This window comes from Nymphaea colorata, chromosome 11 (genome assembly GCF_008831285.2).
Source record: "Nymphaea colorata isolate Beijing-Zhang1983 chromosome 11, ASM883128v2, whole genome shotgun sequence".
Classification (NCBI taxonomy): Eukaryota; Viridiplantae; Streptophyta; class Magnoliopsida; order Nymphaeales; family Nymphaeaceae; genus Nymphaea; species Nymphaea colorata.
The window spans coordinates 5,620,680-5,692,768 of record NC_045148.1 but is presented as its reverse complement, the minus strand read 5'-3'; the positions used below and the strand labels follow the sequence as shown (position 1 = coordinate 5,692,768).

The 72,089-nt window shown below is 37.4% G+C and overlaps 2 protein-coding genes and 1 long non-coding RNA gene across 5 annotated transcripts; 2 read left to right on the top strand and 1 right to left on the bottom strand.

Annotated features, from left to right (window-relative positions):
• Positions 1-2,742: 2,742 nt before the first annotated feature.
• LOC116264527 (uncharacterized) lies at positions 2,743-6,567 on the top strand. Of its 2 annotated transcripts, none has more exons than XR_004174883.2 (3): positions 2,743-3,008; positions 3,122-3,233; positions 6,008-6,567. It is a non-coding gene; the product is annotated as an uncharacterized LOC116264527 (long non-coding RNA). The 2 variants fall into 2 exon arrangements; XR_004174882.2 differs by having other exon boundaries at positions 2,754-3,008; positions 6,045-6,555.
• Positions 6,568-23,201: 16,634 nt separating this feature from the next.
• On the top strand, positions 23,202-27,931 carry LOC116264413 (LRR receptor-like serine/threonine-protein kinase RGI3). Its single transcript, XM_031644610.2, has 2 exons — positions 23,202-26,365; positions 26,598-27,931. Exons 1-2 carry the CDS (start codon positions 23,542-23,544, stop codon positions 27,080-27,082), a joined length of 3,309 nt encoding a protein of 1,102 aa, XP_031500470.1. The 5' UTR covers positions 23,202-23,541; the 3' UTR covers positions 27,083-27,931.
• A 2,255-nt stretch (positions 27,932-30,186) lies between these two features.
• Positions 30,187-48,487, bottom strand: LOC116264089 (receptor-like protein 4). 2 transcript variants are annotated; one of them, XM_031644057.2, is made up of 10 exons: positions 48,022-48,487; positions 43,406-44,458; positions 42,198-42,345; positions 39,616-39,687; positions 35,582-35,653; positions 32,776-32,847; positions 32,614-32,691; positions 32,240-32,421; positions 31,879-32,011; positions 30,187-30,329 (listed from the first exon to the last, which is right to left on the bottom strand). In XM_031644057.2, exons 1-9 carry the CDS (start codon positions 48,122-48,124, stop codon positions 31,890-31,892), a joined length of 1,902 nt encoding a protein of 633 aa, XP_031499917.1. In that variant the 5' UTR covers positions 48,125-48,487; the 3' UTR covers positions 30,187-30,329; positions 31,879-31,889. The 2 variants fall into 2 exon arrangements, with proteins under 2 accessions (XP_031499917.1, XP_031499916.1); XM_031644056.2 differs by lacking the exon at positions 30,187-30,329 and having other exon boundaries at positions 31,711-32,011; positions 48,022-48,486.
• Positions 48,488-72,089: the final 23,602 nt, after the last annotated feature.

Genomic DNA, 72,089 nt, shown 5'->3' with positions numbered 1-72,089 from the left:
TATTTGAGCATGCTAGATTCAAGATTTGATGATTTAGAATGCATGTTAGCGACCTTGCTATTTAGGGAAAGTCTACGACTATTTTGAAAAGGACAAAGATCTATGCATATGATTATCGTTCTAGCATGATGGGTTGATTTTTGAAGCGGTTAGGAAGCATGATAGAGATTTTGATGATGTTGAGAAAATGTTTAAAACCGTTTTAGTGAACTCATGACATATGCTTTTGTCGATGTGCATATACGTCGTTCGTTGGGGAACTTAATCACGGGGTTGATGCCTTGACTTGGAAAGCAAGTGAGAAACATACAAGTGATAGGTCGAATCAAGGTTTTGAGTTTTAATAATTTGGTCACAAACCTCAAAGAGTTGAGAAGAAACCTATTGGAGATTTTTTGGGCCGATACTACCTATCGGCACCCTCTTGAGGCGATGACCTAGGCCTCAATGATTCTATTTCATACTTGTGTAGATTTTAAAGCAAGGCGAGTAGAGAACTTATCACTTGATTATGTTTGCAGGTACACTCGGCACATCGAGTAGACCTTGAGTGACACGATTCGAAGTTCGAGATCTTTTGAGTATTTTAGCGATGCGCGACAGGTATGGCAGCATTCCAGGCAAATCCCTGCTTGGGGCCAACTTTTGAATGTGTGCTTTTCAAGATCGTTGGATTCTATAATTGCGTTGTGATTGAATGAATGTATGCATGTGATCAAATGATTATGTGATAAATATTATCTTTAAAACAGCTGCGCAATTGCATGTACATGCTAGCAATGATAACTGTTTAGGACAGTTGAGGTGGGGTATCACATCAAGTATCTCCTCGACCCCGATTGTGCATTAGAAAGCATCATAGAATGATAATTGCATAGGACATCTACAAGCCAATCATAGATTGAGACTACTCTTTGTGGTTTGGCTAAGTTTTGAAAGATGTGATTGATATGTTTGAATGATGTGAATGTGGTGATATGTTTCATATGCATTACTGTGGGCATAATACAAACAAATGAATTGAAGGGTAGTTGTACCCGTAAAGTTATGATGGTTGGATAAGAATATTAACTATATGTGTAGTTCTCATGTGAAGGCATTTGGAGGTATATGTGCACTCATGAAGTGAACCAACCTCATGTGCTAGTTGGTCATTTTGTGAATGTGCTATCTTAATAATAAGTAAGAAAGAATAATAAATGTGAGGCAAGTGGGTTGTGGCAATGTGTTTGGGAGATGTCCCGCCTTTGCCACTGGTCATGCCTGCTCGGAGCGCAGGTGGTAAAAGGCCCCAGGATATCTTTGTATGATGTGCTTGCAGCATTGGGCTCTCGTCTTCCCAACCTGGGTGTCCTAGGAAAGGCTGAGCAACTCTCCTTGGAATTCACACATCCATGAACGAGTACTTTACTGTTGCAACATGAACGAATCCATATTGTTCCAGGACCACCACAGGAGTTGTCTCCTGACTGTAGGTTGCCTGTAGTGTGCATGTGTCTGTGTTGATACTCACATGAACTGTCAATTCACTAAAAGCTAATGTAAATGAAAAGAATATGAATGAAATAAATGTGAATGATATGCATCACGTGCATATGATTATTGAATGTGTTAAGTGTGGCCATTGAGAGGCCTTTACATGTCGTGGTATAGGTGACAGGCTTCCAAGACCAGTCATGTGACTGCATACTCCTATCATGACATGATAGTGTTTTGTTATCATATATGTTATGTCATAGGTTAGAGCCTTTACCTTAGAAGGTTAGAGATTTGTCTGGTTTGTTGCTATATTGTGAAGGTTAAGCCTTCTGTTGTTTTCCTTTTTCAGATTGTGGTGGACCTGGGGCAGCAGATTGATCAGATGGCTCAACTCACATCCTGTTAAGGAGGTTTTGGGTCTATTGTAGTGTTGGCGCGTCAAGTTTAAGTCTCTTTGATGTCTTGTTGTTGTTAGACATTAATGTTGTACTTTTAGAGCATTTTTATCATATGTATTGTTGAGAAATGTGAAGTGATTTTGTATGAACAGATTTATTATATAATAGAACTTTTGCTCATTGTCTTTGTGTTGCATAGCTCCTCTCATTTTGAATAGTTGTGTCATTGCATCTCAAAAAAAAAAAGTTATTTGGGAGCCAAAGTGTTGGGGTGTGACACTGCTAGATCCAATGCATAAAATAGTAGGTCATAGACAATTAGGTGAGCAATAAAACCAGACTACCTAAGTGCAATGATTAAAATATGTTTTTGCAATCTAACCTTATGGATATAATTTCAATAATAAGTAGATACAAAACATATATTAAATTAATCATTTTTAATATTTGGTCATATTTTGATAATAAATAAAATTGAACCGCTCATATAACATGAAAATTTTGATTGTGGAGACCTCCATTTTTCATAAAAACAACTTCAATTAAACCATGTTTTTTCTCAAATGAACTTTTGTAAAAATATTATGAGGTCATCTCGACAGCTGCAATTCTTACCTCGTTGGCGTCCATATCCGACGAGGCATCATCACTCACTCTACTCTTTTCAGGCAAAAAGAGGCTTTCTGTTACAAGGTGGATGAGAAACTACCGACTGCTTGAGATTGTGGTTATAGGCTTATAGCCACCAGTCTCTGAATCGGAAGTTGATCGATTTATGAAGACAGATGAAGGACATGGGGAGTTGGTCAATATTTGGATCGCATTAAATAACATTAAGCTGGTTTCTACTGATCCCGTTCCGGTCAACATTTTTCAGGTGGGAGAAGAAGCTGACTTTCTTGCTCGTTCTTCAGTACAAGAACTGGAGTTTTGTTGGTAAGGTCCGGTTTGCACTTCTAATGGATCCAACCCGCATTTTTCACGCGGTGAAGTCCGCATAGTGCAGGACCTTTCCAACCTGTCTCTCTCTCTCTCTCTCACTCTTCCCCCCTCTTTCTCTCTCTCCCCTGTTCTCTGCGTAGGTGAAGGGACGTCTCCTTCCTGCTAATTGAATTGGCGGCATCTCCCACGGTACCACCTGGAAATTCAGCTTCTTTCTTGTTCTTCCTATTTTTCGTCTGCCCAAGTATGAATTTCCATTGATCTCCTCCCTCTCTCTCTCTCATGATGATCGTTGAACGTAGAAGAGATTCAGTAACATGGTTCTACGTCCTGGTTGAACTCCAATGTTCCTCGGAGGTGGACCGATGTCAGCAATCAAAAAGGATAAATAGCAAATGAAATAGAAGAGTGACGGTAGGGGTCGGAATTTTCTTGAATCAAATTTTAGGAGCTCTTTCTCTTTCATCTCATTCTGCAATTCTTGCCACTTTCCACTAGCAGACTTCCTGTACTGCATGGCAAAAGCACTTTCAAGGTCGTACTTAGTTAATCCATAGGTTTTCTGCACAATTATTAGAAGACAAAGGGGCTGGAAATTCAGATAGACATCTGGGCCTCTTGATGGAGTTATTATTATTGAACTAATCTCAAGCACTCATTGCACAATTTATAGTGAAGTATCAGTGATGTATGTTTTAGATTTTTTAAAAAATCTTTCCACGTGTCCATTGCATTTAAATATAAAGATTGTTTAACCATTGAAAAAAAACAGAGAGCATTCAGATAATATTCTGGATTTTGTGAAGTTCTATAAGGTAAAATACTGAGCATAATAAATAATTCTTTCAAGCAGAGCCACAAATATCATGATTTCTTCAAACTTTCACTTTTTTTTGCAAAACAAAACAATCGAACACTTTTTTCGCATCATGTTTGTCATTTGCAGAATCTTGTACATTTTGAGGATCCTGACTATTTCAGATATTATTTAATGCTGTTGGGTTGGTTGTATATGTCAAGTCTTATTTAGGAGAAGGGGAACAGAATAGTAATATGTCGACTTTGAAAAAGCAGAGACACCCAATATGGATACTTTACACAAACCAACAATGTTTGACAAATATAAGAGCTCCAGGCACTTTAAATAGCAACCTTCATCCTTGTCATTCAAAATGATCTAACTTTGGTAAGCACTATTATTTCTGTAATTTCTTAACTATGCTGCTATACAAAGTTATGAGGAATTGTCTAGTAAGTTCTTAGTCAAGTTCCAGAGGAGAACACATAACAGACAATTTACAACTAAATCAATGCTTTTCAGTGATATATAGCATGCAGATCTTCATTTCTAAAATACCAAACTTTTAACATCTCTAGTTCTCGTTTGTAATAGGCTGCTAGTCAAACTTAAAGAATTAAATAAGCTATACAAAGTTATGAGGAATTGTCTAGTAAGTTCTTAGTCAAGTTCCAGAGGAGAACACATAACAGACAATTTACAACTAAATCAATGCTTTTCAGTGATATATAGCATGCAGATCTTCATTTCTAAAATACCAAACTTTTAACATCTCTAGTTCTCGTTTGTAATAGGCTGCTAGTCAAACTTAAAGAATTAAATAATTTTTAGAAAAAGGAGGGAAATAAGTCCTCAACATCATCAAAGCCATGTTAATATCTTTTTGTGATAAAATTGTCTTCTATTGTAGTTCTAGTAGACAAGAGCTGCTAGAACTAATGCACACAGATAAACATCTGTAAATACTTTTAAAGCAAAATCACATGCAGCATCCACAACGATGAGAAAAAGAAAATATGCATAAATGTATAAAAAGGAAGGAAAGAATCTACTTAAAATGACAAAAGAAGAAGAATATAAAGGGGAAAAGGTTGCCTCTGAATATTGAAGAAGGGGACAATGAAAAGGAGGAGAAAAAGAAGAAGAAAAAAACTAAAAGAGCTAAGCTACTGAAGGAAAAAATCTTCACTAAGACAAGTCTAGGCACCCTGACAATGGCCTAAGAATTTTCAAGTGGCAGGTCATGTAGGAAGAGCCAGCCTAGAGGACCAACCAAGCCTATGCACAAGGCTAGACGTGCCTTTGATATATAGGCATCTTCTTGCTCTGTGTGCTTGCATGCATGCACACATGTGGGTATGTTTTAATTCCATTAGAAAATCAATTGGTGAATACTAAAACTGGAAATCAAATTTAAGGATAAGAAATAGGTTGGTTTGACCAATCTTGTCCCTGATTTTGGATGGGCTGCAAATTGAGTAAAGCTGTTTTATCATATAGTAGTAGTCTAGACAAACCATATTCTGCAGATAGCTGCTTATTGACAGCCTTAACCTGTCAACATTGGCATTTTTTTGGACGAGTAATGAGTTGGGTGGTATAACCTAGTTTTTAGGCATATGGGTACCAAAATTGCTAGCACAGTCTTAACCTATGGGGTCAACGTGTGGACATCCCAGTCTAATGGCCAACCATAATTTTCACTGATCATGATTTTTATGGAATATGTGTGTGTGTGTGTGTGTTATTGTATTAGATAACTAACACAAAGGGATGAATAGGTTTATATAGGTATTCTTGACTGCCTCCATTCACTTGGCCCTTGGTTTTGTGTCTATGATGATTGACTATGAAGGCTACACCACTTCCCCTACACACACATGTGACAAACTGTTCCCTCTGTCCACATGCCCAAACATGGAGACATGTTTTTATATATCTCTATATATAGTGTGGATGGTATAAAGCAACTTGAACCCCATTAACTAGTGAAGGGAAACATAGAACTTAATGAGAACAACAGGGTCACACATCCAATAAGAGATTGCCAGTTCTGGTCATGTAAGCAAGAGGTGTGCTTCATTAGCTTCTTTTTGTGGTGGTTGAACTAACATAGCCTCTCTTATGTCCTGTGGACATGTTGAAGAATTAAAAAACGATGAAAGAGAAGTCTGTTTTTCTAGAGGACACAAACCTTACATCCCTTAAGCAATAAAAAAAGATGAAAGAGAAATCTTTACTTGTAGAGGACACAATTTAACTTGTGTATAAACTTGAAAGTTGGTGCTGTTCTTTTTACAACAGTGTAAATATCAGGTTCTTTTTTTTTTTTTTTGCATTCAAGAGAAGAATGAACATTTACCTCGGTTTGATGTAATTGTTATTGCAGAACCTTTTCCCTTTAATATCGACATGTCAAAATGCAGGACTCACAGACAAAAAGTTTTTAGCGAGCAACGGAGACATCCTATAGAAATAATTCCTATCATGCCTCTGTAGTCGTGTGGGGTTTCAGATCAAGGATGAAGCGATATGTCTACATCAATGACAACAAACTCTCTCCTGATACTTTTTGTGACAACTGTGTCTCAAACCGCAAGTATACTATATTTAATTTTCTCCCAAAGAATCTGTGGGAGCAATTCGGGTACTCTCAGTATTTTCATTGGCAACTCCAGATTCCTCATGCACATGCATACACATCCATGATTGATTCCAGTTTAGTTTGGAAATTTGACCAGTTGGATTTGATAGTCTCTGCTTATCTGCTTCTTCTCAGTTAGATAAAGGAGCAGCTTATTCCAAAGTCATGGAACAGATGCATAAACAGACATGCACATGTATGCATGGCACACTCATTTACATGCATGTGGACATGAATATGAGTGAACAAATACATACATCTCTCTCTCTCTCTTTGTATATACACACACACACACACACACATATATATATATATGTATAAATATATGTACATACACACACATTCTCTTTCTATCTTATATATATGTATAATCGTTCTCCGCAGACGGACATGAATATGGGTGTGCAAATATGTACATATCTCTCTCTCTCTCTCTCTCTCTCTCTCTCTACACACTCACACACACACACACACACACACACACACACTCTGAGGGTTCACCGAACATGTAGACCATGTAAAAATGATGACTATGTAGGTTGATTGGAAGCCATCTGATCAGCTTGATTGATTGTTTATAGAGGTAATTGATAATTTATAGTTTGACTTTGAAAAGGTAATTCTACACATGGCACCCTTTGAATAATCAAATTAGTTGATTAGATGGCTCATAAATCAGTATACACAGTATACACATACACGCAAACACACATACTCTATCACTTTCATAAAGTAATCTCTCCCTTAATGCATCATTCATATGTTCTCAAGAACAAAAGGCAAGATGGGATATAATCAAACACATAATCTATAATAAAGAACTTTCCCTAAAAATAGGTACAGAGATGCATTGCTAATATATGAAAGCGAGTCTTCTTTATAGACAAGTGAGAAAGCTGATCTAGCTGTTGGAAGTGCTCCATAGCTAGAAGCAGCCAAGTACAATACTGCCATTTTGGGCATTACACTTATTACAGGAAAAGGGAAATGTATTTCACATGGCAAAGAAAACAATATTTACATAATATATACATCAACAATAACAACCCCTTCAAACACACACCACCAAACAGCTCGCTAAGGTAGGATGTAAATTGGGGGACCTAGAAGAGCCTTGATGAAAAAAAAAAAATGGATATGAGATGCGGAAGTGATATATGATTCTTCAAAAACTCTAATATAGTGTTAATCTATCTTAATGTGCTTCGTTGCACTCATGGGCTGTATGATTACTAGTGATACATATTGCACTTTGTTGTCGCAGTGCTATCTACTTGGCCTTGAACCTCATATGGTTATGTCTTGAAGAAGTCTTCAGCCAAGTAATTTCAGATGTGGTGGTTGCCATGGCTTTGTCTTTAACATTTGTAGATGACTTTGCTACTTCTTACACTTCTTGAAAATTAATGAATCACCTAAGAACGTAAAAAGCAGTAGTTGAGTGACATCGTTCACATCTCACCCTAGTTGGCATCTACATATGGAATTAGGTCTAAGAATATGAGGATAAAAAACTAGAAATTTTTAGCTACTTTGGTTGCTGCATTCCTGTGTACAATATACCGTTCAAATTGGTTTGCTGAATGAACTGCATGTGAAATGTTTGGCATTGTAATAGTTAAACATCTATATCATTATGGAGCTTCAAGTGGTTTTCCATCATTTTCCTACATCTTAGCATTTACAACATCTGGAGTGTCAACTGGTAGTGGTTTGTCAGCAGTATGAGCAGATCTAGAAGTTGTGTCAGAAAGAAAGTTTGAGATAATACATATCCTCAAGAAAAATATTCCACTTCGATTCCCATAAAATATCTAAATAATCCAAGATCAGAGATTTCAATTTTATCTCTTTAATAGTTATGATGCTTATCACTTATAATAATCATATTATAGACATACAAGACAAAAAAGATACCTGAGTAAGTCTAGTAAGCGTCTAGGATTAGAGTAGGAAGATCTAAATTTTAGGAAAGCCATAAGAGAAAAATTTGTCAAACTAAGATTAGAGGTCTGCTTTAGCATGTAAAATTCTTTTTCAAGCTAAGGGTCTTACTATCGGAAAATTTTTATCCGAAGAGGGGATCCAGGTAAACTTCTTCATTTAGTACTCTGCTTATGAAAGCATTCCTTACATCTGATGTAGGTCCCAACCTTTGATAGAAATTATCACGATAAGGGTTCAAACAGATGTCACCCGAGCTACGAAGGCAGGTTTCATCATAATTTATACCATATTGTTTGAATTTATATACTCCTTCACAAACAATTGGGCATTGTAGCCTCAGATATTTGTCATTTTTGTTTTTGACCTTGTAAACTTATTTCCATCATTCTCATGTTCCGAAACATCTGTAACAGTGACTTGACTCTCTTCACGTTTGTAATCCAGAAAATCTGTGAATTGAATTTCTTGAGTTGAAGAATACTCTTCCCTTGGCATATACTTCTCCCCCTGAAGAGGATTCTCACCAAAATAAGAGACATGTTCAAGAAAAGTAACATCCTTGGTGATATATACATGACCAGTAGAGGGATCAAGGCACTTATACCCCTTTTGAGTGAAAGAATAACCTACAAAAACACCTTTAATCGATCGAGGATCAAGACTTTTTAACAGTAGGATTATGATTATGAATAAAGCAGACACAACCAAAAACCCGAGGAGGAAGTGGAAAGGGTTGACGGTTCCCTGGTAGCACAGAAAAAGGGATACACCCATTAAGCACATGACTAGGCATACGATTGATTAAATATGCACTAGTAAGAACAGCATCACCCCAATACTGTTTTGGAAGATTCCTCTGAAACAAGAGAGCCCTGGTGACATTAAGTAACTGACGGTTTTTTCTCTCAGCCACCCCATTTTGGGGGGGAGTATAACTACAAGATGTCTCATGAACAATTCTCCTTTTTTTAAAGAAATTATAAACAGACTGACACATATACTCTCGAGCATTATCAGACCAAAAAATCTTAACAGAACTTTCAAATTGGGTCTCCACAAGAGTAACGAAGGTCTCTATGATATTGGGCACTTCACTACGGTCTTTCTGTAAGTATACAAAAGTATTGCAAGAACAATCATCTATAAAGGTTATGAAGTACTGAAAGACCGGACGAGAAGGAATGCCCGAGGGCTTCCACACATCAGAATGAATCAAGGCAAAAACTTCATTACAATGAGTGGAAGATATAGGGTATGAAGTCCTTACATGTTTGGCAAACTGGCATACATCACAAGATATCATATTAATGTTTAAATTAGAACACAAATTAGGAATTAACTGTCTCAAAATTCCAAACGGAAGTTGCCCAAGGCATTCATGCCAAAACAAAAATAGCTGAAGGAAATCTTCTCTATTCTTCTTAGTTTTTCTAACCACCGTCATGAGAGCTGTGGCAACACGCACAGGTAAACGATATAGTCCTTCAAAAGCAAACCAATCCCAATCTTCTTCCATATCACCAAGTTCTGCAAAACACAACGATCAACAGAAAAAATAAGTTTGCAATTTAATTCTTTCGTAATCTTGCTGACAGACAATAGATTCAAGGGAAGATGCAGAACATGTAGAGCATTGTGAACAAGGAATTTGTTTAAAAGTGAGAGACTCCCTTTCCCAGCCATTAGAAGAACCATTGGCAAGAGAAACACGTTCCTTCCCTGAGGAAAGCTTATATTCGTGAAAAAACTTAGGATTGCCAGTCATGTGGTCGGTAGTACCGCTGTCAACAATCCATTCTCCCATATAAGAATTACCTTTTTCCTTTGAAATAGTAAGCGCACGGTTGATGTTCACATCATCTGATGTCTCGGGCTAACTGATATCAATCTGACTTAAGTATGCACGAAGCTCACGAATTTGTTCAACTGAGATAGGAGTTTTACCACCATTAGTGTTATTAGCATAAGAAACAAGCTTCTTCCTACTAGAAGACCTCCCTCTACTATTCTTCTTTTCAGGATGCAGGTCCCAACAGAACTCCATGGTATGACCGGTTTTCTTGCAATCCGTACATTTTCGAGGAGGTCGGGCGGCTCCCATAAGGGCATGGCTAACCAGAGCAGACCTTTCATTATATGAGGTATGATCCCCCTTTCTTCCCGTTATAACAAGACGCCTTTGCTCTTCAGCTTCAACACGGGAGTAGACATCTTCAATACTAAACAATTCTTCCGAATTAAGAATTTGACTCCTTATACCTTCAAAGTCATCGTTCAGTCCGGCTAAGAATAAGAATATCATATTCTCCCATTCTTTGGCTACATGACACATCTGGTCTTGGGGGCAATTCCAAGTATCATCAGAATAGTAGTTGAGTTCCTCCCATTTAGATTTTAAAGCTGCACAAAAGTCTGCGACAGAGAGATCCCCTTGCCGTAGAGCATAAACATCCTTCATCAGTTGATACACTCGAATCTTCTTCTTCTTCTGGCCATACATTTGTTCTAAAATTACCCACATATCTCTCGCAGTCCTCTTACGAAGGATGAGGGGTTGAATATCAGAGGATACAAAATTGACAATCCAAGTTTTTACTTGGTTGTCCTCAAGAAACCATGTATCCCATGCTGGGCTAGTCTCAGTTGGTTCACCATAGTTGCAGCTAGGAGTTGCTAGCAGCTAGTCTAAAAGATCGATTTTATAAGGTGTGGTGTAGGACGACTGGAAGGAAGCATTAGCAATGAATGGAGGCAGGCAGACTACAGGTCCTCTATTAACTGTACATAAAAGATGGAATACCAGCTAATCCAAAGAGTTTTTGAATGATATTGAAGAAAATAACATTTTACAAAACTAACCAAGGCAAACTTTTTAACAACCTGCAAACACAAATATCTGCCAGAGATCCATAAGATGTAGGGTCATTCATTCTACATCCTTTGGACATCCCTCTAAATGCAGGGTCATTCATTCTACATCCTTTGGACATCCCTCTAATTACTCTGCCGTCAAATCCTCTTTGTCAAATTGGTAGAGAGTAGTTGCAGCAGGAGGTCCCTGTATGTGGGATGAGGACCTGGAAACTCTATAAAAATGACAAGTAGATTCAGACTTTTTGTCACACCCCGACTCTATAAAAATTGGAAGATCGTTGTTCCATGTGAGTAAAAATTTTCTTTACTATTGTTGATTGATTTACTTTTTTAACTCCATATATGATCCTGAATTGTCTAAGTAAGCAGTACGTTCTGTGGTTTGGGTGTTTCCTTCAAGTTTTATTTTGAAGCTGAAGCTCGAGTTTGTTTCACATGTTTCTCATGTTTCAGCATTTTCTGTTTTGGAGTCCACTGCGTAAAGAGTGAAACCATGAACTGCTTGTTGTAGTTGAAACTTCATTGGGACCTTTGTGTCAGTGGGTTGATGTAACAATTCCTACACAGTAGACACAAAACTATCCCAATAAAGAAGAGGAAAGAGGCACTGAGGCCAATCACCATAAACACTCAAGAAATTGCCAAGGCACAAACCTTTCACTAACTAATGGTTAGAAGCATTGAAGATACATGACCCTGTGCTTATACAATTGGCCCAGGGTTCAGCTAGCCATTGGCTAAGACCCAACATCTTTAACTGGAGCAATTAGGGACCAGCCACCAACTAGTCAACCCTCTTGGTCAAAGTTTACTTCACCAAAATGAAAATGCAAAATAGTTATGCAGAAAGTTAGATACAAGAAAAAAAATAAATGTACATCATAACATACATGTACTTACATAATAACATCACCAAATACATTTTTAACATCTAATTGATATATAGGCCATTCCTTATGGAAGCAATAGCTGTAAGAGTCTTGACAGATGCCATAAGGGGGCAACACCATAGATGGGAGGGGAATCAACAATTTAAATAAAGAGTGCAACCATCTATTTCACTCCATGATAGTATACCAAACTCGCGTTTCAGCTGATGTGTTTCTTCATGAGACTAGTCTAACCAGAGATGTTAGAAGGCTATCCTTCAACATTCTTGTGGCAGGAGAATTGACACACTTCTCAGAAGTGTCTTGTGCAATGGCCCACAAATTGTTACACCTGTAAGAGCTAGGGAGCTTATGCTCACATTGTAGTCCAACTGGAAGGTCTACACTACATTATCACCGTTCATCCATGACCAATAACGAGTGTCATCCTAGTCCATTGAATACTTAGCACTTTCCACAGGTCAAGCCTGGTATTCATTTTCTCATATATGAGTTACTCTCATATATATGAGATAATATGATGTAACAAGGCTGTGCATACCACTTAATAGCTATATTTACACTTATCTTCTTATGCTTACATTGGGGTTACTTTCAAGTGTACTCAATCATATCCTGCTCAATCACTGCAACGAAGAGTACATACATATCAGAAACTTCATGTACTCTTTATGACACGTCAAGGTTTGGAAAGCTATTTGTCAGCCTATTTGCTAGCACACCAACCAGCTATTACCAGAAGCTTTGCTTTCCTGAAGAAAATTCAATCTTGCATGTGATTCATACATGACAGGCACTTGTTGTGTTTATTATTAGCATACATGCGTATGCTGATGACAAAAGGGAAATGGAAGAGTTATCGATGGTTGCACTTTCTGGATGCATTTGGTTGCAGGCGTTTGTTGTTACAACGGAGACCAAGTAACCTTCTGCTTTTTAAATTTTTAGAAAAATAGTAGTTTAATTCTGTATTATAGCTATCCCAAGGTACCATATTTTTTGTGGTGTGCTTGTGTTTCTTCTCTATTTTCTAACTTCTGTTTTTCTCTTAATAAGCCATTTCTATGACCTTTGTGATCAAGGGATTTTCTAACACATGCTAAATCATATTTTCTGTGAGTTAAAGACTTAAAGTTTTATCTTCAGTCATTCCAGTAGATTAAATGTATAAAAAACATGTGAGCAAGATTCATATATCAGCAGATTTTTGAATAATGGAATGGAAACTAGCTGTGCATGAACTTGCAGTTTAGATGCTCCTGAAAGGACTGGATAGATAGTTTTGGCAACTGCCTCCTCTCATTGCTTGACCATCCATAGGCATCTACTAGGCTGCACCATCAATCACTTAGATGAAACGTATAAAGACATCCTGAAGATTTGATATTGTTAAGTTTTTGATTTATTATGGCTCACAAAAAAGTGTAGTGGTTTATTGTTCAGAAAAAAAAAAGTGAAAATATCTCTTTTTTGTTGTATCTCTTAAGACTATTTTCACCATATGTGTTTAGCTGTTGTGGAACCTGTGTTTGGTAGTTTGGATAAATTATTTTGTTGGAACAATCAACTGCTTGGTGAGGCAACAAGCACACTCCATATAGAACAAGAACCTGGTTGTAGGAATGACAGGATGGAGACTGGATGCAATATATTTACTGGAAAGCAGTGGAAAGAGGTGATCTTCACGTTGCATTTCAATGTGTCCATCATAATACCAGGATTGGTTAGGGACAGGGGAAGTGACATAGGAAGTAGAGGCAGGGAACAAGCCTAAAAAATTTTCTGGGAAGAGCAGAAGCAAAATATGTTTATGGAACGATTGTATGAGCAAAAAAAATATAAGTCAATTTGTAGCATCAAATATGTAAATAAGAAAAACATGAAAGTTAAACATATAATTATAGTTCTCATATCTATTATCATGGAAAACAAAAAATCATTGGAAAAAATAAGAAAAAAATAGTAAAAAGGCTAAAAGATTGAGGACAAAGTAAAAATAAATTAACTGAGGAGCGAGTTTCCATTTTAAATGAAACAAGCTCTCCACAAATGAGAAACAAGTTTCTTTGGTCTTCTTCCTCTTTGAGAGAAGCATCAAGTTTCTGGGTGTCTCAAATGTGGCTTCAAGGAATTTTCCTTCCATTTGATGCCTTGGAAATATAGAAACAGGAAGAAATTTCTAGAAATTTATTTGCGGAATTGGTGAATTGAAAAGAAAATCCATATTTCCAAAACCTCTTAATGTTTGATGGAATGGGATAACGATTCCAGGCAATTTATTTATTAGTTTGATGGTCGTGGATGGGAATAAGTTGAAAGAAGTGAAATGTGTGCCCTTTTGTAAATTTAATAAGAAGTTGTAGGGTGACGATGCAATTGTTTTGAAAGCATTTCAAACTTTTCACAAATTTATTGAAATTATTTGGCTCATTTGGAAAGTTTTCACAAAGTTGAATCCCTCGGTCTTCCTCTCTCGCCGATCTTTCCCGTTTCTCATCTCCTTGCTCTTCATCCGACCACTGTCTTTCGATCACTGGCGACACAATAAAGCCGGCGACTGACGACTCTGTTTTGAAGGTGAGTCTCATTCAGTTCTCTCTCTCTCTCTCTCTCTCTCTAACTGAACTCCTGAAACCCTCCGCCTCAATGCGTCTTCACGGCACCTCAAGAAATCGGGTGTGAAAGAGTGGATTGGTGGATGAAGGCATGATAAGAAGGCTCCGGCAGCCAACACATGCACTGGACATGATTCGAGGAGCAGATTCGAGGCTGGAACTGCTCACTCCCTTCTAGCCGTGCTTCTCTGTCTTCGTTCACTCCCAAAAAGTTGCAGGATGAGGAGGCTGCCATAGGGAAGCAGCACAAGGGGCTTCAACCAGCTGCCTCGTGAGATCGTTTCCGTGCACGCTCAACGGGCATTTTTTTCATCCAGAAAGTTCATCCCACCCCTTGGGGTGGAATGATATTTCCAGAAATATCTTTGTGGAAATCGATTTAACGGATCTTTTTTTCATCCCAAGCTTGTTTAGGTGGGAAATTTTTTAAAAATTTGAATTTTATTCCTTGAGCTACAGTAAAGTTTCTGGTTACTGTTGTCCATCTTCATCAGTTCTTATACTTGTTGGGCGCTTTTTTTGATAGGATCTGAACTCAAACTTAATCTTTGGATCATGATCATGGACTTTGGATTTGGATCTGAATTATCACTCTAGGTCTACATCCCATAACCTAAACCCTATAAACACCTGATCTTGATTGCACGTGATTTAGCTTTGATTTTCCTAAATTTTATAATGTCATAATCATTTAGTTTTTTGAGCTTTTAGGAACTTAGTTTTTGAAATACTTGCACTTTTTTAAATTCTTTTGGAAAACATCGATGTAATTTAAAAACAGTCTATCTAACTAGAAAAATTCAAGCAAGTAGAGACTATTTATATACCTGAATTAGTACTTAGGATATAATATTAAATGTATCATACTTAAATTATAGTCAGATATGAAAAATGTATATGATTAAAAGTTATTTACGCATAATTTAAGTTTGTTTGTTTTAAGGCTTTAAGGATGATTGTTTATTTCCTAAAGCAGTTTAGTAGTGTGGCTAAAAGGTTAATAATCCTCAATTCTCAACTAGACATGCTATCTCTGACTGAGTTTAATATTAAAACAAGAAATAAACTAAATGAAATGCATAAAAGTGAAATTAAAAATTCACAACTTACAGTAAAAGAGAGCGAAAGGGGCGCATACCATACCCAAGGCTGGGCGTTGGGCCGGGCCGGCCCGGTATGGGCCGGGAAAATCCCAGCCCGGGCCAGGCCGGGCCCGACAGCCAGGCCCGGGTCTGTCCGGCCCGGCCCGTTTAGGCCCGGTAAGTTAAAAAAATATATATTTTTTTTAATTTTTTGTTTTAATAATATTTTTTTATTCTTAATAAATACATTTTATATTAAAAAGATGTTACTTTATAATTAAAAAATATTTTTTAAATTTAAATGGGCCAGGCCGGGCCGGTCCCGGAACGAGACCCGGGCCGGGCCGGGCCCGGAACAAGACCCGGGCCAGGAACGAGACCCGGGCCGGCCCTTACCGGGCCGGGCAGATACCCACCCTTAAGGTCCATACCCCATAGCAACTAATTGACTAGGAAATTAAATTTAAGTGAACTTACTTGATGTTTCAAAAAGATGGCTTCAATCGTTCTTAAATTCTCAACTAAGTTTAGTGTGTATAAATATAATTAAATTAAAGCTAAGAGAAAACTATATGAAGTGCACAAAAGTTAAGAACTAACAAATAGTCTTATTTTGAACATATTTAAACGAAACAAAGTGTTTTTAACCAAGGTTTAAGAGACTCATGAGGGCAGGATTAGTATCACGATCAGGAATTGATTATCCTTTAAGTCTTTAATAAAGGACAATGTGTGCATTATCTAAGTAAATTAACAATTAAACTTAAGAGAGAGGGGCATAACTATCCCCATTGATGCCTAATCAATAGAAAAAATTAAATTATAATTTAATCTAAGCATAGATAAAATTAATCAACGAAATACATTAATCAACATGAAAAAAAAAAAACTTAGAAAGAAGCAAAATAAGTAACATAAACAAGAGGAGATGGAACAAACTTATTTAAAGGAGGTCTTCTTTGGAGGTCAAGGACGGAGAGAAAGAGAAAATGAGAGAGGAGAGAGAGAATGATAGAGAGAGGTTAAGGAAAGGGATGGAAAGAGAAAAGAAAATAATATTAAATATTAACATACCTTGAAAAAGAGATTACAACTAAAAATCAATTCTTAATTCTTGTAAAAAGTTGAAGGTACCACCATTTTCCCATAGATTACGAGAAATTAACCAAACATTATAAAAAAAATAAAATTCTTAAGGTACCACCATTTCCCCATTTCCCCATAGATTAAGAGAAATTAACCAAACATTATAAAAAAATAAAAGATACCGGAATGGAACAAATGTGGGCGAGAAGAGAGTTAGGTATACTTGAACATGCCCCTTCACCTTTGGAGCTATGAAATATGTCTGAATCATCACCTTCGTAGGGGCATTTTTGTCATTTTATAAAATAAAAGAAGATTATAATGACCCCGAAGACACATAATTGCTCTACTGATGGTGTCATTTTCATATTCAAAATAGATAATAATTTTCAAAAAAAAAAAAAAGAATCATTACCCTACCAGGAGCATATTGATCTTTTTAAAATATCAAAATTTTAAGTTGACTTGGTTAATGGTCGTTTTAACTATTTGGCTCGGTCATCCCATCTTGGCTAGGCAAATGGCCATTTGACCATCCTGACCAAGCCATGCATGGCCCTCACCAACCCTAGTAGGCAGGTGCCAGTTTGTGGCCAGTGCATGGCTTTACGCAGCCAATGAGCGGTGATGCGCCTGGCCAAGCTAGGGCGTGTGGGCTTAGCCTAGCGGGTCTCGTTTAAAAAAAAAAAATAAAATTAAAAAAAAAAAGTAATTTCAGAAAAATTAATGGGCAGACCAGGCGTATTCTGGGAAATTTTAGATTTGAGGCATTTTGAAATGGAAACGAAGGGGAATTTGGAAAAACAGAGGATATGTTGGAAAATCATATTTATTTTCAAAATTTTTAAGTGAAAATAAAGGGTAATTTGGAAGATTTTCATGATGCATTCAATCTTGTGCCCCCAAGAGATCTGAAAATGGAATTTTGGATCTTGATTGCGAGTTTTTTTATCTAAATTTTGGATTTGGATCCAAATGGTGATTTGGATCCAAAAACAGTAGTTTGGATCTGGAAGTGATAGTTTTGATCCTAAAGCAGTAGCTTATATCCAAATTGATCCAAAAGCTACATTTTAGATCTACATGGATCTGACAGTGACACTTTGAATTTGAAATTGATAGTTTGGATCTGCAACAGATCCAAAGTTAGATTGAAGAACATTTGGATCAGAAAGTCAGAATTTATCTGAATGGGATTCAGAAACTATATTGGGACATGAAAATGTTCGGATCTTAAATGGTTCCAGAAGTGAGTTGGGATCCCAATAGGATCTAGAAACTAGATTTAGATCTAAAATTGATCATTTGGATTCAAAATGGATCCAGAGGTCAGATTTGGATCCAAATTGGATCCAGAATTATATTTGGATCTCAAATTGATAATTGAATCTGGATGTGAGGTTTGGGCTTCATTTTGGTTCTAAAGTGAATCTAGGGTTTGGATTTGGATTCAAAACCGATTTGGGGCTTAGATTCGGAGTTTGAATAAAAAAGATGACTTTTGGATATCTGATTCTTGATCCTGTTGCTCAATGTTTGAATTAGGATGAATGGAAGAATGACAATATATAGATGAGACTGAAAATGATTTTTTTATGGGGTGACAAAATTTTATAGTAAGTGAAAACTTGGGGTATTCACATTTGACACCTTGGTACCTTAGGAGATGGAGGGAAGGGTGGAGTTTCGCAGGCAAACGGTAAAGTGAAATACTCCTTCTATTTATTCAATTCAACAAGTGAAAATACAGGTTCTTTTGAGTAAAAATATCTTTAAGGACAAAGGTTAAACAACAAAAAAAAAAAAAAAAATCTGTCTTGTTGTTGTTTTTGATATAGAAACAAAACTTCCCTTCAAACCGAAATTGGAATGAAAATTTTAATTCTAATTTTTCGTTTGTGCTCGTCGGTTTGGAATTTTGATTCTGAAATTGAGAATGAGGTGTTTGATAAAATAGGAATTATAATTCTAGATAATTGAAGAATTAAAACCTTTTGTGCTGTAAGAAAAATCTACAATTTTGTAATTCAACCCCCTAAGGTAGAGTCATCATTCTAGAATTTTGATTTAAAAATGAGCTCATATTTCTAAAATCAAATTTCTTTATTTGATAATGCAATTCCTATTTCATCAAAATGAGAATTTCAATTTTAAAATTTCATAATTCAGGCATCATCAAAACCCCTAACGTTTTGAGTATGGTTAATTTAGTGGAGTACGGTCAAAGAGCTACATTCTGCGGGGTTGATCGTGTAAATAAATCCAGATCCACAATCCATCTCTTTCTTTTATATAAATATAAAGATCATTTTGAAATCGGTAGAAATAGTTTTAAAAGTTGAAAAGAAAATAAGCTTCTTGTTAGTTTTCTTTGTTCTTTCTTTTCGTCTAGTCTTTTGCTTGAGTTTTAGTTAGTTTTAAACGTAATTTTTTCTTTTAATTTGGTAATGAGTGCAGACGGGTTAAGATTAGTTAACCCTACCTACAGCAAGCAGAATTTTGCAAAAAGGTAGATTTCATCGCACAAAGGCTCGATGAATTTAGAAAGATGTTCTGCTAGCTTTGCAGAACACACAAAACCTTCATGGGCTTCAATGACCGTCCGACCAGCTGAAATGGAAGAGGTAAGTAGTTGCATTACCTTGCGAAAGGCGTTGGGGGTTTGGGGGGAACGTGGAGCCGTGATTCAGTTGAGGCCACATCGGAAGGAGTTCCGCTGGAGCTCCATTACGAGTCGGCGAACCAGATCCATCGTCGAGGGTTCCGACCGAAGGCCCTCTTTCATTCGTCTGGAGGAAGTAGGAAACCGATTGTTTCGTGTTCCTCCCATCGACAGACGGAATCTACAGCTGTGGGAGGCGAGGAATCCAGCCATCATTCCTCTAACCGGTGGAGTGGCCGGAGTGGTCGAAACCCATGGCCGGAGGGACGTTGAACCGCCGTCAGATTTTGGAGAGGGTATGGCCGGATTCTACCATTAGTGGTCTGCCCAAGACGAAGATGCCTTAAAGCAAGCATCATCAGGTCGGGCTTTCTCGTCGCTTTGGGTAGGCAGAGAGAGGTGCGACGAATGTCGCAGTTCCTATCGCCGGTCGGTGGTGGTACAAGAAACGCCGCTAGCAAGAGTGGAATCATCCTCGTTCCCTCTGCAACTGACGGATGAAACATAGAGACGTTGCCATCCGATCGACCTCCGCCCGTGGGTTGGCCGCCCCCCGGCGTTCACCCACTATTGTCGGTTGTTAGGCGGTGGGTGCCACTAGACATGGGCAACGGGCCGGGCCGGGCGGGGCAGGCCCGACCCGGTAAAACCCGGCCCCGGTCGGCCCGTCCCAGCAACCTGGCCCGGGGCGGCCCGTCGGGCCAGAAACGTGCCCCGGGTCCGGCCCGATAACCCGAATCTCCGCCCACTCGTTTAGTAATAAAAAATATTTTTTAATTATAAAATAATTTTTTAGTAATATAAAATATATTTTTAATAATAAAATACATATTATTAAATTTTAAAATTTATTTTTTAAATTATATACGGGCCGAGTCGGACTGACTCGGGCCCAGTCCGTCGGGCCGTTTTTTCAGCTCCAACCTGATCGGGCCAAGTACCAGGTACCGGGGTACCCGATGAGTACCCCGATGAGTACTCTGTCTGAAGTGGGAATGGTAGACCACGAGGAATGTCTCGGGAGAAATCTCGTGAGCCCGACGTTTTTGGCCAATTATTATGAGACCCATTCGAACTGAATCGGGTTTTGGACCCGATTTTAACCGGTATCACCTGATTCTTAGGTATAGGAATTGGAATATGGTTCTAGCCACTTTTTTTTTCATCATTTGAGACTAGATATGATTTGATGGATCTGATTTGAAGATGCTCTTAGATTGTATCCAAACTCGTGTTCCTTCTTTAAAGCCACCACCTTGATTAGCAATAGAAGCTTGTGAGCGAACCACCACTTGATATGAGCAGTGAGACCTTTTGTTGGGCAGATCTAAACCCTCTAAGGTAAAGAATCATTTTGGAGGAACGATATATTTAAAACTTGTTCAGGACGACTCTTGTCCAACTGATGCAGCGAAAGCAGATCCAAATCATATCTAAACAACTGTAAATGTTTGTAAATGGTTCCAGATCTACAAACCATTCCTTTTTTTATATGTAGGGGGGCATGGGTTCATTTTGAAAACGGTGAAAATAGTTGAAAAAGATGAAAAGAAATACAAGCTTCTTGTTAGTTTTCTTTTGTTCATTCTTTTAATCTAGCCATTTGCTTGAGTTTTAGTTACTTTTAAACATAGTTTTTTCTTTTCTTTTTTAATTTAGTTGCTAGTGCAGATGGGGCCTCCTCTATACTGGGCATGAAATGAAAGTAAAGGCATGCATGGACAACCAACCAGACTCGACACAGATGCACCTCATCTCAAAAAAGGGCACTGAAACAATTGTCTTCTGACTTCTGAGACCGGGCCCCCATTCAACACGGAGCCTTATTTTCACTGTTGCGCTGCAGAAAGCTTGGAAAAGTGCTCTCTAGTTGGCTGCAGGTCTTGCCGGAGCCGCGCCGCGGGAGGAGCGCAGCCGGTCCAGTGCTGACGCTGAAGCACACAGCCAGCGAGAGTGAAGGCGGTTCCGCTTGACTCGACCTCTACTGATTTATTAATTGAGTTGAAGTTCAAGTTAACAAATGAACTTGATTACATAAACGAGTCCAACTTGAGATAAGTGGGTTCGGTTCAGTTAAACTCGTTGAAGTCCGAATATATATATATATATATATATATCTCCCAATGTTGTCATATGAATGGTTCAAATGGATGTCAGCGTAAGGTTAAGTCTTAAATCTACATACCACTTTTTCTTTAAAAACAAAATAGTTTAATGAAATGTTTGGTCTGCCGCAAGCCAATCCATAGTTTGAGATTAATTAAGCGAAGCTCGAGTATTTAGAACTCGAGCAGAGCAGAGTCAAGCCGAGCTCGAGCTAATAATGTCGAACTCAACTTAAGTTTGAGATTTGTCTAAGACACTTGAGAAGAATTCGAGCTCTCTTTGCACGGCTCGTGAACCACTTAAGTATGAGTTTGTATCTTAATATGAAAAGTTCACACCTTCCTTCCACGTACGTTGGCAACATGGGTCTTTGCGAATTGCTTTAAAAAGATGAGCGCTTGTTGTTGTTTTTCAAATCTTATGCAGTCATTGGTTATTTACTCAATACCTAGGCGGCATTTTGTAATTATTTCAAAAAAAATTATTAAGAATTTGGCTTCAGACAATTTAAAGCCAGATTCCATTAAACCAACCCTATGGACACGTTGGTAGGGTTCGGTTTATGGAAAGAATAAAGAAGTATAGACCTCTTAAATGAAAACACGTAGACGAGGACAAAATCCTAAAACATGTGTTGTGGAAATGGCAAGGTACAGCAACTGTAGGTGTTTGCTACAGTGTTTGCTTCAGGGCAAGACCCTCCATTCTGATATGGTCTTCTTGTCTTTTCCTTACCGACATCGTCAAAGCTGCTTATAGGGAAGGGAAGAACAAAGGAACATAGCATTGCCCTTCCTCCTTAGTCCATACTCCTTTTTGTAATGTACACGCCCACTTCATTATCATGCAACTAGAACAACTTCTGAATGTTAAGCTTATTTCATTCAAATGTCATTTCCATCTAATGCATTTCAAACCATATCCTAATATTATAAATGTTGACATGCTTTTCCCTCTTGAAACAACTCATCTTGTTTAATATTATGTCAAATTGTTGTATAAATCAACAAAAATAGAAGTCTCTTTTAATCATACTTGGCAAACTAGTCGAGCTAAATCAGAAATTTTCCAAGTCAGATCGAATTTCTTACAAATCCAGGCATGACTTGCGGTTTTGGCGAAGTAGAACCTGACTTGGCTCGATTCGACCTGGCTCACCTCTGCCTTTGTCTTGCTCTTGATTCAGCTTGACTCACTGATATTTGACTGCAATTATGGAATTATGGTTATTTGGATATTCGATCGGCCGATGAGTCAACTTGCTGACCCTAATGACCTGGTCATCTAGAGTTCCTCATACCCAAAGTCCTAAAAGCAGATCTATATCTTGGAGAGGATGGGGAAAAGTGTGGATGTTTCAACCTTTCTATAAATAGTTCTTAAACCTCATAGTTTGATTAAATAAAAGAGAAATTGGCGGTTTTTTGTGAATCTCTCTTTCTCTCTCCAACACTGACATTGTCAATGCTCATCAAAGTATCATGTTCTAGGCCACGTGCTCTCTCACTCTCTCTCCCCACAACACGGTGCTCAAGTCAGGTAAAAGATGAGAAAAGATATATAATAGACATACTTGGCTGCCCATCATCGTTAGTTAAATCGTTTATTTTAAACGAACCCAGCTCACATGCTCCCGCTCCTCATCATTTACACACTATTAAAAGCTACAAAACAAATGATAAAGAAGGACCCACTACTACCCCACTTTCTGCTTGTTTAATCTTTGGTTGAAAAGAAATCTGAAAAAAGGAAAAGGACACAATCACGACAGCATGTTTAAATCCATCACCCTATACACGTCCCACCTCACATGCCCCCTCTGCAGAGAAATAGTAGAAAATATGTATCCCTCTCATTTTGTTTGAACTTTCTCTCTCTCTCTCTCTCTCTCTTTCTCTGATGCGAGGTAGCTGCTCTTGGATCCGGAGATTCTGATCTGAAGCATATAACAGGAACATGGGTTCTGCTGCTCTTCTCTTCTCAATCTCATCATCCCCTGTCTAATGCCTGTAAATCCATGGAAGCAGAGAAGAAGCATGTACTGCCATCTTCTCTGTTCCTCTTCTTCTTGTTCCTTTCATTATTTGGATTCGTGGCCATTCAGGCTTTGAACCAAGAGGGACAGGCACTCCTAGAATGGAAGCTACGTCTAAATGGCTCAACCGAGAGCCTGAGTAACTGGAATCCTGATGATGGCAATCCCTGCAAATGGAACGGCGTTCTCTGCAATGCCGAGGGTGACGTGATCCAGGTTAGTCTGAAGTCTCTTTCTCTTCATGGTCCTCCTCCTTCTGGTTTCGGATCCCTCAAATCCCTCCGGACATTGATTCTATCAGGGATCAACCTCACTGGTTCAATCCCTGCAGAGTTGGGTGACTATTCCCAACTGACCTTTCTTGACCTGAGCAATAATGGAATCAGCGGTGCTATTCCAAATGAAATATGCAGGCTCACCAAGCTCGAAAAGCTCTATCTTAACTCTAATTTTTTGGAGGGACCCATCCCGGCAGATATTGGCAACCTCACCAGCCTTTCGTGGTTGGTTCTCTATGACAACCAGTTGAATGGTGGGTTGCCTTCAAGCATAGGCAACTTGAAGAATTTGACGGTGTTCAGAGCAGGAGGAAATGCAAATCTCCAAGGCCCGCTGCCATTAGAGATTGGAAATTGCAGTGAACTCGCCATGTTGGGTCTAGCTGAGACCAGCCTAACAGGCCCCCTTCCTGCTACACTTGGGCAACTTAAGAAACTGCAAACTCTTGCCATATATACAGCCATGTTGTCAGGTCCAATACCCAAAGAGTTGGGGGACTGCAGTGAACTGCAAAGCATATATCTTTATGGGAATTCGCTATCTGGTTCAGTTCCTAAGGAGTTGGGCAGGCTCTCAAACCTACAACACCTTCTTTTGTGGCAAAATAGCTTGGTTGGTACCATCCCTCCTGAGATCGGCAACTGTTCTTCATTGGCTGTCATTGACTTATCAATGAATGCTCTAACAGGAAGCATTCCTCAAAGTTTTGGGGGCTTGGAAAAACTTGAAGAGCTTCTTTTGAGTGTCAACCAGATCTCTGGCAGTATACCCTCGATCCTGGTGAACTGCACAGCTCTAACCCATATTGAGATTGATAACAATCAAATTACAGGTCAGATACCTCCAGAGTTAGGGACGCTGAAGAGTCTAACTTTGCTTTACTTGTGGAAGAACAAGCTTGAAGGAAGTATTCCCACCTCTCTTGCTGATTGTGAAAAGCTGGAGGCGCTTGATCTTTCTCAGAATAGCCTCGTAGGATCTATTCCAAAGCAGATTTTTGCATTGACAAATCTAACAAAGTTGCTTCTCCTCTCCAATGATCTCTCCGGTCCAATCCCAGCACAAATTGGTAACTGCACTTCTCTGATTCGGTTCAGAGCAAGCAGCAACCGCCTCTCTGGATCGATCCCAGCCGAGATCGGGAAGTTGACAAGATTGGAGTTTCTTGATTTGGGTCAGAACGAATTGATTGGGCCAATTCCTGGAGAAGTCTCTTCATGCACGAGCCTCCAGTTCCTTGACCTTCATTCCAACAGCCTTACAGGAAATATACCTACAGATATAGGCCGGTTGGTAAGCCTGCAAATTATAGATATGTCAGCGAACTATCTTACTGGAGATCTGAATCCAGCATTTGGTTTGCTGAGTTCTTTAAACAAACTCATGCTTGGGAACAACAATTTCTCTAGCACGATCCCTGCCGAGCTCGGCCGCTGTAGTAAACTGCAACTCTTGGATCTTAGCAGCAACAGACTCCATGGGGAGATTCCTCCTCAACTTGGATTGCTGCCATCTTTGGAGATATCATTGAATCTAAGCAAGAATTTTCTCACGGGCCGGCTGCCACAGGAATTCTCTAGCCTCATCAAGCTGGGAACACTCGACCTGTCATACAACATGCTGACAGGAGACCTCTCTGTTCTCTCAACTCTTCAAAATCTAGTCACACTGAACGTGAGCTTCAACAATTTTTCTGGCGCCTTGCCAGATACTCCCTTCTTCAAGAAGCTACCTTTAAGTGATCTCACTGGAAATTCAGCACTCTGTGTATCTGATAGTTCATGTGCACATGCACCATCATCGTCGAAATCCAATATGTTAAAATTGGCAATGAGCCTCCTGCTCAGTGCAACAGCAATGCTACTACTGCTAGCAGCGTATATGCTGATAAGAGCACGCACAAGTTTGCCAAAAGACACAGGGGATCCGGAGATTGCTCCACCTTGGAGCATAACACTCTTCCAGAAACGGGACATCCCACTGGATGCCATATTACGCAGTCTTATACCTGAAAATATCATTGGAAGGGGGTGTTCTGGAATGGTGTACAGAGCATCAGTAACTGGCGGTGACAATGTGGCAGTGAAGAGGCTATGGCCTAGCAAGAAATGCAGTGAACTAGCTTTTGCCTCTGAGACGAGCACATTGGGTTCCATAAGGCACAAAAACATAGTAAGACTCTTGGGCTACTGCAGCAACAGGAGCACAAAGCTTCTCTTGTATGATTACATGCCCAACGGCAGTTTGGCCTCACTGTTGCACAATGAGAATAGCAATGGTGTGGCAGTAGAATGGGAGATGAGATATAATATCTTGCTGGGTGCAGGACAAGGACTGGCCTATCTGCACCATGACTGCATACCGCCCATAATTCACAGAGATGTGAAGTCCAACAATATTTTGCTGGGTCCAAGATATGAGCCTTATTTAGCTGACTTTGGGCTTGCCAAGTTGCTGGATGAAGATGGGATGGGATACTCTAGGTCATCTCCACTTCTTGCTGGCTCTTACGGGTACATTGCTCCTGGTATGTTGATCAACACCTTTTTAATTCTGTGAAATTGCTTTCTGCTTATGAATTTATTCATTAAAGTCATCCGTTTTTCTTTCATACTGCAAGTGACTTTAATCAGAAACAAATTTTATATTCTTTTAGGCCTCAAAGTGATTAATCACTAAACTGACCTCTCTCCCTGCATATATATCCATCTTTCAAAACCAATGGCTAAATGACCTGTTGTTTTTCCAACATACTGCAGAGTACGGATCCATGTTACGGATTACAGAGAAAAGTGACGTTTACAGCTTTGGAGTCGTCCTACTTGAGGTCCTGACCGGCAAGCACCCCCTTGACGCGGCCTTCCCAGAAGGCCTACATTTGGTTCAGTGGGTGAAAGACCACCGCAGAAATAAGCGTAGCGCTCTTGAGTTGTTGGATCCAAAGCTGCAAGGCAGGCCAGACTCACAGATCCAGGAGATGCTGCAAGCACTTGGTATAGCATTGTTATGTGTTAACAACAATGCCGAAGAACGGCCTACCATGAAAGATGTAGCAGCGCTTCTCAAGGAAATCCGCCATGACGCCCCAGCAGAGGCGCATAAACTTGGCACATCTGAGCCAACGAATAGTCCTACACCAAACCACTCCACTGCATCAAGTGCAGGGCTTCATCTAGATCCAGGCTCCTCAAATTGCTCACTGCCATACTCTTCCTCTGTTTCTACTAAGATTAACCTCTACTAAGGAGCGTGGAACGGATATTGGCCTTTTGCAATGTCAAAAAAATTCATTCGGGCAATCAATGGCAACAACGGGGGTCCTTGACTTTGACACATCACATGGCCAATCACTGTATGCCTACTGCACATCAACGGTGACGGTGCCAAAAGGGAAAAAGATTGATGACCTGAAAGGAGAAAAGCCCTTTCAACATCCACAAACAAGGAGGAATAATTGAATGAAGGAAGCCAATCTTCTTCCCGCTGCTACATGGTTGCCTCTGTTAAGGAAATATTTACTGGTTTTTCTCTTGTTGATGATGAAGTTGATGCTATATCTGCCATCAGAGTGGGGCCTGCAAATTTTACGACAAACCGATGATGACAAACAGAGTGGGCGGTGATGATGCCAAAAGCACCAAAAAGAAGTGAGCTGTGAGGTGGGGATTCTGTGGATGTCTAGCAAGTGTACATGAGAAAGCAACTGATGGAAGAAGCCAAGCTCAATTTTAGCTGTTGTGGAGTTGGCTGTGTTAAGAAAGTGGTCGGTTTTTTTCTTGTTGGAAGGTGGGGACAGACCATGTAATCAAAGGATGACGTGCCCACATCCATGTGAAAAGGACAGCTTCGGACAGTCATGGATGTATTATTGGGCGTTTGATGGTGGTCATGGCCACTGCACACCACATGAATGCACGTGATAGACCAAGATTGGCTACAGCCGGAACTGATGGGAACCCGTCAATGTTCATGATTCCATCTCAATAAGCTGGATCTGGCCAGTCTTTTTCGTGTAAAAGCTGCTAGTTTACTTTTCAGGCATTATTTTGGTTGCGACCATGATAAAAAATAATTCTATTGCAGCTGTTTAGTAGGGATTCTCTCTCTCTCTCTCTCTCTCTCTCTCTCTCTCTCTCTGTGGCACAGTTAGCTTGCGGTTTGTTGGTTTTTAATGCGGAGTGGTTCACCACTTTTAGCTTGGCCATAGATCAGTAACTCAGCAACGTAGCGGAGTTACTCCATATAATGAGTTACTCCATATAATTTCCGTGGTACTCTGGTATGGAAGATTCTTCAGCAGTCAAAACACCCACATGAGAAGCACTTAAAATGTTGTCACTCGGTAGACAACAGTGTTGTTGATGTCAGAGTAACAGTAGGTTGACAGGCCGATTAATCTTGCAGGGAGCCTCTCTTTTATGTTCTCGGTAGAACGCCATTACTTTTAAGAGAAACAAATGCAGTGGCGAGGACTGTGAGCTGTTCCTGATTGAGTACGACAAAAGGGGCAAGGACAACCCACAATCCCAAGTTCCCCACCATGAACAGCGAACTGGGGAAGATGAATAGGGGTTAATTGGGGAGAGTTAGAACTACTGATGTCAAGGTTATAGTTTCGTGCAGGTGAGCAGCGGGAGAGGGTCAGAGAGCACCGGGAGAAGAGCGAGTGTATGTAGATGGCGATCGATCGCCTGTGTTCATTGCCAGAGCACCGGAGGAGCAGAGAGCAGCTGAGCGGCAGGAGAGAGGGAGAGAGACGACCATCGGACGCAGAGCGTAGTCCTGCAGGTCTGTCCCATGGGTAACCACGGAATAGGGCGGAACTGGGGAAAATATATACCCCTGTCCAACAGGGCGTCTGTCTTGTCTGCTCGAGAAGATCAAAGTCCGGCCTTTCAATTTGTGAGATGTATCTTATAGAACAGGAACGCGTTTTAATTTGATGCAGAATCACATCTGCGTAATTATTCTTCCGAGGAAAACCATGGATGTAAGTAAAGTCCTGGTCAGACACCCACACATCATCACCATGTTCATAAAAGATGAATGACTTAAAGACGTTTTAACTCCTCATATTAAAGAACAAGAAAACACATTTTGGTAGTTGGAACATTCATAGTGTTTCATGAATTTATTCCAAAAAATAGTGCAAATTCATGAAACATTAAAACTAAATGTCTATAAATCTGCCCTAATTCATAAAACACTCACGAAACGTTCCGTTTCCATTTACCAAACGACCTTAAAAAAAAGCATTTGAGAGACAAAATATTGGTTATTTTGCATATCAGCGTGTTTCGTTTGACAAACGACCAAAAAGAAGTATTCGAGAGACAAAATATTGGTTATTTTGTAGCTCAGCATGTCAAGGCCCCCCAAAAACACAACCACCCTTCATGTGTCTCTTCTTCCTGGCCTTCTTTTTTTTTTTTTTTTTTGTTATTTCTTTCACTTTTGCCGCGTTGTCTTATCCCTAATATACCGACTAGGAGCAGTCAAATTCCATCTAGGCCCCAATTAGGCCTTCATCGGGTCTCCGTGGTATTCTTTCACTACAGAGGAGGTGAAAACAAGATATCTACCTGAGGATCTAAAAGTTTTGTGTTCGAAACTAAGGGAAACAAATGTGATGCAAATGCTTGACGGACCATTTGAAAAAAAATTAGGCACCCAGTTGTTTATGATAAATTAAAGTAACTATGGCCAAAACAAGAAGAGATTAAAAGAGATAAGAACGATTGTTTATTAGGTAAATTTTTCTTTATATTGTGGCTATGCGACACACCACTACATTCTACAGTAGAAACAAATTGTGGGCTATCAAACAAATTAATGCATAATTTTGTTAGTTGTATGGATGAAGTGCTACAGGCATGCCATGCATTAATGGAACCATTAGTAATAAATACGTACACAGATAGCATCACTGGAGTTTTATATAAAGCAGTAGGTCTACTTGGCGAAAGCAAAATGTTCATGTGTACATCAACATATTAACTGAGTCTGACATCAAATACAGACTGGGACTGCTCAAGCATATAATGAGCTACCAGAAATCTAAACCTATAAGAATATAGAACGGATAAAGAATATATACAAAATTGGCTTAGATATAAAACATGCTGCAACAGTCAAGTGATTTTAATTCGTAAAATTTGTACAGTTTAAGCTCATGGCATGCAGACTGAAGGGGGTAACAACTGCAGAGCATATGACAATATGTTGATGTGTTTGAATTCCTTGTCCTTGTAAGGAGAAAATTTGTGTAAAATGCACTGAAAAATAAAAGCAGAATGTTTGTCAAAAGTCCCTCTCCTGCTCATATTGCGTTTGATTTCAGATGCTTACTTCCGATTTTCCGTTTTCTAGCTAAAGCTTGGCCTTTTCAATGCATAGAGACTGAAGGGGGGTAACAACTGCAGAGTATATGACAATATGTTGATGTGCTTGAATTCCTTGTCCTTGTAAGGAGAAAATTTGTGTAAAATGCACTGAAAAATAAAAGCAGAATGTTTGTCAAAAGTCCCTCCGCTGCTCACGTTGCGTTTGATTTCAGATGCTTAAGTCTGATTTTCCATTTTCTAGCTAAAGCTTGGTCTTTACAATGCAGAGAAAAATGATATATAAGAAGAAAACAGAAACTTTAGGGGAAAAAAAATACAAGAGTGCAAAGAAAACTACATAAAAGAGTTTTATATTTTGGTAACAAAATAGTTCAACAACGTGAGTTGCATAAGTTTGCTTCAACTGGATCAGATGTTAAAGAAGCATCAACCACCAAGCAAAGAGATGGTTTGCAGTACCCATGAGTCGGCTAACCAGTCCAGTCATACTCAATTATGGTGCCACAAACACGGGAAAGATGTTTTGATTTTTTTGGTCATCACTATAGCCAGAATAATTACTGAAATCATACAGCAAGGACCTTTCCCTGTCAACCAGCAACTTTTAGATCCTTGAGGAAATTTACATTCTTTGGTGTTAAAAAAAATGTCATACACAAGAGAAGAACCATGAAAAAGTAATTGTTACATTTTGCTGGCACTCCCATGCAACTGAAGGTTGAAGCAGACTACTTGTGACTACAAATGGAAGCCATCATCTTAACACTACCAATGAATACTTGTGGTTTTTCATTTTCTAGGCGGAGCTTACTTAGTCTTTACAGGGCAGAAAAAATATGATATATCAGAAAAATCAGAAACATCATAACAAAACTAAGAACAAAATGCAACGCATACAAACATATAAGAGCACATATTTTGGTCCGAAGTACTTCAGCCCCATAAGTTTCACATGTCTGCATCAATTGGATATGAAGTTGAAAACAAGAAACCACCGAGAAAGAGATGATTTGCAATATGATTGAGTGAAGATGTAACAGGACATTTCTAAAAAGGTAGAAGTATCCATGTCGGCAGAATATAACAAGAGTGTGGGAATGGGACATGGCTTGGACATGGCAGACTTAATTTTTTTCTGTACTTTTTATATGTTTTTGGTATATTTTAGTAACTTTTGTCTGGTAATATATAGTTTATGAATGTAACAATGAAGTTATGTGTTTATTTGCTTAAAACTTCATTATATATGTATATATACATATACATATGTACAGCCATATTCCCATGCGCAAGTTTTGTAAAAATGCTCCGCACTGTACCAGTATCCATGTAGTCTTCGCTCAAAGTGGCTAGCCAGACCATTCATACTCACTTTATAGCCAAAAACACAAGAAAGATTCTGATGTTCTTAGAGATAATTTCTGCCTGATGTTCTAGAGATAATTTCTGCCAGAATAAATTCTGACTCATCAAGTAAGGAACTTTTTCTGTCAAGCAGCCTTCTTTAGATCCTTTGAGGAAATTTACATTCTTTGGTGTTCAAAAATGATATATACAAGAAAAGAACCATGACAAAGTAATTGTTACATTTTACACTCTTATGCAACTTAGGATTGAAAGAGACTGTTTGTGACTATATAAATGGAAGGCCATCTTCCCAACATTACAAATGAAACAAAACTTTCTGAGTACTCACAACTGTCTGATTTAGGAAAGCAGTTGAGATCCACTATCTGCATGAACCCGAAATTGATCATGAGCAGGAGCTCTCGTCATTTGTACATCACGGACATAGTGGGTTCTGGCTTTTGCATATGGAGCTTCCTTCGCTGTAAAAGTAACCATCTGTCAGACTTCTTTTCAAACTGTGTCTGTTACTTCTAAAAGATCCGACAATCAAAGAATAGCTGAACATCTTCCTCACGTCCCCACCTTATTTGTTCTTTATGGGGTTACTTCATTTTCTCTAATATCAGAAACTAAAATATTTTTCCAAGCATAAAAAAATGAAAGCCAACTAATGTGAATGTACAGGAGAGTGGAAAGTTTTAGCTTACCTGCAAGTTTTTTTGCTCTAAGAATGTTTTGTCGTCTCTTCCACATGCAAAAGGAACATAGAAGAAGAACCAAGAATCCAAGTATAGCCCCAAACACAATACCAACTTTTGCAGAGGTAGAAAGATGATGCCCACAATCAGGCAATCCAGGTATACCACAGAGGCCCTCATTCCCTGTAAAACTGAACGTCGGCATGGTTTATCAGATTCTTTGATGATGAAATTTCTCAGAGTTATTCATGTATGCAGTGAATTGCAAGGTGGCAGGAAACGAATTGGATTGAAGAAAAGTAGAGATAAAAGATGAGAGAAGCAACCAAACACTAAAAATCCAAAAATTTTCTTCAGAACATTAAATGTAAACGAGAACTTACTTGAAGCTAGCCCTGTGGAGAGGCCTCCCACCAAGAGCTGATGGGACTCTTCCAGATAACAAGTTGCCATTAAGATTCCTGGAGTAAGATATAACAATCTCAAAGTCAAAACTTTTTGTGAGGAAAAAAAATATGTATCTGAAAAGCACTATCAATACTCACAATACTTGTAATGAAGTTAATTGTCCAAGGCTTTCTGGAATGGTTCCATTGAGCAGGTTGTATGATAGGTCTCTGTTGATATTCACATTTACAAGATATTTCAATCATCAGAGTGTCATAATTGAAAAATAATAAACTCTCAAAGCAGACATAGTGCAATATTTATTCTAGAACTAATGGAAAGATCCAAAGTACACACAAATGAAATACAATAAGTTTCAGATCATCCGAACATTTGTACATAGATGAAGAACCAATTTACATGCTAAGGGTAAAAAAATAAGAATCAAACCAGAGGTTGAATTGTGGCCAATAGAATAATGACAGCCCACAGTAAATGGGGCACTTTTAAAAGCAACTTTCTCCGCTTCTCCATCCTCTTACACTCCCTTTTTTCTCCTATAACTTCAGAGATCAAGCCCAGGCCTGTCTCTGACTAGGTCTTCACTTAACGAGTTTTATGGCCTTGTGGCAGTGCATGTTTAGGTGGCAAGGCGTGAATTTGTGTAGGTTATAAAAGAGCAAAAGCAAACTGATTGTCCACCTGATTCAAGAAAGAAAATTAGAGGAGATTGGCCATCCTGCTGAGACAAAGAGAGAGAGAGAGAGAATCCCCACCTTGCTTTGACACAAAATTTACTAACATTAGATAGATTTATTTGTCGACGCAATTTGACTATTGTTTAATGTTGCTTATATTTTATCTGTTAATGATGTTGGTCATAGTTTAGAATTCTGGGTCTGCCACTGGTTGCATCCACCTGTACGACAAAGGTAACAGCTCCAAGAATTATTGCACCCATTTTCACTTATGACTTTCCTTTTTGCTTCAAAAACCGATTTTCATGACATTGGGGTGAACTATGCATTTTTACTTGATTCAATGAACTTTTGGGTCCTTTTTTACTTTTATCACTTTCAATATTCTGGTTTGAGACCTTGAATTTATTTTATAGTTCACCAACTTGGACCCCCATAAATGGACTGGTTCTGACAAGCGTTGACTACTTTTATGGTCTTGACCAACTTGTGTTAGACTTCCATTTTTGACAGGTTAGCTAATTATAGATAACTTCAAAGCATATAAAACCAGGGGAAAATATTGAAAACATATCAAAACTGTGTTCCTGCGTAAGTAAATAGTCAGGTGATTCAAAGATACCTAATTCAACAAAATTTTGTGTTATTGGTTAAAGTTAAACCATATGCATACATGCATGCATAGGTTGAACCAAGCCAACCAGGTCCTTCTTCCGAGGTTCCAGTCTCCCTATTTAGGAGCAGGGCAGTCCAAATGAAGTTAATGAACCAAACCAAAATGATTATTGTTTTACAGCTGTTCCTCACAATGGCATATATACAAATGCACATGCATACATATATACACATATATGTAGGTAAGTATGTATATATGTGTGTCTGTTTACATATATGTATAGAATCACAAAAAACACGTTTTTTTAAAAAAAAAAACGCGATAAATTAACTGGCCGTTTAAAACTTTAAAAGAACACATTTTTTAAAAAAATGTTAAAAACGAAAAAAACACGTTTTTAGCGCGTTTTTTTCATTTTTTTCATTTTTTTAATGTCAAACATTTTTTTTTCATTTTCTATTTTTATTTGTTGCAAATCTACGTATCTTTTGATGCTTGTGTTATTAGTTTCTCACTTATTTTTTTCTCCATTTTTAGTTTTTTAAAATTTTTTAAAATTTACCGTATTTTATTTTTCCCTTTTTTTCAAGTTCGCCGTATTATACCCGATAAAAACCTTGCCGTTTAAAACTCCGAGACGTTATTTGTGACTATGATGTAAATATGTATACATACAAAAGAATTAATTAGGATACTTTTTAAAACCTTACTGGCTTCAATTCAGATATGATACTAGTGTTTGATTAGACCACGTGACATCTAATCCAGTAAAAGACAATTCCTCATATACCAACCCAAATAAAACCTTATGAAGTACCCAATCCTTCAGCAACAAAAGTAAAATGTCATTTGTGGGGCCTATATCCAACCTACTTCCATAAACCTTTTCCATATCCTAAAAAAAATAATGCAACTTTTCCTAAACCCTGGAGTCAACAACTACAAAAATAAAGTGCCTATATGATGTGTTATAGGCTCTTGGCTTTAAGAATCTGAAAAGAATTTAGCTGGATCTTGTTCCTTTCAGTTAAACATTGTCTGAATGAAACCCACTGTGGTTTTCATTTCTGTCTGCAGACTAAGGCTACTCCCAACACAACCCAAGCCTGATCGATCACATCAACAGTCCTGGCATGTCTAAGTCTCAGATTGAGCACCTAGACAACCATGAAGGCTAATATCTATCTAAAAATTCTAGGAGACAAAAGCAAAGCCAAAGTATTCAAATGATATAGGAAAGCAGGAAATATGGGAAAAAGGGAATTCAAGGATAAAGATAGTTCCATGATTATCTCATTAAATTGTCTGAAAAATATATCAAGCCTGCTATTTAGATGAGAAAGCTAAAAATTATCTTTCCGATCCAATCAAATTTAAATTTGAAAGGAGGTGGCCGGTGACTCCGTAGAAACAATTAATCTAAATAATTAACAAAATGAAAAGCTTCCTATCTTAAAAGCATAAGATTACATTAAAAAGAATCTGAAGGTGTCAGGGCTAAATGTCACTTGCTCGTGCAAATTCCACCCCCGTTGCTAATAATACTAGGAACCAACCTTCATGAATTATACATAACAATGATATATGATTTACAATAGAATGTTTTCTGCTTGGCAAACATATTTCCATGGAAGCAAAAAATTCACTTACAAGACCACCAAAGTACGAACAGTTCCAAGAGAAGGAGGAATGCCACCATGGATGCTATTAACACTTAAGTTTCTGCACAAGGCCAACCAACAAATTACCAATCGTTGTACAAAGATGATCACTTGATGAATAATCTACATATATAACTTTGCAAATAAATGCAATATCTATATGGACAAGATAATGAGAGAGATGGAAACAAGAAAAGGAGAAGAATTGAGCACACATTTACATGCAGAGGCAAGCAGTTGCACGCACAGAAGGACATGTACTACACACATAGACCCCCCTCCACACACACACACACACACACATATATAAAGGAGTGGTTGTCAATAAATAATCCATACACTCATGAATCACAAACATTGTCAACTTGCTTTTAGTACTTATTCATTAATAAAAAGAGCATAATTAGCGGACTAAATTGGACAACAGATCCACAATATTTGCATTCCACAACTACAAACACTTCTGCAGACAGTAAAGTGAGAGAATAGACAAGTATTATAAGATAGTGTTTCTAGTTTCTAGTACCAAAATTTTAACATAAAAAAAATTATATCTAATAATTAAAAATGCATACCAAATCGGCGTTTAAAGTAAAAATATGTTTCTCTGTCTGGACAAACTAAACATGGTTAAAATTGACCAAGCACAAATGTAGAATGAAATAGACATGGGGGCATTGACCACAACTAAGCCATGTCCAAAGCCACACCCACGACCAGCCAAATAGACATGGGTGCAGCACCAAAATATAAGAGTCCATTTGACACAACATTCATATACACGTACACATGATAAATGGTTTTTCAGGTACCCAACCCAACACCGCACCCCCCCTTCTCTCTCCCCTCTCTATTGTCCACCAATCTTAGGGAGGAGAGGATAGTCATGTGGAGCGGAAAAAGAGAAAAAAGGAGGGGGAGAAAAAAAAGGTAGGTAAGCAATGAGAGGGAAAAGTGGGGATGACTCTCAATGTCAGTGCAAGGAGCGTGAAAAAAAGGGTCCCAGAATCAGGCTGGTTGACAGTCCCAGAGGGGTGACTCTCAATGTCAGTTCTGGGCTGGTTATCTCAGTAGGGCCCAAGCATTGACTCTGAGAGCAACTGCCACTTTTCCTTCACTTAAACCTGACTTCTGGGTTGTATCTCTTTCCCTATTGAATGAGCACTCAATGAGAGAGAGTGATGGACCCAAAAGGCAGAGTTGTGCAACAACCAGTTGCCATCTCTTAGAAGCACCTGCACTGGCTTACAAAAAGTTTGCTGTTTAATAAATTGTATGCTTTTCTGGTCATCCGACCTTATAGATATGATCTATATACATCTTTAGCATAAAACAAATTTCAGATCATGTAACCTAACATATCTATTTGTATCTTTATATCCTGAAAAATTAACGGCTCACCTATGTTACATGAACATTCGTAAAGGGCAGCTACACCTGTCTTAACTGGCAACACACTAATGCAAACACAGGACATGGCTTCAACATGGTCAAAACACTGTTTGGTACAACCCATGCATTTTATCTCCTTTGCTGCCAATTTTGGACTCCAGTTTTGTCTTTTCTTTTACCCTTTGCTGTCCAATTTTGGACACCAATTTTCTTTTTCTTTTACACCTTTCAAAATTTTTGGGTACTTTCTGTATTGCCACTTTTTCAAAAAAAGTTATCTAGTTAATCTGTTTAAAATTTTATTCTTTACATGCCCATTTATTTAGAATAATGAGGAAGTTTAATAAGTTGTCCTAAAGAGACCTACATGCATTCCACAGTTTTACATAAGTAGCAAGTTATCTCATCAAATTTTTCCTTAGAAATTGAGTTATTTCAGTATTTTTTCCCTTAAAAGCTTAAATTTCTTTGCATGCTCAATTACTTTGGAATACTCATTTATAATAGAAAATAAATCTCATCACTCTTTCTTTCTAGGAAGGTGCAATTTGGCTTATTCAATGCTCATTTACTTTTGCATACCCATTTAAATCTGTACATATATAGCATAGTCGCAAAAAACGTTTTCACATTTTAAATGGCAAGGTTTTTTTGGGGTACAATACGGCAAAGCTTGAAAATACGACAAATATATGGTAAATTTTTTTAAAAATTTTAAAAATCATAAAAATGAGGGAAAAATAATAGGTGAGAAACTAAACACAAACATCAAAAATATTTAGATAAGCAACAAATAAAAATTATAAAATGAAAACAAGCAGTTTGGCATTAAAGAAAAAAAATACCTAAAATGTAAAAAAGGGAAGAAATGCAACAATGAAACATGTTTTTTTCACTTCTTTTTCATTTTGGCATTTAAAAAAAAAAACGGCATTTTTCAGCATTTTAAATGGTTGATATACTTCTTGTGTTTTATATGTGTTTTTTTCAAAAAAAAAAAAAGTGTTTTTTATGACTATGATATATAGAGGTATTGGCCCCACAAACTTTGTTGGAACTTGGAACCAACTTACACCCCTCACTGCACCCGTACGTACGAGCAACCATATAACATAGCCAAAACATCAAGACTTGAAATTGATGTTCATATGTCCAAAGACTCCAAACAACATGATCTAAATATCAGTTTCTATCAAATAAATGATGTCCAATGTAATATGTATATATAATTTGTGATTGCAACAATACAACTTCTATCTATGGTTTTCATATGGGTGTAGGTACTCTCGGAATGACATACTAATATATACTTAGTAAACAACCTTCATAAACTATATCTTTAAACAAGAAAGATCACATGCATACGTAACTCCATTTGTAACTCATTGTACTCGTTAACATAATTCATGTATTTTTGCTAAAAGGCCTTTTGAATTCCATCATGGGACTGCCTATTATCATCATAAAACTTTTTATTTGGAAATCCTTATTTCTCATGATCTTCATGAATTTATTACTGAGTATAGCCGTTAGTTGCAATATTGTCCTTTGTTTTTTTCTTTTTTCTATATTTATTACACTGAAAAGTTCCTGACAACAAGTCCCTGCCTTACCCAGTGAAAAGGAACTGCCAAAAAAAACATTTTTGCTTACCAAGTAAACAACCTTTATTAAATCATATATGTCTAAATGTGGGAGATCACTTGCATATACATTTTTTGGTAATTCACTGCATTCATTAACAATGCATATAATATTTACTAGTGAATAAACTCTTTTGAGTTCCATCATGGTACAGCTGATTATTGTGATGCATGGCCATCTTACTGATAGATTTCCTCTCCTCCTTACATTTATTACTCAGTAAAATTTCTCCCTTCCCTCTCTCTCTCTCTCTCTCTCTCTCTCTCTCTCTCCATATAGAAAATTCTTAGGGAATCTTTTCTCTTCATCCACTCTCAGCACTTTGAACTGCCACATTCCCAAATCCACTATTCACCAATGGCGTTCCCCTTTCTTGCTTCTCTGATTGTATCAGTTGTCAGCTTGATTTTTTATTCCTTACAACTGAGTCTTATCAAGCCATCACTACTTTTTGCTTCCTCACATAGTGTGGCCTGCTTCCTCATTCATATGCTTCATTTGCATTTTCTCATGTAAAAATTCTTACAAACTATGTTCTGTTAGCCTTCCTGTTATCTAAAAAAATCCTCATTATTTTGACAGACCGTATATGCATTATAATTTTGTACACACAATCACTTGTAATTTAGGAATGGTGTAATAATTTCCCTCATATTAATGTTCTCAGATTTTTATTGCTATTAATGGATATACTACATATATTTAATATTTCTAAATGCTCCTAGAAAAAAAAAATAAAAGTATTTTAACAAATTTTCCTAAATACTTAGTTATGATGATAAACTTTTTTTTGGTAATCTCCTTCCACTGGTTTATTACCACGCATTGCATGGGCTTTTTACTAGTGTCTCAGTGTGTGTAATATGTATCTTAATATATACACACACTCACACAGGCTTATTCTATGCATGTACAGATTTTAGACTATCATGTGTTCATGCGTGTGAGAGAGAGAAAGGAGCGAGAGAGAGAGAGAGAGAGACGTACATTTTCTGTAGATATTTAAATGTGGAGAAGGCATCTGCCAAGTAGCCCCTCAAACCTTGGTTGCCAAGATCTCTAAACACATAAAACACAAACATCATATAAGTCAATATTCAATAAAATTACTTTCAGGGGATATAATGAGCTTGCTGAAGAAACACTCAGAAACCAGTTTGCTCTTTGCATGGCACAGCAAATTTAAAATGACCAACCGACAGAAATATGCTATGACCACATAGAATCAAGAGATTGTTAAACTAATTTATCACAAATTTAAAATGACCTACCAACAGAAATATGAAATGGGCTTGTTAAACTGATCCCTGAGCCATTCTTGTTGTTAGAAGCTGAGGAACTGAAGTGGGAAGAGGTCTTGGGCTCATAACCTAACAAGCATCACAGTAGGGTGCTCAAGAGCCTGATGATCTCCCCCATTGAGCATGCTATTTCAATACTTGCCCTTTGTTGTCTAAAAAGTCAACATTTACAATCCAATTGAAGTGCATCATTTATAACAAAATGACGCATGCAGAAGGCAAAAAATTTTAGGGCCTTTTATTTCCCAAAAACCAGTCAACTCTTCAGAGTTCACATTCATGGCCAATACCTTCTACTTTTGTCACACTATTGCATTGAGCCATAAAAATTTTGAATCCTATCAATGGGGCCGTAGTGATCTAGCTATGCAGAAAAAAAATTGACAGCAGAAACAAATGTATTTCAAATGGAACCATTATCTATCTAGACCATCCTTCTCATTTAGGTACCTACGTTTTAGATTCATTTGTTGAAAGCACAATAGAAAGTGACAGGGCATTACCCACAAGAAATCATAAAAATGAGGAATCGATATATCAGCAAGATAATGATCCATGAACTAATCATATTTGATGGTTATTTCTTCTAATTCACATAAATTCAGCATACTGTATATTCAATTGAACAGCAAGATCAATGAACTTAGATGTCAAATGATTCCCCCTGAAAACTCTATGTAAGTCCATCTAGCCAAATGCACCACCCTGCAGACATAAACCACCGGTTCAAATGGCACATTTCTTGCTCTTTCTATCAATAGTCCAACCTCATAAGAGATCTCTAAATGCAGCACAGTAGATAAGAGCGCTAAAGGCATATGAGCTCAGGCTATGTTTGTGCCTCATCTTCATCAAGTTCAGGACCTTAACCATGATATAGTTCATCACTTATGCCAAATGCATGCCTTTATTATATATTCTTACCCACTAAATAAGAAATAATCCCAGAGCTATAAACGCAATGCTTCACAATTGTTGCATTCTTTGAATGGGAACCTCACATGAAGCTGCGAGATGAGCAGCCAATAATGAATACTCTCCTCTCCCCATCTTCATCTTCCTATAGGGTTTACTAGGGATTAAGCAGGACATGAAGGCATCATGAGGATGTCGAGAGGAAGAAAAAGAGAGTGGCAGTAGCAGACTCATGTAAACAGCGGTAGCAGCATGCAAGAAAAGGCATCATGCAATTCAAGGTATTATGATGTTAAGGAGCTTTATCCACAAGGAAATGCTTCTTTTGAGCTTAGTTTTTTAAGGGATCTACAAAAAAAAAAAAGTTTAGCATATTTTAGATTTCATTTGATCCAACTTTTGGTGGATCCTTTTAAAATAATTATTTGGCCACAACTGCCAATGGTGAAGTGAAAAGAAATATTTGAACTGGGTGTATTTATTATGGTAAGATGGAGGATTTAGAGAAAGTATATGGGTTTGGAACATCTTCATTAGAAGGAAATTGCTTAGGTCTAAATGTAAATAAATAAAGGATGCTGGGCTATAAAACGGGCTACAAACATCTTCCTGCTTCAGGTATCAGTTAGAGAGGAATCACTGTCAGGTGTATTGACATGCTTGTGTGGTTTCTTTATTGTCTAGACAATTAATTAGCTTTATTTTGTTGCTCAGTGGAACTTAACACCCAAACAAATATTTACACCCACAGAGAGGTGTATATGCTTCAGGTTTTATCATCAAGGATCACACATCAAAACTGATTTCACACTAGAAGCTCACTGCCATTAGCAAAAGCATGCCTTGTGTTGTGGATCATTAACTTAAATTTCAAATAATCAACATGACAGGCATATCATTGAGTTCTAATTCTGTATGTATAAGTTAGTGTAAGGCACTTTCCTACACAATGAAAACTTTTTGCATGTTCATAAAAGGAACGTACTGACAGGAGTCTTACATTTAGGTACAAGTCCTCACTTAACTGCAGTAGCTCAAGAATATAACAACAAGTCCAAGTATTGACTAGCATTCAACATGGTTCTCTTTTAGGTTACTAGAGTCTGACCACAGCAATTTAACATGCCCTTGCCATGTAAACATGTTTCAGTTGACAATTCCACACTACAAAAATGGAAAGGGATTTTTCACAGAGATATGAACAGAATAAAACAAGGAATAGCAAAGAACTGCATAACACAATATGGGGCATGACAAAATTAAACCAAGTCAAAGGACAATTATTATTATCCTGAATTCACCAAAAGAAAAATTATCTTTCCAAAGCCCAAATATAAAAGGTTCAGGAAGTACAATCCGTCGATCACCCAAGAGCCATCATTGTGGTTGAATTGACAATCTACTCCACTCCAAGGATGCTGCTGAGGCACGCATGGATCTCCATTCCACCCAAAACGAAGAGGCAGGCTTAAGGCGTTCTTCAATGTTTGCAATGTCTTGACTATTAAATGCAAATTTTAGCAATCAAATCAGAATCAATTATACAGGAGTAATTAGCCAATATGACATTCCTGTATATTCTTCAGTTTGAAGAAGGGAAAAACGCAAACAGACCAAGGATGAAAATACATCCATTAGTGGCTCGAGTTGCTAGCCATATAGCGTGCTATAAAGAATCAGAACCGATCATTTCATGTATCATTAACAGTTCGTTTACCAAAGTGGTCAGCTAACCATATCCTCACACCAAATAATTGGTACTTCAGATGCACTCTGTGCATTCAATATGGTTTTCAAGATTCATGGATAAAGAGTCTGATAACCATCTTAAAGATCATGTAAAATAAATAAATAAATAAATAGAATTTTATTACAATAAAGTGTAGTTGCAAGTAGACCTAACTGCAAAGCAATATGAAATAATAGATCTCAATATCTATAAACCAATCACCATTTTCTGTAGGACAAGACTGAAGGCGACAATACTGGGATGAAGCACCAAATGGCTGACAAATCAAAAAAGGGTAATCTTGGTATAATTGCATAGTTAAAGAGTAACTTGTTTCTGGACCACTTACAACTTCATGAAGAAGCTTGAGATCTGTGAACTATTAGACAGATAAATAGAGATTACTTATGAGTTCAAGTTAGAACATTCTTTGTATGGCATGTTTTTATGTTTTAGTCTATAGCTTTTTCCAAAGTTTGAATGCAAAATACCATAACATTCCCCAACTCTATTTCACATGTTTAGAAGCACATATTTAGATATATAAAGTTTGCTCGTTGCCCCTAAGGGTTCAAAAGATGCAGCTGATATGTGACAGGAAGCTCAGCAAGAAAGAAACAATAAAAGGAAAAGAAAGAAGAATCTTTCCAGTGCATGCATTTGAAAAGCTGTCACAGAGACGGATATATGAAGACATGGCACAGTATGGGTATGTTTTGCGGGGGATCATGGATTTGTAAAACTGAACAGTGAGGTTGAACCATTGTATCTGTGTGCGAGTGTGTGAGATAGGGAGAGAGAGAGAAGGAGGGAGGGAGAAAGAGAGAGAGACCTTCAACAGCAGAAGTCCTGAACTCCATTGGGATAACTTCAAAGATTTCAATGGCATTGATGATGGCAGTGTGTCCTTGTCTGGGGTGGAAACTTACAGTTAAGATCCTCCCACTCACAGCAATGGTCTTGTTAAGCACCAGTGCTGTGTAACTCCCTCCAGTAACCCTAACGATGTCAACACTGCTGAAAGCCATATCACCATTTATCAATATATCAAACACCCGGGAGCCTGCACCTTGAATTCTTGGGTCAATCTCTGCGAAGTGCAGCCAGACTGAATAATTTTTGTTAGGCTCCACATCCATGCTGAATGTTAAATCAGGGTAGGTACCATTGCTGACAATTGCATATTGATAAATCTTCTCAGGATAGAAGTTTGGTGAAGCAGAGGTAATGTTGATTGAATTCTCAGTTGAAATGGGATGGCCATAATTGTCGAAATTTTGAATAGCCTCCCAATATCGATCACCACCCCAAGGGTTTCCACTTAAATCAGCATCAAATGATGGCCTTCCATTACCACAAGCCAGTCTTCTTGCTGTTCTAAGGATTGATCTACCACTCCACTGTTTCCCCAAAAAGTAGGCATCATTATGAACTTGAAGAATCTCAATAGAAAGGATGGCAGGATCACCATGCCCAGTGCTGTGGAAGCAAGTAGATACAGAATTATCTGAAATTGATACCAATCCCTCAACAAATGACTGGAAATCAAAGTTACTCCAGCCCTGTTTCATTGAATACACTTGTGTTCCTTCGATAGAAATATCAAAGAGAGGCTCATTCTTCAATTGAGGGTCATCAACTAGGGCAAAGAAAAGCCTCACTGAGTAAAGTCCATTGGGCACATTATGAATGTTATAGCAATTCTCTGGGCCATCAGAAAGAGTGAAATAGCGAAGTGTATTTAGCTTGGGGCTGATGTAACTTGGAGGTAATGCTTTACCAGGTTTCCCACCAGTATAACCAAAATCTCTGTACCAAAGTGTATTGGTTGGAGGAGAGTTAACATTCTCACGAGCTCCACAACTTATGCGTAGTGCAAATGGACCTGATGGCATAAACAGTAAGAGGAAAAAACAGAATCAGCTCAAAATTGACAATAATTTGATATCAGACAGAATGTCTTGTGGAGGAGAAAGGAAAAGAAAAAGGAACCATTTTCACTCAACACCCATGTCAAGACAGCTGAACATGACTGCCAGTACAGAACACAGCCTGGACATGGCGACATGATAGTTGGTACCTTTTTTGTCTATTTGGGTGTTTATTGTTAACTTATTTTATGAATATAAATAATGAATATACCATTATTTGTTCAATATCTTACTGTCAGTTTCTGTGTCTTTTGTGTGTGTGTGTGTGTATTGTGTATATATATATATAATAAATATTGTCCCCACACCCAAATTTGTTGAAATTGCTTTACAGCCACACTGTGTCTGCTGTCATTGCACCTAGACAAAGATTTCACTACAATAATCATCTAAAAGGAGCTTACCTTAAGTCAAAGTGGTAAACCTACACTCAGAAGTTTGGGTTTCATATTATGTTTTGTTCAACCCATGGACTATAAAAAGTAAAATGACTTTGAAGTGGCATCAAGGAAGGTTGCTATTTAGTGGTCTTCAAGCCCTTACTGCCAACACAGACACATGGAATTTGAACAACTGAATGCATAACACACACCTAGCTGGGACCCAAACAAGCAAGTGACTTTTCGAAACTTGCCATGCAGACGTCATCTCATTTTGAAAACCTAGGAACCAAACCAAAAACAAATGAACTGAAGATCAGATTTTATCAGAGTTCAAAATTGATGGTCCAAACTTTTCCAGCTCAGATATATGACCCTTGGATCATATCTAGGTTTGGGACACCATGCAGTTAATTTCACCAAAAAGAACTCACTTATGTGGTTCCATCTTGAGTACACAGAGTGCATTCAGCTGTATAGCATCAGTTTGCCTCTCTAACATTACCTTAGATTGATTTACAACACTGTCCAAGATTCAAAAACAATAAAGAGAGACATCACTATATTTTACAATATGTAGGACCAGCCATTACCCTCTCAAATAAGTAAAACTGCCATTGTAGCACAAGGAATCCGTTACCACATTCTAATGGTCAGACATCAGTGACAAAATGTGCCAAAGCTGGCATTTTCACTGTGAGAAAAGAATGAAAAAGGACAATGTGATTCTACATTTTCCACTGGTACCTCAACGTAGCTGGGAGGACATCACATTGCTTAGCATCAATGCTGGCAGCATATAGCAGTGATGAGTAACTGAATTGGTATTTACCCACAAACGTTATCTTTCAGAAAAGAAATGGTATTTCAAAATTCATATAACACAAGTTTCAGTTTCAGAAGCATGTAAAAATTCAAGTTGGAAAATACAACATACAATAATTCCACAATTTAAAAAAGTTACACCATGGATCCATCAAATAGCATAATCTAATGCAAAACAGAGTCATGGAATCCATAAAGAAATATTAATATATGATCGCTTAAAGCCAAAGAAATTCTTCATCATAGAACTCACAAATTTCCAAACGTTAAGTTGATCACCAACAATGGATGCAACTTCCAGATTATCTGAAATGATGTATTTTTGGAGATCCAGTTACCAACCTGGTGTGTGTGAGCTTGTCTAGGCATGCGATAATACCAAAAAGGGTTGAATCCACATCTGTACAAAATGGGCCTTCACTTTCATAGAAACTGAGAATGTAATGGTTCCATAGGTAACAGATACTTTAGCTCTTCCTTCTCTCACTGACTTGGAAGAATTGACGTGTGCATGTCAATTGGATGTGCTTACTGGAGGTTTTACACTGACCGTCCATATTTTGCAGGTAGAATGTTAGATCTTAAAATACCAATCACAAGTGGTTTCTTAGTGAAGAAGAAGTTACGATGCTATCTACTTAAAAAAATTTAATAAGGTCTCATCTTGTATCACAGTTAAATTTTCTCATCTTCCTGTAGCAACTTTGTTCCCATGTCATACCTGTTCCATTTCACCTATTCCTTTTGTTGACTAGCTTCCTTTGACCAATTTCATTCATGTTACAAATGACTGAGCACGCTGAGTCACCTTGAGATCATCAACATCTAACTTTAACTATTTTAATTGTTCGTCATTACCTGTTAGGTGAAACTGTAGACAAGTAGTCCATAATGAACAGTCTACAACTTTGCAGTCTGATTTTGAAAACTTGCAAAGTTATACATTTCGTATGTATAGTCGTGAATGCACAATTCTGTGTCTGTTCATATATGTATATATATACACCCAGATATGCACCTCACTAATTTTATTGTTAAACTCATTACAAGTACTCTACTCCTTTACGCATTTATATCTCTGACAGAGCATTGTGCATGCCAATTGCTTCCAGTACCAAGTGTAATGCACATCATGTTTCTGATTACTTGAATAAAACAATTCCATTTGGCTGCAAATTTCATCCATGAAAAGATGTAAATTTACTGGAAGTTCTGCAGAATCCATTTGTGTTTAACTGTGAAATCTTTATAATCATCAAGTTGAGAAGCATTTTAATTAATGATTCATTGGAAGCTTGACAGACTATATGCCATATGCTTTAAACTCGGTCATGGCTTTGCTAGTTGGTCACATGGTGGACATAAAAAGACCACATTCCCATTATTTGTAGACTTGTTGTTTGTTCTTTGATGCCTTAGTGTGGTTCTTTGGAGATAAATAGTAGTGTTGTATGGTCAGAACATTGTTTTTCTCAGAACAACCGTTTGTAATCGTTGGAAGATACACAACTCTAGATTCCAGATATCCTAATTATAATGCAACAGGGTTCCTCCACAATTCCACCATGATACAGCAGGTCACCCAAGGCTAGGAAAAGAAATATCAAACTGAGGAACACTCTACGTCGCACAAGGCTGAAGAATTCAAAATATCTTCTTTGGAAAAAAGGACATGTTACACGGAGTAGGGACCGGATTCTTTTAGGAAGTAATAAACATCTTAACATGCACAATCTGTTATTTTCGTGTTATGTTGAAATAAATTCTGGTCGCAAATTCTCTTGCGAGTATTCCGTCCAGCAATTTCCATTGGACGACAGAAAATTCATGTTCCAAAAACAGGAGACTGAGTAACATACATGCAACATCAACACCCAACAGTCACTTTAAACCCATGCAGGGAACATCAACCAGCTAAGTTTTCCGTACTATACGCAATTTTTTTTTCTTTTTACCAAGAGTGACAAGGTCTCACTTCACACATGCGAAGGCCGTTGACAGTGCCTACAGATGAAGAGTGTGCCCAAAAATCCGGAGAAAAATCGATTAGACTAAAAAAATTGCGTTCAAAATAAACCATATACGAGAACTAATTTCAACCCCATGTGGAAACACCCATCAACGAAAAACAACGGAATTAATCAGAATCAACAGCGCTACCATCTCGCTCAAGAGATTTTTCTGATGCCTGCGATGAAGGTTATGCAACAAGCTCACAGAAACGATGATCTATAAACTGGAGAGCCACAGAGTACACCAAAAACAAAAAGAGCACAAAAGTCGCTGAAGCAGAACCAAGTATTGATACTCGCCTTTGGGTGCAGCGGAAGCAATTCTGAGGGCTGCCCACATGGGAAGAAGCAAGAGAACGAGTCGAAACATGGAGTCTCTCAGATTTGGAGCACTTTTTCTCATAGCTGAGTTGGGGGCATGTATTTGGGTTGCAGACCTGAGATAAGAGAAGGCAATCGTGAAATGGGGAAGCCTTTTTTTCTGCTACTCTGCTTTTAATCCTTTCCTTTCCAATCCAAGTGCATCTGCATTGCTGGTGCGGCCAAAAGACGGCCAAAAGCCCAAGAAAAAGGCTGATTCGTGTACACTTACTAGGCGTTAGTTTGTTATCATTGACATGATCGATTGTTTTCTTTTTAAGTCTCTTAAGTAAATGGTGATCATGTCGTTGAAAAGAAAATTTAAGAGAATGAAGTCAAATCAAGTTGAGGGCCAAGAACATGTCTCCCAGCGCTCATTTCTGCGCAAATTTAGGTGGAATCAGAGCGATGATGAGGCGAATGGATTGTTGACCATATACAATGAAGCCCAGTCCCCACCACCCACCCTGATGGGCGCCGTGTGCAGTCAATTATTTGTTGGTGGGTGATGTGTATAGGATGCAAATGGAGTCAGATTTGGAATGAGATTTTTGTCATATTGGCAATAATTGATTCGATTTCGACCAGACTCTTCTCACATATTTAGCTGTGCCAGATCCAAGCTGGTTAAATTTGCATAAGAGTTGAGATTTGCTTCCAGATATGGCATTATTCATTAAATCCCACCTGCGCAAAGGAATGCCTGTTCTACAGTTATTCGTGGATTTGCAGGTACAGCCACATTGGTGTTTGGTATTAGGCAGGTAAAAAAGAAAGTGGGATACACAAATTGAATTTTATAACTCCTCAAATTGAATTTTAGTCCATTTAAAAGAATTGATTTTAAAATCTCCATCGGACTTTACCGTCCGGTGCATGAGACTTAAATTAAGGACCCGTTTTTTCTCTTGTCCAACCCTCCGACTTTGAAGCGTGCGAGGTGGCCGTGAAGTTGAATATGAAAAAGTTGAGTCACAGTTCGGCCAAACCTTGGACGGCAGAATCCAATCGTCATCAATGATGTTGTTGGACAACAGCAATAACATGCACTTACATGTCACAATAACCATTCACCTTCATTTTGTTTCTGGAATTGTATTTCGTGCCCCTTCCCCTCGTAAGTGCTCAGTGCTCATAACGCTCAACAAAATAGGGGCTATTCATGTAAAAAATATATTTAGAAAAGAATACAACAAGATATATGCAACTATGTTAATTTTTATAATGAAAAAGTTTGTACAAATATATTTCTTAAGTTTATATTGATACATTATTTGGTTAAGGCTATTCTTTAAATTAAGATATTTTTTGTTAACGGTAACGTTTGGTTTTTTATTAAAAATAATTTCGAACTGCCGTTATTTTGATGCATTATCTAAAAAACAAAAAAATAAAAGAGCAAGTAGACCGTTTGTACGTAACATGCGTATGTAAGAAAACACAATTAATCACAATTTTTTCAGTTGATGTAATGACGACTTGTTAAGAGGAAACCTCCACGCTATCAACCAATTTTGGATGGCCTAAGAATACGTTGACAATGGGTCCTTAGTTCTATTTTTGTGTCTGCTATTTTTTTGAATTGTAAAGATGCATGGGCGAGAGTTGACACCCCCTTTCTTTCTCTTTGTCCCAACGATCTACAATTGTGTTCGTATCAGGTCGTGAAATCTCTGCTTTTATCAATCTGCACATAAAACTCATCTCCCCCTTATAGTATAAGAGCCAATTCTGCTCTTAATTCATTTCTCTTTTGATCTAAATCACCAAACTCTTCTATTTTATTGCCACACCCGAGTCGCTTCGAGTCGGGTGCGCATTGGACATGGGTTATGCTCTGACTCATACTCGAGACCAGTTAGAATGTCATGTTGCTAAATTACTTATGTAATATATGTTGTTCTCTTATTTTCCTATACAATACAATTATTCAATTATGTTGTATGCATTAATAACTAAATTGTAACAATAATATATATGTTTATTCTGTTATATATATATAATAAATTAAAAATAATTATAATAATAAAATACCTCGCCTCACCACCGCATCTAAATTTTTTGAGGTATGCCGCTCCGGCACCAGCACCCGCACCCCGCACTCTAGTAACATAGCTTTTGATCAAAATTTCAAATTTCTTTTAATATTTTTGACTGCTTTTTAAAATAAAAATTGAAAACCGGGCCCTATAAATATCAGCCGATACGCCGGTGAGCAAACCGAGCGATCTGATACGACAACAATGTGAAAACCTGCCCTTTGAGGTCCCTCGTGCTCATTGAAGAACGATATCGTTGGAATTGGAAGCGACTTTACTAATTATCTCAATAAAGTAGAAAGATTCCTTCTGATCAACAATAGTAAATGTTAGAGTTTTTTAACCGAACCATTAAAGGAATGACAAAAACCAAGTCGATGTCTGAATCAATTAAGAAACTGGGTGTTGCATGAAGTTTTTCGAAGCATGTGTGTGCCTTTATCATTTCACAAAGGTTCAGGCTTGGTTTCGTAATTTTTCTATATTAATTTTGTGAAAAGGATCCAACTTAGACAACATCCGCAATTTGATAATATTATTATGGTAGTGTTTGGATGACACTCTTAAACATATTTTTTTTAGACACATTTTTAAAGACAAAACAATTTTTTTCCTTCAAAGTAGCTTTTTTAGAGTGGTAGGATCACAGCCAACCAAGTTTTCTCAAAAAACAATTTTTCAAAAACTCCTGTTCTTTAATGGGATTGAATAACTTAGTCCCCTCAAGTGAGGTTTTAACATTTTTTTAATGTTTATGCAGTAGAAACCGTCTTCGCCTAAAACCCTTAAGGTCATTGCCTTACATATTTAAAGTTCTAACTTGCATTGGTATTTGGGTAGACCTACAATACATCATTCAACTCGGGTGTCATACTTGCTATCGTTTATAGCTCAAATGAGAAGTACACACTGCAACATAACAACGACCACTTGATTCAAACCTCAAAACATTGCATTATGCCCCTTAAAGCATTTAAACTTTAACTTTTATTGTTGCAAATATTAAATACTAAATAAATAGAAGGTTGCATAGAAAGTTATATTAATTTCTGAATCCGACTAAACAAAATAAGCTAAATTATGAAAAAGGTATTATTTAACATTAAGCTACGGTCTTTCTTTAACAGGTCGACCATGAGCTGATCATGTGATATAACTATCTACTAAATTGAACCAAAATAACCACAAATCGGAGAATCTTGTCTCACTTTAGGAATTCAAGTATAAATCGGATCCAAGCCATTTAATTTGGATTTTTATCATACTTATTTTTCAAATGAATTTTTTGTCGAGTTATAATATAGAAAAACTCTTTCAAAACAAAACTTTGTTTCGACATTTTAATTTTTTTTAACCTATTAAAAACATTCAACATTCTCTTCATGACAAGGATAGTATTTTTCTAATCCTAATTTTTTGTGAGATGTTCAGTTTAAGTACTTACTTTTTGCATAAATGATGGCGTTTGAATTTGTATTAACATCTCTTTAAGCCTGAAATAAAATTAAATGCGACTCCAAATGTAATATTCAATTTCCACTCTCATTTTCATTTTTAGACACCAAACCCAGATGAAATTGGACATATCAACTATATTGAAAACTATTTTATGAGCATTTTTTTTTTCAAATCAATTATCCTTCAAATTCACACTCTTTTTGGTCAAATATCCGACAAAATTATCCACAAACATTTGCATTACTAGTTAAACCAACGAAAAATATTAATTTTCCAGCCTTAACGTTTTGAAAAAAATTCTGATCTAGCCAATTTGAATGTCTGAGAGCAGCAATCAGCTAATATGTTAATGTCGATAGAACTTACATCAGTATAAATGTCCATTCTGAAGATATTTTAAAAGGACCTTCCTTAGGCCAGTAGATGGACATTTCCAACAAAACAGAATTATTATTGTTCAACACATGTAACAAACATTCCAGGCACAGATCTGCAGCCCCTTTGGATTTCTTGATCTTCTTTTCAATAAATTAAATGGGTAGGGCATAAAAACTTCGGGAGTATTATAATTCATTAGAAAACAGGCAGTTATCTTACCCCCTATCAGACACATGAACTAGTAACATTCATGGTTGGCAAACCCGTGACTTGGATCAGGTCAGCAAGTTGATTCGTCGATTTGGCTGAGTTTAAAATAACCATAATCTAAATCAATGCAGCTGACTCGGACAAGCCAAAGCTGAGTTAGGCCACAAGTCAGGAGCAAGTTGGGCCAACTTTGACTCGTGATCAGATTTTTTAGCAATTCGAGCTGACTTGGGCAATACCCGAGCCAAGCCAGCGAGTTTGCCAACTATTGTAACATCCAATTAGTTGCCAAACAATGTTGTTACTTGCCAAACAGCCCCATAATCTACTTGGTTATACATGGCTTAGGTGGCTTGTCAAACGTCCATAATCTCCATCCAACTGCATTTTTCCGCTGCTGTGTAAAACCCATTGATTCCCTTTTTATCGTATTCAAAGTGAGTATGAAGTTAACAACCTATTGTTTGAGAAAGAGGTTTGAAGACCTTCTATTCTCTAAGGATTCAGGGTCTTGGGCAGCATCAGCATGAGCAATGGTAGCAGTGTACCCTTCAACTTAACATGTTCCACCGCTTAAGACATACAAGTATAACACCCACGAGAATGGAAGAGATTTTTTGCGCTGTTGATGGTGGGGTTGGTCTCATTTTGGGTAGGTTAATTCGGTGATTACATAATTGTGTTTCTAGGGTTGATATGAAGTCAACTCGAGGGAATATGAACTGAGCACTGTATGGCCCAAATTGCAAGTCAAGTCAACTGTGCATCAGCTTCCTTGACTTGAAAAGGGGATCCCAACATTGAAGTTTCTTTCTCTCTCTATCCCTCTCTCTCTCTCTAGTCTCTATCTCTTTTGGCCTCCTTAAGGAGGTATATTTAATGTGAGTCAAACATTGGAGATAGCATTAGGGGAGGGATTGAGTTGCGTGTGCACGCCACGGTGCACACAACAAATGTACACCAAAAGAGAAATATGGTATTTTTGAAATTTTTTATAAAGTAGAGGACATTTTAGACCTTTTTCTTTATAACCAAGTTTGGTTGGAACTTGCACCATTGAAACACAAAGAAAATGTGGAAACTCAAATTAATTAGTTGCCTTTACTTTAATCATCCACTGGATCTTTCTTGCATGTTTACCTTCATAATAAGGTTCTAAATTTACTTTTGCATTCTGATCATGTGAATTAAACCAGAAATTCTAAATTAACCAGATCCGCTAGCTGTTTATTGTATCAGATATGACAGAAGCACTTAAGCCGAAACAAATGTTCAATTAGTAAGTTGGTAACTACAAGCCAAACCAAATTTAGAAACGAAAAGATCAAATCAAACGAGAAACCGAAGATTAATTAAGTCTACGCTTGCTGCTCACTGGAGGGACTCAAGAGTTTGGTCGACCCTCTGATCCGTTCAGATGCGTAAATTCAACTTGTCATTTACCCTTAATCTTTAGTACTAGTGCAGTTGAAATTGTTAATATTAAAATATCAGCCCTAATTATTAAATATTTACTGAAAAACTAACCCCATGATGCCCCACGTTCTTGGATGATTGCTTTTCCAAAGCTGTCCTCTTCGTCAGGTTATGCCACGAGTAGGGTGCAAGTGGATACTGGATCCATAATTCAGATCCAATTACTAGTTGGATTCGGATCTGTTATGCAAATTCATAGTCTCAAGTTCAAAACCGCTCGAGTCCAATATTATCTGACCAGGGATATGGCGATGGATAAATTTACTTGGATCTTATGATAGTCAAACCCAAATTTGATTTCAAAAGAATAAAATCCACATCCAGTTACACATGATCTGGATTGAACTCGTTTCGAATATGAGCCCTTCATTTACATCTCTAGCCTTGCGTGAGTGGAGAGAGAAAAGAGAGTAAGATAGCTCACGATCGCTTCTCTACTCAAGCTCAATTCTCCATTCCTATGAAGAGTAGCGCCTACAAGAATCGAATAGGAGATGTACTGCCCCATTTTCTTCTTCGTACAATATGAGATGTCCCCAAGCTATGTTCCAAAGACTCCACGCTAGCTGTGCCCTGAACCCACCCGTGATCTGTTCTAGGACAATGCCCTTTTGGCCCTTCAGATCAACAACAAACCCGATCACTTAATTAATCAAGGGCAGAGCGAGGATATTTTTTTTTTAATTCGTATATTTTTTCAAAAATTTTTCAGGGGCTAAAGTATATTTTTCAAAATTTTCTAGGAAGGCCAACTTAAAAATTTTAAAAAATATAACAGGTTTTTTTGGTTTTTTAAAATCTCTTTTAATCAATCTGTCTGATAAGTTCTAATCGTGATGGTGGGCTCAACAGAAAGGGAAATGGGCAGGCATGCCGTGGTGGTCCAGTTGCCTCTCTCTAGATGTAGATATGCATGTGAACTCACATCGCCCTCACACCCTCCATGGCTGTAATGAAGGTTGGCTCTTCCTTTTGTAAGGGGGTCCGGTCATCGATCGATCCCTAGAGAAGCTGCCAAACTTTTAATATTACACTTGGACCTTTTTGTACATGTCGTTCACGGGGATGATTTCTTGAATCAGCAGCGACAGAGCTTCCAACTAATCGAACCACTCATTGAGAGCCTTATTCATTGCGTTACGGTGAAAGGCCTCACTGGTAGAGTTCCCTTAAATTCGATAAAGAAAAGCACCGTTAGTTAGTTTTGTGCATAGTAAAACTTTATGCTGATTGTGAATATACATCATTGCCCTTTGCACTTCCAAGTTATCCCCTCCCCATGTGTGTGTATATATATATATATATATAAAAGGAGAAAAAGAGGGGTACTTTTTGTTATTTAGTACGCCATTCTCCTTACTTTTCTCGTAGCCATCCTTCATGAGATCAAATGCCTCTTATAAGTGAGATGTGTGACTTTGAATAGCAAAAGTCACCATCCACACACACACATATACTGCTACTCCATGTTCTGGTCACTATATATATATATATGTAGTGACCAGAACATGGAGCAAAAGATAAAAGCTAACCTCTTAAATTCATATTAAAAAATATTTTAATAAAAAATATGTACCTTTCCATGTGTTTATAAACACTATTTAATATAAAGTGTGCTTTACTTCAGGTCATTTTTGTAAAAAAAAAAATTGGTGTTTATATTATCAAAATTTTGATATTATAAGAGCTGTTCTTTTTTTGTTATTAAAGAACATTCTTTAAATAAGAAATCAATTAACTTAACATATGTTTCTCACCAAATCATTCTTAATATCATATCTATAAAATTAGGTTGCAAAAAAAATATATTAATAATTTATTCTACTACAAAATCACTCTTAATGTCTTTTTTATAAGGTTAGATTGCAAAAAAATATTAATAATTAATTCTGCTGAGTCTGGTTTTTATGTCTTACTCAAATGGCCTGGTTTTTACCAACTGGCATATATATATTTCAAAGCATCTGTTGCAAGCCATGATACCTTTCCGTCGGTGTGCGCTTTAACATTTTATTTTTCTTGGAAATATGTTTAGAAAAATATTAAAAGGAAAAAGGCATCATAAAAATATATGAAAGAATAAGTTTACTACCTTCGTTTTTTCGGTTCAAGTGTTTCTAACGATACTTCAAATACTTATTTTCTTTAATATATTATATGCACTTTTTTTTTCAAAAATGTACGTGGAACATATATTCGTTTTTGTCGGTATTTTCAAGTTGTTCTGGTACTTAATTGTTGTCCCTAGTAAAAGCGACTGGTTTTTTTTCGTGGCAATGATAATGATATTTTCTAAATATCAGTGATATTTTCGTGACATTGGTGCTTGAAAAAAAAATACTTGTTCTTATTTTATATACTCAGCAATAATGTTACACATAAGTGCGTCTGTGTATGTGTGTGTAAAAAAGAGACCGATAGTTAGGTACACGGGAATCTGCAGTAAATTAATGCTGGTGAAAGAGAACCCAGATTGGTTAATTTATATCCATTTGTCCGGCGCAGCTAAAGTTAAATCACTGTTACCAATATTTTTTACGGTGCTGAACATGCTTGTTTCGGTGGCATGTCCTTATCTGCTATGGCTAAAGTATATATATATATATATCTTCCGCTCCCCCGCTCTGGAACTAATGAGAGTCCAGATCTCCCAACTAACCTCCTCATGTGAAGAAGACTATGAGAAGAGAAGATGAAGAAAATTGGAAGACTGAGGAAAGATTACAACATCCTCTACTGAACCAAGTTTCGTGAGAACTATGCAGTTAATTGTTCATCCAATTTATGGCCCACGCAAAGCTAGCTGGGACAATCAGATCAAATTAGTAGTATTTTGTGAGTTTAAATCAGCAGGAATTTTCCTTCCCAAATAGCAACTCTATTGTATTTCCACGGGAACAAGCCTGATTTGTAGGTGCTTTAAGGGGCGTAATATAGCTGATCAGGCTGAGTGGCATGAACGGTTGCATGCATAGTTGCATGCATAACACTTGAGTTAAAGAGAGTATAATAGAACAACTCTGGAACTGAAGCACCTTTGGACCCTAAGAACAGAAGAAAGGTTTGGAGGGTTGTTTTTTTCTCTCTCTCTTTTTTTTTTTTGTGGGGTGGAAGGACAGGAAAAGGCGTTTCGGCCTCCAACTTGGGCCGGGGGCTCCCTCCCACTCACTTGAAGTCTGATTTCTATGTTACAACTTGTTTTTTTCTTATAAAAAAAAAAAAACTTGTTCCATGACTGGACCCACCAGATGCATCCAACCTATGCTATATCATCATTTGTCCCATTACTTTTTTGGAGTGCGCAGGGTGTGAACCATCTTTTGGATCCTTCACCTTTTGGCAGTCCCCTTTCCAAAATAAAAAAGAATGATGGAGAAGAAAGTTGTTTTGTTTCTCTATGTCCAAATGATGTTTTACATCTGAATATATACAAGCAAGAATGATAAAAAAAATTTGGCTATAACACCATCTTTATGAAATGAATGAAAGTTTATGGCTGCTAATGGAAGGTGGTCTGCCCCTTTTTATCTCTAGACTCCCCTTCAGGTTGGCGTTTCTAGATTTTTGAAGCCCAACTTGTTAATGAGATGTATAAATCTTATTTTCCTGTGCTTTAACTAGTTAATATAATTGCACAATATTCTTTGCTTTGGGGATTTCTTTTGTGATGATGGATCCATCTAGCAATCTTTTCACAGACAAAATAACAATCACATTCAATATGCTTTGTTCATTCATGTACCGGTTTTATGGAGATGGGAAGTAAGCTTACTTATGGCAGTAGATTTATGTTGGTGAAGATTGATGACACCCTCTATCAAACAAATATCTCAACCATGTTACCTACCTTGTTCCACTAACGTTGCCCCTATACTCGCTTTTCTGCTAATGCTTGAGATATGACTTTGTTTCTTTGTTTCCCATGAAATGACGTTGCCTCTAAGAAATGTACATAGTTGGTGGTTGATCTTCTAGTCATGGGGGATAATTTTCCCAGTCTGAATCTGCGGAGCACTTAAGTTCGATTGATTGCCTACCTTTACTAAGAAAAACCTACCTAGTTCAAGTATTTCAATAATTTGATAGTAGCCATTCAATGGTGTTCCCACAGTTTTTGCACGAATGGCAAAGTATGTAGGCTGATATTAGTGTTGTCCAGCTGTCATGTGGTTAAGTATATAAGACATGGCACCAACCTTCAACACATGGGATCATCTATGTCACTGAGTGCAGGGTGCGAGTGCTGGTGTGGGTGCAGATGCAGCAAATTTTCAAGAAGTTTTAGGTGTGCGTGCAGCGCTTGCATATATATATATATATATATCATTTATTACATAGTTATTTAATTGTTTAGTACCCTTATTCATTTATATTTATATATAAATCTTTTGTGTTAAAGATAACTTAGTTATGTGTACATTTAAAGCGGTCAATTTTGACCATGTTTGGTTGACCGAACCAAATGTGTTGTGTCGGAAAAGCACCAGTACCAGCATCAACACGAGTGTGGTGTAGCAGCCATTTAGAAGCACCCATGTAACATAGGGTATCATCTATGAATAGCTCTCCTTTATTATTAAACTTTTATGTTGCTCCATTGGGATGTCATTCCGTTTAATTGCACCAAAGAGTTCTAGATCTTGTGTATTTTCTTTTATTGAGAAATATTTCTCTTTTTTAGTTACTAGTTCAATTGTTGGGAAATCTTGGGTTTTCCTAAATTCTTAAAATGTAACTTTGCATCGAGGAACTTCTTCAAAAATTTAATGGTGTCACTCTTGTTCCCAGTTAAACATCATCCACATATAATAATGATTGGTTGCCTTTGACAAGAAAGAACAATCAGTAATCAGATGCTTTGTATCTCTTGGTACTGCCATTAGATTTGAATGTGGCCTTATATATTTATTTAGATCCAATAGCATGCTTACTAGGTGGTAAAGGGATCAAGGCCCAGGTGTTGTCTATTTCTAATGCATTCAACTCAGCTTGCAGAGCATCCATCCATCTCCTGTCCATTATGTTCATATGACGATCTCACGGTTCTTTATGAACATATATGTAAAAGCAATAAAGTGGTGATGGTGAGGAGATAACAAAGAAAAGTATAGTTAGTAGAGGATGAGTGGTGCATGATAACAACGATGGAAAACTGTGAAACATGGTATGACTTTCATAATTAGACTAGTTCGCAAGCTGAGATTGGATCCATTCTGATTTCTCAAAACTATGCCAGAATCATTTTGGTCTTGAACAATATTGCCATTGGCACCATGGTCACTTTTCCTTAAGTTTTCATTGACATGAGAAAGGTTTCTTCAAGAGGTGAATAAACACATCTACTATCATGGATGTGATTTAAAAGTACCATGATTGCAAATAATTGTGAATTTTTTAGGTCTTCGAAAGGAAAAAGTTTTCCTAGAAGAGAACATCTCCACTAACAAATATTGATATATTTTGAAAATAAAAAGCCTTATATCGTTTCTGTGCAAAAGGATAACCAAGAAACAAGTATTTTCTTGCATGCAGGTCAATTTGTTTTTGGGAGAGTTTTTGGTATAACAAAGACAATGAGTGACTACATTTGACTTGACAACCATATAATACCTTGTGAAGTACGGAACTATAGTTTTCATGGAAAGTAGAGTTGAAGTTCTATTAATTAGGTAGGCAGCAATCAATACATTTCATCCCTAGAATTTGATTGGAACATTTGATATTTATAACACATCAAATATATCCATTTTGTTCGACTATCATCAACAACAATTAAGAAAAAATGAGTACTTGCAATTCATGTACTTAATAACCTCCTTAAATATTAAAATGAACTAAATTAAAAATATCTCACCACCGACCTCCATTAGAGGGAAAACATAGATGACACCTTTTTACTAAGGGACACATAATCACATTTAACATGAATGGACTTCAGTTAGATGACCTAAACACCAAAGCCATATATTAAAATAGGGGTGGAGGCAACGGGCAGGGGGCCATGGCCCTCTTGGGATTTTGGAAATGAATTTTTATATGTTACAATTTTCAAGATTTCACTTTTGACCATGTAATTTAAAAAAACATTGTTGGCCCTTGTAAAAATTTTCAAACATCTATTTAGTTGACGTTTGGACTATTTGCCTCCAAAGAAAAAATTCTTGGGTCCGTCCATGTATTGAAAGTATAATCATGACTTGTCAATGTAGTTTTGGACATATTATGTTGCAATATGTAGTGTCTAGCACATGATTCACTAGTTCCAATCATACATTTGTTTTTATGTCCTCTAGTTGGCAAAGATGAGAAGTGAAGATAACATTACATGAATGGACTTTAGTTAACTTTGAAAATAAAATGAAGTTGAGCTTGAAAGAAAGAAAAAAACAATACATTGTGAAGGGTGAAGTTGGTTGACAAGATAACTTGGCTAACGTGGGTAACCAAGGTGTGGAACCATCTAATAACGTGATTGGCTTTGTGCCTTCATATTTACAAAGGTTGATCATGGTAGAATATATGAAATAAATATGATCAGTGGCGCTGATAACTAAAAGCTAGGTATTAGTGTCAAAATGGGAGAAATAAGAGATGGAAGTACAAGAGAGAGACTTACCTGTCATGTTTATCATTGGGTCAGATTTACCTACAAGAATTAAAAACATGGGATGATAGTATTACTGGCACACTTTTCTTGGCTTTCCTTGCATTGGTGGCAAGATGAGGTCAGTTGCACTTAGAGGAAAGCCATGAAAGTGAAAACATTTATTTAAAACATGTCCTAACTTGCCATAGTGATTGCACTTGGGTCTGCCTTTAGGTTTATACCTAGGATCTTGAGTTGGATGAAAAGCCTTTTAGTCTTGACATATATTTTTAGCAATATTCCCTTTCATTGTAGATGAAATGTGAACATAACATTGTTTTTCTTCTTGAATAAGAGAGTTATAATCTTTATTTATTAGGTGAAATGGGTTTATAAGAAGGATTTGACTTTTCATATTGGCATAAGATCCACTTAGACCAATAAAAAAATAATAAAAGTTTTTCTTGTTTCTGATAATTGATAAGTCCTCTTGATGCACCACATGAGTGAATGGGTGGAGATAAGTGGTTGCTCAATTCATCTCATAATATTTTTATTTTAGTGAAATAAGATGTGATGTATATCACGTACTATTATTACAATGGGCTTTTACATTTGTAATATACAGACACACCCATTAGTATAAGAGAAACATTCATGCAAATCAGACCATATGGCTGTTGCAATACAAGCACACAAAACACACTTGGAAACATCTTTGCTAAGGAAATTATAAATCTAGGATAATGCCACGTTATTGCATCTGTTCCTTGTTCCATGATGTAAACGTGGAGAAAATAGATTAGGTTAAACCCTATCAACAAAACCTTATTTTTGGCATGCAAAGCATCACTCCAATCCACATAATTTTCTCCATTGAATGGGCTGGAAATGAGGATTTGGGGTAGATTTTCTGAATGATGTAACATGAGTAGGCTATCAAGAGTAATTTATTAGCTAATTTGGATGAAGCAGTCAATGTGCTCAATTACTTATATGCAGTAATATCCATCAACATAATACTCACTATATAATGGCTTAAGGTGTAGAAGCACACTATGGATGCAGAAAAAACAAAACAAGACAAAAAAAAAAAAAGATTAGGAATTGTGGCAGCAAGCTAATGAAGCCCATATATGACAAAATGAGCACACAGTAATGCTTGCTCAGGGTATGTTCCAACTACATGTAGGATAAAAAAGCAAGTTTGTTTTCAAGGATATTATCATCCGAAGGTTCCTAACTTTCCATGTCTTTCCACAATTTCAAAACAATACCATATCAAGAAGCACAAATGCAAATTTTGAAACTCAAAGAGCAAGACAAACTTTATACATGCTTAACTAGCATGATTCAACCATCTGTTTAGCTCAAAAGACATATTCAAGGCATGATACACATCTTGGCAAAGCATAAAGCCAAGCTCTGCTCATAAATTATTAGTTATAGAGAATGAGTGGGCATACAACGGAGCAATGAACAAAAGCATGATTTTCTTGTTTGATTCTGTAAACTCGATTAATTGTGTGGCTTCAACAGCAGAATTTAGTAGTGGCTCTACAAGAACTTCATGTTGTGCTTGAAAAAGATTAAGACTATTAGAACCACACTGAATCAAAATCAGCAACACTTCAATTGATTTTGGTTTTCAGTAATTAATTTTTGAAATTGGATTGTCTTTAACTCTAATTGCCTCTTCTTTGAACTCCTTGAGAGCAAAGTGAGATTTCCTACATCAACAAATCGTTATGTAAATCCTATGGATCCATAACTGCTAGTAGTAAAACAAATGTATTCACACAAAGACTAGATTCTAACAAGCTAAAGAAATGCTCAAGCAGCCAAAACATTTGGACTTAGAAACACCCTTTAATTTGTTTACTATACATTAGGAAGCACCTTCCACATTTCATTTGAATATAGGTAATACCATTTGCATGTAGAGAATGTCCTAGTACATCCAAAACATCATTCCAACTTGAAACTACTCAAAATTTTTTAGTGGATCAGTAGATAATATCCACATAATTTTCTTTGTGACATCTCTGACCTTTAAGAACAGAAAAAAAGAAAAAACCAGTTACAACCCTGGCAAAAGAATGTGCATGCACACACACACAAGCATAAATAAACAAATAAACCCCACTTGGCAAGATCTACTTGATCTGTTTATCTTATCTTGAACATTGGCAACAGGTAAACATCTAGCAAGAAATGTAGGAAGAAAAGAAGTAAATCTGCCTTATCATTACTTATTATAAGAACATAGGTACATATCTAATAAAATTTCAAATCATGTTATGTTAATAGAATATTAATTTGTCAATTAATGCTGTCATTTCTCTTCTAAGAACTCAAAAAGAAAAAATCAGATAGAGGTAACTGAAAACCATATAAAGACTAGCTAGCTAGAGGCATCTAGAAACTGTCACCACTTTTTTTCTGCCAAATAAATTGCATAAATCATAACAACAAGTATCACCTTTAGGAATGGCTAAAAATCATTATTGAAAAAATGGGTGACTATTCCTAAAAATAATTAGGAATGGTCATCATATGATTCCTATATGTAGTGCAACAAAATACCTTTAGAAACAATATGCCAACATTTTTCAAGTGATATTCCTAAAAGTTTATCTAGTAAGAGTATGCTCTATTGCATATAGGAACACTTACATAGATGTTCCTATTAGTTGCTTTAATTAATGAAGAAAATTTTCAACTATTCCTAAACAAACACAAACACACACATATGTGTGTGTGTGTGTGTGTGTAGAGAGAGAGGGTCAGCATAAAAATAATAATTTATATTATAAAAAAGATACATGTTATATGGAAATATTACAAAAAAAAACCACTCACATTTTTAGTTGTACATAAAATGAACATAAGCATTAGTTTCAGTTATAGCATGGACTGACTACTATAGAGTCTACCACTTGCTTTGCTCTTGCAAAAACAATATCAGAGTGAAACATCTTTAATAAAGTTTCAAATCATGTTATGCCAGTAGAATATTAATTGTCAAGTCATGCTGTCATTTCTCTTCTAAGGACTCAAAAATCAAAATCAGGTAATTGAAAACCATATAAAGATTAGCCAGCTTGAGGCATGTAGAAACTATCACTACTTTTTTGTACCAAATAAATCACATTCACATGTCATATATGTGTGTGTGTGTGTGTGTGTGTGTGTAGAGAGAGAGAGAGAGGGTCAGCACAAAAATAATAATTTATATTATAAAAAAGATACATGTTACATTGGAAGATTACAAAAAAAAACCACTCACATTTTTAGTTGTACATAAAATGAACATAAGCACTAGTTTCAGTTACAACATGGACTGACTTCTATAGAGTCTACCACTTGCTTTGCTCCTGCAAAAACATTATCAGAGTGAAACATCTTTAATAAAGTTTCAAATCATGATATGTCAGTAGAATATTAGCTGTCAAGTCATGCTGTCATTTCTCTTCTAAGAACTCAAAAATCGAAATTAGATATAGGCAATTGAAAACTATATAAAGATTAGCCAGCTTGAGGCATGTAGAAACTATCACTACTTTTTTGTACCAAATAAATCACATATGTCATAACAACAAATATCACATTTAGAATGGCTGAAAATCATTCTTGAAAAACCTCAAGAATATCATGAGAGAGAGAAAGAGAGAACACGAGCTTATACTGAAATCTCTTCTATGTTGTATATGAATGAGAATAAAACAAATATATAGAGTACAATTTATGGGAGGTTACAACAAAATAAGGCAAGATATAAAAACGTATCAGACCCACAATTATAGGGGATTGACGTTTTTTTATCTCTCACTAATCAGATCCACAATTATAGGATCATCAATCATCATCCAAAACCTTCCTTAACAGTTTCCCACAATCTGAACGGCGGTTCCTCCAAGAGCCTTTGTCATCCCATCTGCTAGTTGCTCTTTGGATCGAATAAAGTTCACTTATATCTCTCCCTTATTGATATGATCTCTAACGAAGTAAAAATCAATTTCAACATGTTTGGTACAAGCATGAAGGGCTGGATTTGCTGCTAGGTATAAAGCGCCTATATTATCGCACCATAGGACCAGTGTATCTTGTGAGGAGATCTTCAATTCTTTGAGAAGCGATTTTAACCATAGTATTTCTACAGCAACACAGGCTAGGGATTTGTATTCAGCTTTAGTGCTGGATCGAGCTACTATCCTTTGTTTCCTGGAGGCCCATGAGATAACATTATTTCCTAAAAGAGCAACAAAACCACCAGTCGACTTTCGGTCTTCTGGACTTCCAGCCCAGTCTGCACCTGCATAGATGCTTAATTGCAATGAAGGCGATTGAGTCAAGTGAAGAACATAATGATTGTGCCTTTTAATTACCGAAGTATTCTTTTAACCATTGTCCAATGAGCCACTTTGGGAGAGTGCATGAACTGACAGACACGATTTACTGCAAATGTAATATCAGGTTGTGTCAGTGTAACATACTGTAATGCACCTATCACACTCCGATATAGCCTGAGATATGAAAAGGAGGATTCTTCAACATCTGTGACATTTTTGGTAGTCACTATGGGAGACGTCGTGGGTTTAGCATTATCCACTTTAGCTTTGTGAAGAATGCTATTTATGTAACTTTGTTGGCATCGATATATCTCCCCGGGTTGTTGCTTGACTTCAATGCCTAGAAAATACGTGAGAGGGCCAAGATCTTTAACCGAAAAAAGTGGAACCAAGCTAGGTAATGTTACGAGAAATGAGAGCTGGTGCAGACCCATTGATGATCAAATCATCAACGTAAACAAGAAGATAAAGTTGATGCCCATCACAAGAGTAAATAAACAAGGATGCATCAAATTGAGACACCACAAAACCAAGATTAGTAAGAAAGCAGCTCAGCGATGATACCATGCGCGTGGAGCCTACTTGAGTCCATAGAGTGCTTTGTCTAATTTGCAAACATAATGAGGAATTGCAATCCCTCAGGTTGAGCCATATAGACATCTTCGGAAAGATATCCATCAAGAAACGCATTGTCAAAATCAAGTTGCCATAAAGACCAACCAAAGTGGGTAGCTAGAGATAGTAACACTCTGATAGTGGTGGGTTTTACAGTGGGACTAAAAGTTTCTTGATAGTCAATGCCAGCCATTTGAAGAAAACCCCGAGCGACAAGTCAACCTTTATGTCATGCGATGGAACCATCAGGGTGACATTTGATTTTGTAAACCCATTTGGAATTGATGACATGGAGATTCGGTTGTGGGGGTGCAAGATGCTAGGTTTTGTTTTTCTGCAATGCTGAGAACTCATTTTGCATAGCATTACACCAACACGCTGATTGAATGACTTCTTTAAAATTCACCAATTTCTCTTGTGTTGTGATGACTGAAAAAACTTTTGGTTTTGGTGAACCAGTCATAGAACGGGTCAGCATTGGATGAGATCGAGTGGGAGGATCAAGACTGGCGGTGGCAGCATCAATAGTCAAATTGCACGTAGTTGGTGCATCCAGAACAAATGGCGTCTCTGATGTAGGATTTGCAGCCTCATTGAGTGGTAGACCGAGGTGCTCACAAGGTGAAGTCATGGTAGAGGTTGTAACCATAGGAAGAGGTAACACAGTATAGGTGGAGGCTGGTGTGGACTGCATTGGATCACACATTGGATCAACTGGACTAGAAGGAGAGCCGTAGGTCGTATTTGGTAGCCAATGAGAGACTAGTTCATCTGAGAAATCCATAGGACAATCCGACCCATTGGTATGAGTTTCATCAAAGAAAACATGCCGAAATATAAGAATGCGATGATGTCTCTTGTCATAGCATAAATATCCTTTATGATGACTAGCATAACCCAAGAAAATACATGGAATAATCTTGGGCTGAAATTTAGAATCATTCATAGGCGTCAATAATGGATAGCATGTGCTTCCAAAAACCCTCAAGTGTGCATATTCTGGATCCTTGTGGAACAACATATAAAAGGGCGATTTGTGCTGCAACTTCAAAGTTGGTAAATGATTGATAATATAAATGGTAGTGCGAAAAACATCAACCCAGAAATTATAGGATAATCTAGCATCATAAAGCATACTTAATCATGTTTTGATGATATGACGATTTTTCCGTTCAACAAGTCCATTTTGTTTCGGAGTGTAAGGGCAAGAAAATTGATGCAGAATCCCATGTTCATCATAGAATGAAGCAAAGTCAGAGTTCACAAATTCTTTACCATTGTCAGAATGAATGGAGCATATAAGTGCATTTAACTGATTTTCAATCAAGGTCATAAAATTCTCAAAACATAGAACAACTTCAGACTTAGCTTTGAGAGGAAACAACCATGAAAATCTAGAATAATCGTCAATGATGAGTAGAAAGAACCTGAATCCATCTCGAGATGTGATCGGGGCAGGTCCCCATACATCCATGTGAAGCATTTTAAGAGGTCGTGAGGATTGAAAATCAGAAGTTGGAAAGGGTTGCTTATGTGTTTTCCCAAAAGACAAGATTGACATACTCTTTTTGGAATAGGAGAATTTATTGATATGAATCTACTGGAATTTAAAAAACCGACGATCTTCTTGTTGCATGACCAAGACGCCGATGCCATAGTTCAAATGATGCTGAAATTTTATTGACGCATGCTGGAAACCAGGAACTAAACGCTGCTCCCTTAGTTGAAAATGAATCCATGTTTGACTTCGTCACCTTAATGGGATAGAGCCCGTTACGCATCTTTGGTCCTTGAAGTAGAACCTTGCCCATCTGTCGATCCTTAATAACAAAATCATGTGGTGAGAATTGAAAAATGCAATCATTTTCAGATGTAAATTTTCCCACCGATAAAAGATTATGAGCCATTTTGGGCACATGCAGGGCATTGTTAAAATGAAACGAAGGTGCTGCGGTATTAACTAATAAATTCCCTATATACTTAATAGAGAGACTTGAACTATTACCAATCATGATATTGTCCGATCCATCATATGTCGTCTTGTTGTTCATCATCACATCATTTTTGACAATATGATTGGTTGCTCCTGAGTTGGGATACCAAATATTCACTAGTGGATTCCTGTAGATTCATAGCCGAGAATGCATGCGGAATATCATAACATGTCCTTGCCGATTGACCTTTCCGTCCAGAGTATTGACATGTTATGATGGTGCGAGGATGGCTTCCATTTCTTGCGTTGTTGTTTGAGTCTCCATGTTGTTGTGGTTGAGTTTGAATATGTGGTCGATTTCCTCTTCCTTGGAATCGACCTCCTTGCCGACCTCTGAAGCCACCTCGTCCTCTTCCGTGCCCTCAAAAAGTGTTGAAAGCAATCTGGTTCTCAGCCTGCGGTAATGGTTGGATAGATTTGTGAGGTTCGACACTAGCTGACTTGAACATATTAAGTCTCTTCTCTTGCGTGAGTAGAAGATCAAACAACTTAGAGAACGTACTTGAGGCATTTGAAAAATTAGCTCTAAGGAGAGCCACAAAACTTTCGTATTCAATAGGCAAACCATTCATTGTGATATGTACAAGATCACCATCCATTGTGTCTAATCCTGCCACGGATAGTGTATCTGCAAGAAATTTGATTCGCTCCAAGTAGGTTTGCATATCCATATTGCCCTTTTGAATGAAATGTAACTCTTTTCGCAGCAGCATTAATTTCAAAGGTGATTGAGAACTAAACAATTTTTTCAGTGTATTCCATGCCTCAAACGATGTTTTACTAGTCATGATTTGTCTGAGAACTGGTTTGGAGACGGTGGCCTTGATTCAAGTTAGTGCTAGTCAATCAGACCTCTTTCGAACAACGAATTCCATATTAACTTCAATCTTGCCATCCTTCACAATGGTTTCTGAAGGAGCGGGGAACGTCCCATCTATGAACTGTATAAGTTCTTGGGACTCCATGATCGATTCCAGTTGGGAGCTCCACTCAGTTAAGCATAACAAAGACAAGTGCAGCGATGGCATTCCATTGAATTGATGACGGGCTTGCCATAATACTTCTAGAGGAAGAAGATGATGGTTACAACAATACAGAGGACATTACCCTGTTAGTAGCTCTAAGGGACCTCCGTCCCTTGAAAAATCAGCAACTCCTCGCTGGATTGTCCAAAAATTCCGAGATTTGAACAAAAAAATAATAGACTCCCAATGGAATCTAACGCCATGAAGTTTGCTTTCAGATCCAATCCACAGCAAAATCGTGCCTAGGTTGAAGTGACGCCTTAGCCTGGATCACCTGTTGAGTTTAAGCTTTAATACAGTCCCAGAAAGCTCTTCAGACCAGCCTGTATTAAAAAATTCATAGGACCCTGGTGTCAACTCCAAAAATCTAAAATTTGGTGAGGAGATAGCCAAGAGGAAGATTATTCCAACAGGTTCTAGCTCGACCCAAACAGTGGCTGGAGGTGACAACACCAGCGATCTGAATTTTAGCAAAATTTCTGGTCACAGCAAATGGCCAGAGCTAACAACAGTTGGAAAATTTGTGATTCCGGCAGGCACCGGTGTCATATCCGGTCGAGCACCAGACCATTGGAAGCGCAACTTCCAGACAGTGGTTCCTGTTCAGTCTCATGGCGAAAGATGGTCGGTAGGAATAACGACGTAAGTCTGAAGTTGGGAGGCAGTGTTCGGTGAGGAAGAAAACACTGCTGGGGAGGCGGCTGGAAATCTGCAGATTCCAGCTGGCTCAGGCGTCGGATCCGGTAGAGCTTGGGCTCGTCAGAACCAGAACGAATGGAGGGTGATGACTGATTACTATGGAGGCCAATGGTTGCCGACGCCGGTGGTGGTGCTCAGATGAACAAGAACGCCGGACAGCTACTGAACAGAGGACTAAGCTGAACAGAGGAACAAGGATCTCTGCAGTGTTTTGCTGCAAAGAAATCTCTGTAGTTGATCCATGGAAGATCAAGATAGAGCAGAGGCAGGCTCTGATACCATGAAAAACCTCAAGAATATCATGGGAGAGAGAAAGAGAGAACACGAGCTTCTACTAAAATCTCTTCTATGTTGTATATGGTTGAGAATACAACAAATATATAGAGTATAATTGATGGGAGGTTACAACAAAATAAGGCAAGATATAAAAACGTATCAGATCCACAATTATAGGGGATTGACGTTTTTTATCTCTCGCTAATCAGATCCACAATTATAGCCTCATCAATCATCATCCAAAACCTTCCTTAACAATTCTTAAAAACACAAGTGACTATTCCTAAAAATAATTAGGAATGATCATCATGTCATTCCTATAGGTAGTGCAAAAAAGTACTTTTAGGTACAACACGTCAACATTCAGAGTGTGCTCTATTATGTGTATGAACAGTTACATAGCTATTCTAAATAGTTACTATTGCTTTAAGGAAGAGGTTTTTCAATTGTTCCTAAACAAAACACGCGCGTGCGTGCACACACACATGTGTGTGTGTGTGTGTATATATATATATATAGAGAGAGTCAGTATAAAATAATAATTTATATTGCTAAAATTGAATCTTAGCAAAGGTAATCGATCAATTACGTGTGCTGACACAGTCAACCCAAAATCTTGGTGACATATTCTTTGCATACATCATACTTCGGCATGTTTCTGCTATGTGACGATTCTTCTGTTCTGTCATTCTATTTTGCTGTGGCATATATGCACATGAAAATTGCCTTCAAATACCATGTTGCCTCATGTCTGCCATAAACATGTCAGATGTATATTCGCCACCATTATCGGTGCGTAGACACTGAATTCTATATCCAAGTTCTTTTCTCACCATTTGGCAAAACTCTTTAAACTTTTTAAGTGCTTCAAACTTTTCTTTCATGAAATAGAGCAAAGTATATCTCAAAAAATCATCAATAAATGTGATAAAATACCACTTACCTCCAACTGATGGGTCTGGTACTTTTTCAAATACATCTGAATGCACTAGCTCGAATAGTGCTTTAGCTCTATACTTCAATTCTTTGAATGACTTCCTGTGCGCCTTTTCGTATTGACATCCTGGGCATACTTTATCTGTTTGTACCTCAAGCTTTGAAAGGCCAATCAATTGCCCTTAATTAGACATCTCCCAGAGTTTGTTGTATCCAAAATGGGCTAGTCTCTCATGCCAAATATCTGAAGTATCATGCTTCTTTGTTTTGTCAATATATGTTGTTTATACTGACCGGACATATATTGACTCAACTTTTCTTCCTTCAAATATGGGAGTTTCTTGAACATCTTCATTTCTATAAACTTTCACATCATTTGGGCTGAACAATACATAGTGACCTAAAGCTGTAAGTTGTGGCACAAACAAAAAGTTCTTAGTCATTTATGAAACATGATAGACGTTTCATAAAATCTGGTCTTTACCGAAGTTGGCTACAACCTCTGCTTCTCCAATATGTGCCACTGGGAGCTTTGTGTTGTTAGCATTAACAACAACTCGATGTCCATTACATTCTTTCATATTTACAAATTTGCTCTCATCATCAGTCATATGATTTGAGCATCCATAACCAATTATCCAATCAGTTTGATAATTAATTTTCTATTCTTTTTCTTTTATAGATTTTATATGGCAAGAGTTACATCCTTCTTGTTTAGTATCCTCTTTAACCTCCATTGAGTACAAAAACACATTTTTCTGTATAGCATCATTAACTCCCCCATGTTGCTTACTTGTCATGACTGCATTTCCTTCAGTTATTTTGACTCTGTAGTCATGAGCAAAATGACCCAATTTTTCACATCTAAAACACTTTTTCTTTGGTCTCCACTGCTATGTAGTTTCTCTTGTTTTCTTTTCTATATTTTTCTTTATTTTCATCAATATTTCTACCTTGAGACCTAATGACTGGCTTAGTGGCCATCATGATCTTTGACCCTTACTAAACAAAGCTTCCTCATTATTTACTTTGAGTGAAAGCTCAGCTATTGCTAATGTTTCTTGATTGATCAAAAGATTCTCTAACTCCAGCAAAGTTGGCTGAACTGGCCAGCCTTGAACACCAATTATAAATCTACTAAATTCGGGACAAAGTCCACAAATAAGAATTTTCCACATATAGGCTTCACTAATTTTAGACTCAGGATCAATTTGTGAAATCTCCCTACAAATATTTTTAACCTTCATAAGATATTCTGCTATCGACATGTTTCCCTGAGTTAATGTAGCCAACTCATTTTCTAATAGTTGTAGGTGGGCGTCATTAGCTCGAGAAAATAGTGTTGCAAAAGCATCCCATGCTTCTTGAGGAGTCTTAGCATCACATATATGTTTTCATAAGTTCTTTTCAATTGATACCTTAAGTGCAAATAGAGCTTTTCCTGCTTTGATCATTCATTTCTTCTTAGCTTCCTTGTTGACAGGAATATTAGTGTCTGATCCCAAAACTATCACCCATAATTCCTGTCCTAGTAAATACGACTCCATGCAAGATTTCCAATAACCATAATTGCTATTGTTACGCTTATCAATATTATTTAATGCAACCGCTAATGCAGCCATAATTTCATAATATAATTATCCTAATTAATCTCACTAGTAAGCCGACCCTTAGACTTAACCTCGCTCTGATACCAATTGTGGGAAAAAATGGGTGGGCCCTAGTTATAACTTAGATCCAAACCCAAATTTATGCGAAGAAAAACCGGCGGAGTCTCGACGTCCAAAATAATTCTCAATAATAAACTTAACAAGGTATACTTAATAGGAACTTAATAACAACACTGACAAAGTTCACAAAATGAACTTAACCAAACAACAACGTAAAGTATGCACCAACTACACTTCAAACAATACACTTCTATTGCTTGTCAAAATAAAACATATAAAAGTGAGGTACAATAAG

Excerpts from the sequence above, each read along its gene's own strand:
- LOC116264413 (XM_031644610.2), top strand. The coding sequence starts at position 23,542 with ATGGAAGCAGAGAAGAAGCATGTACTGCCATCTTCTCTGTTCCTCTTC. Across the intron at positions 26,366-26,597 it reads TTACGGGTACATTGCTCCTG|AGTACGGATCCATGTTACGG; the intron begins GTATGTTGATCA and ends AACATACTGCAG.
- LOC116264089 (XM_031644057.2), bottom strand. The coding sequence starts at position 48,124 with ATGAGAAAAAGTGCTCCAAATCTGAGAGACTCCATGTTTCGACTCGTT. Across the intron at positions 39,688-42,197 it reads TCTTGGGTGATCGACGGATT|AGATCTTGGCAACCAAGGTT; the intron begins GTACTTCCTGAA and ends TTATGTGTTTAG. Across the intron at positions 32,692-32,775 it reads TTAACTTCATTACAAGTATT|GAATCTTAATGGCAACTTGT; the intron begins GTGAGTATTGAT and ends ATCTTACTCCAG.